General features: G+C 37.3%; 1 long non-coding RNA gene across 6 annotated transcripts; it reads left to right on the top strand.

The window, feature by feature from the left end:
• Positions 1–10,285: 10,285 nt before the first annotated feature.
• Positions 10,286–57,563, top strand: LOC145134246 (uncharacterized). Of its 6 annotated transcripts, none has more exons than XR_013719025.1 (6): positions 10,286–10,678; positions 11,610–11,663; positions 11,742–11,807; positions 11,906–11,994; positions 57,022–57,198; positions 57,286–57,563. It is a non-coding gene; the product is annotated as an uncharacterized LOC145134246 (long non-coding RNA). The 6 variants fall into 6 exon arrangements; XR_013719027.1 differs by having other exon boundaries at positions 57,027–57,198; XR_013719029.1 differs by lacking the exons at positions 57,022–57,198; positions 57,286–57,563 and adding an exon at positions 48,395–48,409.
• Positions 57,564–72,089: the final 14,526 nt, after the last annotated feature.

Consider the following 72,089-nt stretch of genomic DNA (forward strand, 5'->3'; position numbering starts at 1 on the left):
AATAGCAACATACAATTGGTCATGTTATGCATATATAAATGTTTTCTTCTTCTCTCTCTAACGTCCATGATATCAATGTTCTTGTTTGATATATAATAAAAATAATAAAGTAAAGTTAAAAAGAAAATTAATAAATTGAAATAATTGTTACAGACGATTGGTAACTTATGTAATCCGTATAAACTTCAATTAACGAATTGAATAATAATAAAATAGCAAACAAATGATAGTTCTAAATCATAATGAGTAATCAATTAATTTTGAAACAATTATTAAAATCATATATATATATATATATATATCTAATTTGTCTTTAATTTTATAAAATGTGATTTTAATTAATATTTAAGATATATATATATATATATATATATATATATATATATATATATATATATATATATATATATATATATATATATATATATATATTAATATAATTTGTCTTTAATTTTATAAAATGTGATTTTAATTAATATTTAAGATGTTTTATTGATATTTAAGACCTTTTATAAATTAATATGTATAAATTAATAAAAACACTTAATATTGTATAATAATATATAAATATAAATAAATTAATAAATACGACATATAATTTTTTATTTATAGGTTATTAGTTAATTTATATTTCTTTTAATATTAATTGGGGAAATATCGTAATGAAATTTATGTAAATATTTTTATTAGAAACAATGAGAAACAAATAAAAAACATCATTTTAATCATTTTAATGCTTAAAAACCCCACCTAACATTTATCGGTAATCCCAAAACTTCCCCCTACCCCCTTTGTTTGTAACACAAATGTCGTAACTCAAACCCATACCTAGAATTACAATTACATACATATTTCCGCAACCACCGATAATATCTATACCGTATCGATTTCTGAAAGGGTGTTAAAATTTCTCCATCTCTATCGATGAAGGAAGATACTAATACACAAGCATTAGAAATGTGAAGTGAAGAGAAACTTACATTGATTAATAGCCGATGTCGAACTTAGAGACCGAATAAACGCAAATTTGGGGGTTGAGAAAGCAAGATTGAAGGTAAGAGATGATCAAGTGATTGTTAATATTAGTTTTTTTCAACATAAAATACATTATTTTGAAGAAACTTTACATGGTTTTTTTTCGCAGAAATGTTGTATCTGAAGATATTAGCGAAAATTGAAGTTGTTCAAAAGAATACCCTGAAATTCTTAAGAGTGGAAACAGAATCAGGTAGATATGCTTTTGGTTCGAATTTTGAAATTCGAGTATTTGTTTATACATTTGAATTTCAAATTTGCTAAAATTTAGACATAATTCCGTGCAAAATTATTCACTGAATAATATGAATAAATAAAACATTTAGTTTATTTGACATACCTTCCAAATTATATCACATTTGTATATTTGTACATTAAGGGCTTCAATTAGGTATAATACATATGATCTATATCTGATGCATTACATCACACACACAATAATCACTTAAAGTGGGCATATCTCCACATAAGTTCTTTTTAACTCCAGCAATTTATAGACCTTTTGTTAAATCTGAGAAATAAGTCCAATATTAAAGTTAAAAACACACCCAAACACCAAAAAATTGATTTGTTCTTACCTGAGCGGATATCAACCAAAATAATTATAAAATTTTAGGGGTGTTTGTGGTTGTTTGTGTTAATTTGAAGTGTTATTTGAGGGTCATTTTGTATCATTCAGGTGTAGCATTTTAAAAGTGTTTTTACTTATTTATTTAAATGACATTGGAATTCAGAACTTTTATATGTAAAAAAGAGGTTTTTTATTTTCTAATTTAAATTTATAGACTCTATTGTCGGTCGGATATCCTGAAATAGACTATTTTACTATTTTTGCTAACATCTAGAAATCAACCTTAAACACCTATTTGAGATAAGGGTAATCTAGGAAAATCATTAAAAATAAGTATGATGCTATCATAATTATATGGGTAATCTTGGTTTCTGTTAAAACCCTAAACCTCATCAAATCCAAACCCAAATAAAAGTTTGGTAATCTGTGTTTGATGTAGTTGGTGTTCTCACTTCTGCTACCATGTTTGATATTCTCTCAACTTGGACAAGCCATGACCTTTGAAAATATTCACGAATGGTAAAATTATCATTTATAATTTGTTTAATTATATGTCAAACAAATATAAGATTATAACAATTGTAAATTTATGTTTTATAGGTGGTTTATTCCTTTTAATGTGATTTTGGCTACCATATCTGGTTCGCTTATCGGGTTAATTATTGCATGCATTGTTCGTACACCATATCCGTACTTCAAAATTACCATTATTCACTTTGGAATAGGTAAAAACTTAAAACTTTCTCTCTTTCTCTTTAATTTCTAATTACACCAATAATAAAACATTATCATAATATTAGTATTGGAACACAGAAAATATGAGGAATGTGCAACTTGTTCTAATTGCAACTTTATGTCACGATAAAACAAACCCTTTTAGAGATTCTGCTATATGCACTTGTGATGGAAATGCTTACATCTCCTTTGGACAATAGGTATGTCCCATTTTTTCTGAAATGTATGAAAAAAAGGAACCTATAAGGAAGTGTCACATAAATGGTCCCTATAGCATATTTATTTACAAAAAGTGTGATCTTGGTAAATCCGAAATTGTTTACAAACCACAAAGGGCATAATTGTAATTGTAATTTATGACCTTCGGATAAAAACATACAGGCTACTTAGCAATCCAAAACTAAATCACAATTCTATTTCATGAAAGTAGAATGCCATTTCATGAAAACAACCCCCATATGATAGTATATACATGAATAGAAGAACACAAAAGAAACATAATGGAAAATAAACAAACATAAACAACTTCAGCAAACGAATTGCTAAGTCGTGTAATAATCTCACATTCAAGTTATTTTGATCTTGTATACCCAATTTATTATCACATTTTGTTTATAACAATGCGTTAGTTATCATTTGTATATCTTGATCTTGTATACCCAATTTATTATCACATTTTGTTTAGAACAATGCGTTAGTGATCGTTGGTATAATTTAGTATGTTCTTCTGTTATAGTATATAGTATGTTCTCAGTGTTATCGTGTATTGTATCTTCCTCCCTGTTTCTCTTTATAGTATGTTCTCTATGTTATCGTGTATTGTATCTACCTCCATGTTTCTCTTTATAATATGTTCTCTATGTTCTAGTGTCTAGTATGTTCTCTCTGTTCTAGTGTAAACTCAACCCCTAAACTATACCTATTATAGTTGACTATTATGTTTACTTGAACTGATACTGACTTGAAGAAAAGACTCATTTTATCTACTAAGTTATGATTGTACTTTAAAAACGGAGTTTTGTAAACTATAAAGTAACATAACTTTAAAAGAGTTTTTGAAATGTTTTGATCACTTATAAATACATAAGCAATCTTTTAAAAGATGTTTATAACAAAAAATTTACACAATTATCATTGTGTCCAACTTGTATCCCCCCCTAAAAGCATTTAAAACAGTTAAAAGATTGATTATACGGGTATGAACTCACCTTATGTGGGTGATTCAATCGAATAAGCGCGTAAGGATGAGAAGTTCCACGAATGAAGTCCCGAGACACAAACGAATCCTAAATGACATATAATGGCATATATTGGCATGAATATAGTGTTTAAAAGCAACTACATGCAAGGAAACACCCTTAGGGACTAGGAAACACTTGGACTAAGTGTTAGAATCACATGTGATTCATCAAATGGGTGTATACGGCCACAAAATGGTGTGTACGGCCATGGAGTGTATAACCATACACTCATGGTAAAATATGCACAAAAGGGTGTTTCAACATACAAAGACACAACAGGTATTTGCAATGCAAACGTAAAAAATAGGTACTTTGGAAAAGGTTTTTATAACTGCAAATAAGGAATAAACAGGAATAAGGAAATAAAGAAATCGATGATTTGAAACGTATGATCGTTAGCCTAAATTTCAAAATTTCAAATTTATTCAAAATTTAAATTTAAATGTCAAACAGAAAAGGATAATTGTATCGAGTTATTTTTGCCAGTTATATGCGTTTTATATAAGATGATTATATGATTGGTTATATGATAATATTAGTATTAATTAGTATTAATTTTTGTAGATTATGAGTCCTTTTTTATAGGGATTCGAATGGAATGAATGCAGCTAAATAAAGATATTAGATGTTAGATAATATTAGATAATAATGAAATGATATGAATGATTTCTGAATAATGAGTCTCTAAGTCAATTGATGATTTAACTGGAATGCTAAAATGTAGGAATTGATTTGTCGATGGAAGAAGGAAATCAGTGGGCGGGAAAATGAGAAAGCAGAATGATGGTGAGATGACACGTGGCAGAAGGTAGTGGTTAAAAGCTGACACGTGGTTGATCTAGGAGTCTTTTATTAAGAATAGAGAATAGAGATTAACATATTTTGTCATATGGTTTTAACAGATGGCTAAATATGGGCATATTTTATAAGATAACAAAATTATGGTTTTAACATTTGCATGAAACAAAACCCGTTAATACTGGCACATTCCTAATAACCATAAAAGATAAGGGTTATCTTGGTAATTAGGCACTGCCTATACACTCGATTGTTTTATTTCTTAGATAAATGAGAGTTTGTTGGAAACTGTGTAAAAAATTAAACAAATTAATATACTTAGACATTATGGGGAGTTTATCATCAAAATAGGAGTGGTAGTTTCAAAAATATTTACTAGATTAGTATTTTTTTTCTTTCATTTTTCCTCTATTTTCAGTTTTTCTTACTGTTTTTATTTTAAATATCAGTATTTCTTTCCTCTTTTATTTTAGTTTTTTTTTTTTTGTTTTTTTAATATACGTTAAACTATTTTTTTTAATAAGAAAACTATCATTTTCTAAAACATTAAAACAAGACAAATATCACTTATTTTATTTAACTACAAAACTTTAACAAAATTCCTAATTTAATCACATAAAATTTATTTATTATTATATTTTAAGCTTTGTAAAAATTAAAATGATATAAAGTTTTTTTTTTTTTCCGATTACACTTGTGATATGGAAAATCATTTTAAAATATAAGAATTATTAAAAATCAAGTCACATTCAATAGTACATATTCAAATACTTTTCAATGGTATAACATTAAGTTTTTTTTTTCTAACAAAACATCGCTGATAGTAAGTTACAATGAGTTTTTAAAACTGTAAGACGTAAGAATATTGTAAAATTTTTTATGAAGAAATGTTGTCCGATGTTTAATTTGGAGTTTTTTTCGGGTGGTTAAGTAAAAAAATAGAGTAAATTACACGAATGGTCTCTATGGTTTGGGGTAATTTGCGTGTTTGGTCCCTAACTTATTTTTTTAACTCGGAAAGTCCCTACTGTTTGTTTTTGTTACGCACTTGGTCACTACTGTTTGTTTTTGTTACACGCTTGACCCATGTCTTACCTAAAAAGACTATTATTTAAATAGGGAAAAATGATAGGATAGGTAAGGTAAGGTGAATGAGGTGGGGTTGGGGGTGTGTTTATTTAAATAAATTAAAAAATCAAGGGCAAAATAATTTTTTTAGGTAAGATAGGGACCAAACGCGTAACAAAAACAAACCGTAGAGACCTTCCGAGTTAAAAAAACAAGTTAGAGATCAAACACGCAAATTATCCTAAACCATAGGGACCATTCATGTAATTTACTCAAAAAAATATGAAACTCTAAGGGCAAGTTTAGTTACAAAAAATGAGTTGTTTTCAATTTTTTTTTTTAAAAAAAATGAAAATTTTAAAAGGGTGTTTAGTTCAACATTTATTTCTAATTATGTAATGGAAAATGAAAAAGAAATTGTTTTTCAAAATCACAAAGAACTTGAAATATTTTTAGAAAACCGACAACTATTGTTTTTTTTATATTTTTCTAATTCCAAATTTCTTATTCTAAAATATTATGAAATTTGATCGATAATGCCATAATATCATTGTAATCACTAAACTTTTATTTTCATGTTGTAAAAATTTCAAAATAATAAAACATAAAGTAATGTTTAATAATATTGTATCTCATGAATTACAAAACTGCTATGATAATATATACATATCCAAAGCTTTGCCACTTTAACCAACACTATGCATGTAACACACTGTTTCAGGCTGTTTCTCAAATTGGGGCCGTGACACGAACATCAAGTATTATAAGGCTTCAGACTTTGGGGAACACTAGTACAAAAATGACCTACGATCATACTTTTCGAAAAACAACCTCTTACATTTTTTATTAAAAGTGTGGCCAAAGGTCACTAAAAAAAATTAGAGACTGTTTTTGGATATATTTAAATTAGTTCGTGTGTCCATTGTATAGATAATCAAAACTTTAATCACACTTAATTATGTCAAATGTGACAATTATTAGCCACACTCGAACACTGTGGCCTTATGTCACAATCTGCCACGATTACTGATTAACATTATGATGCTTTTTTTATATGAGATAATTTACTGATTAACATTATGATTTTTTTATATGAGATAATAAATAAATATATGGTGACATGAAACAATTGTACATGTTTCTGCATCATGGTGCATTTTCAGACACATCATATCCAATGTAGCTAATATCTGATACATATGACCACATTAAATATTTGTGTGTGTCCATAGGGTGGTGTTTACTAGTGACTTAGTAAAGGAAAGAAAACAAGTTACTTTTAGTGGTTTATGGTCATTTGCCTTTTATTATGTGTGTCAAAAAATGATGTGTGTCGAAAAATGATGAATTGACTTTGAAAAAAAACAAACATTATGACTGTAAGATGCAAACCGGTTCATTTTTGATCAACATGCTAAGTATAGACGTAAACAGTCAATATGAGCAAACTGGTTCATTTTGTTCATATCGACAAAGTGAGAAAAGTCCTTAAAATCTAATGGTATGATATAGGTTTCTCCAATTTCAATCCCTTTTTTCTGGACACCATTAACATGTGTATCTTCTGAAAACTTTTGCTTCAACTCTGGACATTTTTGCCCTTAAGGTGGCGACAAGGTTTGCTCCAACTTAGGTTTCTCCAATTTCAAGTCCTTTTTGGACACCATTAACACGCATATCTTCTGAAAACTTTTGCTTCAATTCCAGACGTTTTTTCCCTTTGAGGTTGTGACAAAGTTTGAGGGCTTGGTTATGATAGATCATGCATACTGAACATTGGGTACATTAGGTACATTTGGAACAACAAGTGTGGATTTATTAAAAATAAATAACTTCTTTTGGTGGCTTTTAATGCTTCTGTTGTTTGACTCCAAGTTTGTGGTTTCAAAAATAAATTCTGAAATTTTTTGTAATTGTACAAGCACTAGCAACATAACAAGAAGGGATAATTGTAGACCCAACACATAAAGTAGCTAAAAGAAGCATCCATTTCCTACTTTTATAGATTAAAGAGAACAAATAAGGGAAGTTAATAAGTAAGATAGAGCCTAGAAATAGATATTACTTTTACAGAAACCCTTCAAAGACTTGGCTGCCTAGTTATTGCCTCCATAGTCGTTGCTTCCAGGGGACATGGCCCGCGCTGACCGTTTAAGGGTACATCTACTAGTTCAAGTTAATTGTAGATAGTAAGGGAAAAAGGTGATTGAAATTGGTGAAGGTGCCTTGAAGTGCGTGGTGGTTCTGATGGAGGTCAGGTATGGTGGCAAAGATAAGAAATTACCGTCAATAACAGAGGGGGCGATTAGAAAGCGAGATGTGAGTACTTCAACAATTTTGGGAGGAAGGATGACTCTAACTGCCATACATTGTCGGTAACGATGAAAGATGGCAAGCTGGGGAGAAGACTATTGATCGGGTTCTCGGAATCAACTAATAAGGAGACGTTGAGCAACGATGTACCTAACAGGTGAAGAAGATCATAGGGGAATAATCGATTTCTTATGGCGGTGGGAGTAAGCTCTAAAATTGTAACTGATTAAAATTTATTATCCCTAACAGGCGGGATTGGGGAATTTTTTTTAAGGGAAAACCAAAATGAAAATATCTAACATCTTAATTATGTACATATTAATTGGTTAGTATTATACTTTCGATAAAAAATATATTTAATACATTAGTTATTTACTAAACTCTCAATTCAAATTTTTATCTATGATAAAATTGAAAATTCTCTACGTGAATATATATATATATATATATATATATATATATATATATATATATATATATATATATATATATATATATATATATATATATATGACGTTCAATCGAGAACGCTACTTATTGCGAAAATATTTGAGAACAAAAATCATTCTTTAATTTGCAAGGTGGCACCACCTATCACCCACCAATCACCCATCATCGCCACCTATAACTCACTAGCCACCAACCACCACCCATCACCACTACCTACCACCATCACTACAACCAACAACCCACTATAACTACCCACCACTATCACACATCGTCACCACCAACAACAACCACCCGCCACCACCCATCACCACAACCTACAACCCACTACCACCACCAACACCTATCACCACCACCCACCTCCACCTCTCATCACCACCAACGCCACCACTACTACCCACCACCATCCCCACTGCCACCATCACCATCACCATCACCACTATCACCATTACCCATCACCACCACCATCACCCGCCACTACCACCATCCTACCCACCACCATCACCATCACCCGTCACCACCACCCTACCCACCACCATCATCATTACCCGCCACCACCCATTACCACAACCACCCATCACCACTCACCACCATCACCACCCACTCATCTCCACCACCCGCTACAACCACCCTACCCCACCAACCACCATACTTACCATCCATCACCACCACCCGCCACCACCACCACCCACCCCCATCAGCATCGCCTGTCACCACCACCCACCTATCGCCACCAACCACCTCCACCACTTACCACTACCACCCTCACCACCGTCACCACCACCCATCACCATCACCAACAACCACCTCCACCACCATACGCCACTACTACTAACCAATACATACCACCACCTACCGATACCATCACCATCACCACCACTACCACCACCATACCCACCAACATCAACATCACCCGCCACCACCACTCTACCCACCACCATCCCCATCACCCGCAACTACCACCAACCACCACCCATCACCAACCATCACCACCTCCACCACCAGCACCACCACCATCACCCACCTCCACCACCATCCACCATTACCCCATCACCATTACAAATGTATTATAACTTATGATGTATAGCTTAATGCATAAGGCTTACGAATAATTAGGAGTTAGGGTTTAGGGATTATGTATTATTACTTGTGATTTATGGTTAGCCTAGGGCTTAGGCCTAATAGCTAATGAGTTACGACTTATGACTTAAGGCTCAAGGCTTGTAGTTTAGGGATTATGCTTATGGTGTATGGATTATGTATTAGGGTTTACGATTTATGGCTTATTGCTTAAGGATTAAGGCTTATGACTTATAACTTGTGGCTTATAGCTTAGATATTATGGCTTATGGCTTATTGCGTACGACTTAAGGATTAAACACTTATGGCATGGGGATTATGATTAGGTAATATAAGTTAGGGATTATGCCTTATGTCTTAGCGCTTTGGTATTAGGTCTTAGGGATTATGTCGTATGGATTAGGGCTTAGGGTTTGTGAGGTAAAACTTATGGTTTATAGCTTATGACTTATGGTTTATGGCATATAACTTATGGTTTATAGGGATTAGGTCTTCTAGCACCACCACTACCACCACCTCCATTGCAACCATCACCTCCACAACCTGTAATTTAAATAATCATATTAATATGGCGTATGCATATTTTTGTAACATACATACATACATACATACATACATACATACATATGCACACATGTATACAAATATATACATACATATAACTACAAAACAAACTTCATTTTATTTACAAACTATAATGCATATGTATATACAATATATACACATATACATATACAAATTAATATATTTTTTTAACAATAATTAGATTATTGAGATTATATATATATATATATATATATATATATATATATATATATATATATATATATCAAAATTTTCAAAATCAATATATTGGGAAAATTCAAAATTGAAGATTTGTCAAAATTTTCAAATTGAATATATTCAGAAAATTTAAATTTGAAGATTTGTCAAAACATTCAAATTTAATATATTCCTAAAATTTAAAATTGAATATTTGTTAATACTGCATATTGAAAACATCACTCATATCGCCCCTAATTCCCATTACCCTCGACATAATCTGAACCGCTAGGGTTCATGCGTTCGTTGTTGTCTCATGGGTCACCATTGCCTCGTTGTCCCTCCACCCTGGTTTCTCTACAATCCCCCTTAGCCCATATCGTCGTCGTTTTTCCCATTGGTGTTTTCTCTGTTTTCGATTTTGGTCTTCATCTCGACGGTACAAGAGTTTAGAACACGAAGACTGTGTAAAGGAAGCCCTAAACATGTTTTATTTGATATTACGGATTAGGTGATACTCTTGTTCAGGCATACAGGAAAGAAATTGAATCCAATTTGCTACAGTTTGAGGAAAGAACACGAAGATTGTCGCACCGAATAACATTTGAGACAGTCGCACCCATCTAAGGTTCGTTTTTGTTAAATTTTTTCTGCTGTCGATTTTTTATCCTGCTGTCGAGCCCTCCCTTGATGTCAATTTTTTTCGTAGCTTTCATTATTCTTCTTTTTCCCTAGTTTTTGTTATATTATTTTGTTGGTTTTATCAATTGATGCATAACACACTCATAAAAGAGTTGTAAAATAGAAATTTGTTTACCTTTGAATGTGAAATATGAATTGATTTTGAATGAAATAACGAGGAGTTATATTCTGTAACAGTTTTTCTATTCAATTGCTCATTATGTGAGTTTCAAGAATTACAAACTCCAATTTTTATGTACTGTAATAGTTTGCTTACCTATGTGCTTGTGCTTATCAGTTGAACCTAGATGTTATTCTTAAGATGCTTATATGATAACTAGAACAATTTGAAGGTGTATATGTTTATTCAATTCTGTAATAGTTTGAAAGTGCATGATTTTTTTGAATGAAGTTCTTAAGATGCTTATATGAAAACTGGAATGTAATTTAGGTTATGGACCCCAACAATGTTAATCTTGTTGATTCTGAAACATAAAAAAAAACCTTAAGCCTAAACTTCGTAATATAAAAGGAAATTATTTTTTGGTAATTTTACACATATAAGCAGTTTTTTTTTCTTCCAAACAATAAAAATGGCTTATCAGCTTATAACGTTTTGACACCACCATAAGCTAATAAACTATAAGTTAAAAAGTTAAAAGCATTTTTAATAAGCTTGGCCAAACACCCTTTTAGTGGGAGACTATGAAAAGCAATTACAGTTTGACTCCATGGAAGTTTCACATAGACCTAAAAAGAAAAAGAAGGTAAAACAAAAAAGAAAGTAAACGCCGGGTATGTTGACATTTACTTGAGCCTTTTTTTTGTCTTCCTGAATTTCCCTTTGACTTTTAATCTTATTTTTTATGGTGTTTCAGGGATTCGTGTTTGACCACCGATGGCAACTTGATTCTATTTTTCAAAGTGACCAGGTAAAATTCTGACATTTTTTTAAAATAGTGCTTTATTGTAGTCATATTGTAAGATTAAACATGTTCATACAAATGTAGAAGGATCACTCAAGAAGGAGACTGGATACACATCAATTTGGTTCAAATGGAAGCAGTGGTATAGTGGTATGTATCTTCCTATTCTCATATGTTTAAATTTGGAAACTATTTAATTTTTTTATACATTTATTAGATGCTCATTTAACAATCGTACTCACTTACAGTGGCTTCTCAAATGAGTAATGTGTTCAACCCAAGTAAGATCATGAAATTACTAGTGTGTGATTGCGAAAGGAAAGCCAATGCACTTAAGGTATTATTAATTAGTTCATTTTTTTTAATTACACTCTAAATTGGTTTTCTATTTCATTATGGATTTATTAAAAGGTCTATGTTGCAGACCCTAGTTGCGCAACCTTGGTCAGGAAGTCCTTGATCATTATTTGACCCAAGTTATGTTTTGTTTGTACTTAATATTTTTTTCTTCAAAGAATGATAATCATGATCCAAAACAGTTGCAACAACCTCATAGTTCATGCATGTCACACCCCAAAACCGAAACGGCAGAAACGTTCGGGGGCGGAAGACGTCACGTCTAGTATCACAAGACATGCATCATAGTAATCAAAGTAATAAACAACCATTTCATTAGAAAGAAAGTGTTTACAAAGTATGTGGTTCACATAACATATACTACATAAGTAAATAACAAAACAAGACATGAAGCTATTATGCTCCATCTTCTGAATCCCAGTGCGCGTACTTGTCTACTGGTCTCCTGAGAATACAAGTTATTTTGAAAGTGTAGATCAACATTTAAGCTGGTGAGTTCATAAGATTTTAGTGATGTAAGTAAGTTGTAAGTTCTTTTCGAAAAGCTCGTCTGTTCCTCCAGAAAATCCTATATTTGCTGCTTTGATGAAAGATAAGTAAAAATGACTCTACAATCCTTTCTACGAGTGCTAAATGGATACAAGTTATACAAAACCCAGAGTAAACAAACAATCGATTGTGTGTATCTGCCCTAAGCCCATAACCAAACAAGGAACATGGAATGAGGCGGAAGGCACACATCCCATTGGTTGTTAGATGATCGTTGTATATAACCCTGGCGTATTCACTTGGTACTCACGGAGTTAACTGTAATAGTTCCTTTATATTTGATGAAAAAATTGTTTAAGAAAACCCTTATTTCTTTTAGTAAAAATGGTAACCACAATAGTTCATTCTATAATCACTTAGTTTATACTAGGTATATATAATCTAATATCGAACAGATAGTTAGTCGTGTGAATCTGCCCTAAGCCCACAACCAAACAAGGAACAAGAAGTAAGGCGGAAGGCACACATCCAACTACCTATCGGATATTAATTATATATAACCCTGATGTATAAACTAAGGTATTATAGAATTAACCACCTAAGGTCCTTTAACTTATACTGGTTTAAATAAATGGATTATACCCTTGTTTCCTTTAGTAAAAATAGTAACCACAATAGTTCCTTCTATAATCACTTAGTTTATACAAGCTATATATAATCTAATATCGAACGGATAGTTGATTGTGTGAATCTGCCCTAAGCCCACAACCAAACAAGGAACAGGAAGTAAGGCGGAAAGCACACATCCAACTACCTATCGGGTATTAATTATATATAACTCTGATGTATGAACTACAATATTATAGAATTAACAACCTAAGGTCCTTTAAGTTATACTGGTTTAATAAAATGGATTAAACCCTTTTACTGGTAAGTTTCTAGTTTTATCTACCAAATGTTCTACTTGAAAAGTATGTTTTGTACTAGAAAACGATGTATTGAATTAGTGTACTATGACCTGACCCATACCTGTAATAGTTCCTTTATATTTGATGAAAAAATTGTTTAAGAAAACCCTTATTTCTTTTAGTAAAAATGGTAACCACAATAGTTCCTTCTATAATCACTTAGTTTATACTAGGTATATATAATATAATATCGAACAGATAGTTGTGTGAATCTGACCTAAGCCCACAACCAAACAAGGAACAGGAAGTAAGCGGGAGGCACACATGCAACTACCTATCGGATATTAATTATATATAACCCTGATGTATAAACTAAGGTATTATAGAATTAACCACCTAAGGTCCTTTAAGTTATACTGGTTTAAATAAATGGATTAAACCTTTATTTCTTTTAGTAAAAATAGTAACCACAATAGTTCCTTCTATAATCACTTAGTTTATACAAGCTATATATAATCTAATATCGAACGGATAGTTGATTGTGTGAATCTGACCTAAGCCCACAACCAAACAAGGAACAGGAAGTAAGGTGGAAAGCACACATCCAACTACCTATCGGGTATTAATTATATATAACCCTGATGTATGAACTAAGGTATTATAGAATTAACCACCTAAGGTCCTTTAAGTTATACTGGTTTAATAAAATGGATTAAACCCTTTTACTGGTAAGTTTCTAGTTTTATCTACCAAATGTTCTACTTGAAAAGTATGTTTTGTACTAGAAAACGGTGTATTGAATTAGTGTACTATGACCTGACCCATACCTGGTACTCCTTATGATTACTTGATGTATACGAAATATATATATATATATATATATATATATATATATATATATATATATATATATATATATATATATATATATATAGCTAAGATCGAATAGATAGTAGGCTGGGTGAATCTGCTCTAAGCCCACAACCAAACAAGGAACAAGAAATGAATCAGAAAGCACACATCCTACTACCTGTCGGATCCGATTAATATATATCCCTGATGTATAAACTAAGGAATCATAAAGTTAGCATTATGGGCCCCTTTCTACTGAATGTACTGACTACCTTAAAACTAGTTTGTTTTATTAGGGTCATAATGTGATGTGGTTGTACCCGTACTATATGCTCTCCCTGCAAGTGATTCTGGTTACAAAACGCAACTTCAGCAAACGAATTGCTAAGTCGTGTAATAATCTCACATTCAAGTTATTTTGATCTTGTATACCCAATTTATTATCACCTTTTGTTTAGAACAATGCGTTAGTTATCATTTGTATATCTTGATCTTGTATACCCAATTTATTATCACCTTTTGTTTAGAACAATGCGTTAGTGATCGTTGGTATAATTTAGTATGTTCTTCTGTTATAGTATATAGTATGTTCTCAGTGTTATCGTGTATTGTATCTTCCTCCCTGTTTCTCTTTATAGTATGTTCTCTATGTTATCGTGTATTGTATCTACCTCCATGTTTCTCTTTATAATATGTTCTCTATGTTCTAGTGTCTAGTATGTTCTCTCTGTTCTAGTGTAAACTCAACCCCTAAACTATACCTATTATAGTTGACTATTATGTTTACTTGAACTGATACTGACTTGAAGAAAAGACTCATTTTATCTACTAAGTTATGATTGTACTTTAAAAACGGAGTTTTGTAAACTATAAAGTAACATAACTTTAAAAGAGTTTTTGAAATGTTTTGATCACTTATAAATACATAAGCAATCCTTTAAAAGATGTTTATAACAAAAAATTTACACAATTATCATTGTGTCCAACTTGTATCCCCCCCCCCCTAAAAGCATTTAAAACAGTTAAAAGATTGATTATACGGGTATGAACTCACCTTATGTGGGTGATTCAATCGAATAAGCGCGTAAGGATGAGAAGTTCCACGAATGAAGTCCCGAGACACAAACGAATCCTAAATGACATATAATGGCATATATTGGCATTAATATAGTGTTTAAAAGCAACTACATGCAAGGAAACACCGTTAGGGACTAGGAAACACTTGGACTAAGTGTTAGAATCACATGTGATTCATCAAAGGGGTGTATACGACCACAAAATGGTGTGTACGGCCATGGGCGTACGGCCATGGGCGTACGGCCATGGGCGTACGGCCATGGAGTGTATAACCATACACGCATGGTAAAATATGCACAAAAGGGTGTTTCAACAATGGGGAAACTAGTGGGTCTCATGCTCAACAAGAATATGAACTAAGTTGGCATTTTGGAGGCCCTTTTTGGGGTGTTTTGAGGGGTGTACGGCCATGCAAGGGTGTACGGCCGTACACTCCTTTTGTTCTTGAGTTATGGTCGATTCTAGGGTGTTTAACAAGGTTTCCTAACGTATACTAAGCATAAGGAAAGGATACTTACGTTATGGAGGCTTGAAGAGGGTTCACAGCCACCAAGAACAAGTGTGTGTTCTTGGTGTTCTTGGTGAAAGATGAAGATCTTGAAGATCTACCCAAAAAGATGATTTCCATGGTTGAAATCAAAGGGGGATACATGATTAAGAAGGATAACAACTCAAAGATGGAAGAAACACTTACGTTTTTGAAGATCTATGATGAAGAACTCGATGATACTTGAGAGAGAATCGATTTTCTGGACTTGGGAATGTGAGAAATGACTAGAATTGAAGGGATACCCTTCATATGGGGGAGAGTGTACGACCAAGATGGGTGTACGGCCGTACACCCATGTGTACGGCCGTACACTCCCTTTGATGGAGTGTTCGACTCGATTTCAACGCGAAGAATTTAGCTGACCCTTCCCAAAACCCAAAGGTTGATTGTACTGAGCTTAGAACCCTTAAACAAACTCTAAACAATGCTAACTGATAGTAGAAATGGGTCTGACACTCGGTTGAATTGAATTGATGGCAACTTTGCTCTACTATTCATGATAGGATTCATACCTGGTCCCTCTATCATTACCTCGTGTATACAAGTCGTATATAATTAAGATTAGTAAGACGTTCGGATGTGCGATTCTGCCCCAGGTCAACAACCAAACAAGGAACATGAGATAGGGCGGAAGCACACATACTAAATCTGCGTAATCATAATTATATACCACCCTCGCGTATACACTTAATAGTGATAGGTGGGCTGTATTCGTCCTTAGCCTCTGTGCTTCAACTTGGTCTGTTGAACGAGTGGTATTTCGGGAAGGTCTGCTGAACGTATGGCGGAAAGGCTTCGGAGGGCAAAGTACTCTTCGCATGAGTACTTCGGGGTTTTAGAATACGAGGGACAAAACTGAGGTCTAGGTCGGACTGTCTTTACGAATGACGAAGGTTTTGTGAATTTGACGGTCAAGGCGATAGAAACATATGAACTTAGTATGGTGAGGACCACGCCAATTCATGACGAATGATAGAAACGGACTCTTCACTGAACAAAAGTTTGCCCGATTTGAAAGAAACGACTGTTATACGATGATGTATCCCTAGTGTGCTCGACAATGTACTCTGTGTATACTTTCTAGTGCTTTCTGTTTTCTCCTTGATGTTAACACTTCTACGTATCGTACCGCAATGAGCGAGTACATACTGTGAAAGTGCTTTGATAACTAGTGTCGATACTTTATACTACGATCCTCCTCGGTACCACTACGATCGCCTGAAATATACAAGTTATGAATAATTAAGATGAATTAGACAGTCGACTGAGTAACTCTGCCTCAAATCCACAACCAAACAAGGAACAGGAATTAAGGCGGAATCACTCACTCTAAGTCTGCAAAATCTTAGCTATGCACAACCCTGATGTACATACTAAGCCATCATAGCTTCTCTGAACAGATCTTTTAGTTCTCTTGAATACTGTGACTTGTTCCGATAAGTGAGTTATTATAATTACTTTTAAGTGTTTTCCCCAAGTTTTAATCTTATATAAATATAAATTAATTTTTAAAGTAATTCTTAGCTCGAAGACGTACCAAAAACTTCAAAAGCGGGGTTCCTCGTTGCTCCTTTATGTCTTTTCGTTAGATTCCTCCATTTCCTCCGTTACCTCCTTCTGTTGGGCAGTCTCTCTTGCCATGCCCCATTTCACCACATGCATGGCATACCTGAACTATACCAGCATCGGTGGTTGAAGTGATGTTATGAGTCTGAGTTCCACAGAAACGAGCTCCTTCTTATTTCCTCTCTGTTGGACAATTCCTCTTAAAGTGTCCAGATTTGCCGCACTTGAAACAGGCCAGGTTTACTTGGGGGATTGGCCGTGTCGGCGCCTTGCAGAAACGGGCAGTGTGCCCTTTCCTGCTGCAATTGCTACACTGCATATCTCGGCAAGCTCCGTTGTGGTGAAAGGTGCATTTGTCGCCCCTCAGAAGGTTTCCAGCATATCGTTTGACGGAGGTGGTAGTGGCAGATGAAGTGCCAGATGTTGTGACTGCTGTTGTGACCGCAGGGGTAGTCACGGGCTGTCGCCTCTGGGTAAAACCTTGAGCCGACTTGTTCTTCTGTTTGTCCCAGAACTTTCGCTTATTGCTCTTAGGCTTTTGGTCTGAGGTGTCCTTGTCAGCAAACACTCGTGGGTTCCCTTGATTACTATTGTGATTAGCATAACCGGCACCGCTTCCTCTTTTGCTGGCGTTATTAGTATTAAACTGTGCCAGAACGGCTATCACAGCAGCTGTGACCGCAGTCTGAAAAGTAGCGGGGTCTATTTGCAGAATTGGTGCTTCGCCTGTTGGTTGGTTCCCTCCTTGTGAAGACATGAATCTGTTGCATGGCGAAGAATGATCTCGTGAGTAATGATGGTCATCACTAGATGCATTCCAACATATTAATTACACTTAATAGTTTCACGCTTTGCTGGACTATTCTCAATGTTTCTGACAACATTCCTGAGATGTGCCCATGGTGGTGAGTGGAAGTAGGTATTGTACTAGTGATATTTAAACTAAGTTATCCCTGGTCTGAGTGTATCTGGTTCTGACGTTCATAGGGTTCTGGAAACAATTAATAACAGAGTATATAAAATAAACTTTATGAATCAGAAATGGCTATCCTCGAATGAATATCTGTGAATTGAATAACTGTTACCAGTTGCACGAAAGAAAATTGTGACAACCTGGAACTTCTATTTTGTACATCTAGTTAATTCAATCAATATTAAACTCGTTTCTATTATCTTTTAGCACTGTTTAAGGGTTCGTTTAAGTGTTCTAGTACAACCAAGGTTGAGATTAGGGGTGAGTTATCAAAGTCGTAAAGTAGCAAATCGGGCCATAAACTCCTTTAGGAGGAGTGTACGACCGTACACATGGGTGTATGGCCGTACACCCCCTTATGGCCGCACATCCACCCCTATATATATATGAGTAGACCCCCTTCCTTCATTCCTTTCTTCCCTTGGCTGCACACTACTCCATTCTCTCTCAAGTTTACTTGAAAGACCTCTTGATTCAAGCCTTGGTTCATCAAGTTTCATCATGTTCTTCATCCTTTGAAGGAGTACGGCCGCACACCTTCATAGGGTTGGCCGTACACACCTTAAAGGCCCTCCAAAGTGAGAGTTTGACCCCTTTATTTGTAGTTGGACATGATCCTAGCCTTGATTCACCTTAAAGTCGATAAATTTGGCATGAACATGAAGGGTGTACGACCGCACACCCCTTGTACGGCCGCACACACACCTCTTGGGGCCGTAAACCCACTTTGATGATCTTTATTGGCCTCAAACTTGCATTACAACTAAGCATGGGACCTAGAACACTCATTGGATGCTAGATAGAACCTTGGAAACACCTTAAAAGCACATCTCATCACGAGTGTACGGCCGTACACTCATGGGCCGCACACCCATGGCCGTACACACCTTTAAGGTGGCCGTACACCTCCCTCCACTCAATCACATGTGGTTTTGACACTTAGGTCAAGTGTTTCCAAGTCCCTAGAGTGGTTTCCTATCATGTCTAGTCGTGAAATACCCTAATTTGAATCATGTATGTGTTATTACATGTTAAATAGGATCCAGTTGTGTTCGAGGCTTCACTTGACACTCAGCATCTCATACCGATATGTCATACAAACCACTCACTCGAGGTGAGTTCATACCCCTACATTTTTTCCGATTTTTAATGTTTTCAGGGGGGAATACAAGTAAAAGCACAAGTAATCTTATGTTCAAATATATTATTTTGTTTAATATATTTCCAATATTAATATACAACGAATATAGAAATCAGTTTTACAAAACGTGTTAGGATACAAACCTTGCAAAAGCAGTTTTCAAAACTAAGGAAATGAACTTATGAATCATGAAACAAAAGATATTATTTTATAAGGATTCATGTTAATAACAAAAAGAGTTTTTCCTGTATTGTTACTTGTAAAGTCATTAATCTAATTGGAGACACGTCCTTGGGCGCTTACAAACTTAACTAAGCGGAGGACTACCCCTTATGAACCAGAGTCTCCTCAAAGGAGAGCGTGATTTTTGTGTATAGATCTATACGGGACTGACTCTCCCGCACCTTGCTGCTAGCTACAGTAGGACCGGCAGGTCTACGTGTGACAAAGTCATAAAGGATACTGGTGCCCGATTCACGCCATATCAAGTTAATGTATGGTCATAAAGCTCGCAATGTAGATAACAAGGATGTATTTACGTAATAATAGATCGAACGAACTAACTTTAGAGTTAATAACTAAGTGATCATAGAAGGGTATTAACAACACCTTCAGGATTCAGATCACCACGTTTTCAATTAGTTTTATTTATGTAATAAGACTAATATACATTACTGGGAGTAGCCAGGGTTTTCGAAAGGAACAATGCTTAAACAATATAAGTATGGTAGATACTTGTACTTTCCGATTTAGAACGGGTAATTCAATTACTTTCACATAGGGGAAATGCAGGATTTCCCAGGGTAAACATCAGTATTTTATAAACAGATGGTTTATTAATCAACTAACGAATATTCATATTTCTTCCATAACTCCTTGGTTTATGAGTGACTATTATGAACCAAGAAGTCATAGAAGAAATGGGTTTAATCATGCTTTTCATAAGAAAATATGGGATTTTCTTGAGGAGCACTTTCAACAGATATCAAAGGATCATTTTACTTAAGGTTTATACATTTATTACACCAGATAATATAAGGTTTTCTGGAGAAAGATATCGCACTTTTCAAAAGAACCGAGAACCGTCTTTCTAAAACAAAATGCTTATGAACTCACCAGCTTTATGCTGATACTCTTTCAAAACTTGTATTCTCAGGGCTCTAGTAGACATGTACACCCCCGAAGCTTTTGAGAAGACTGCCTAGTACCGTATTGCGACTCCTGTCGTCTTCTGTATCTACTTTGATGTTAGAATTTGAAATGTTTAAAATACTTATGTAAAACTTATACTTATTAATGCAATGGTTGGCTGTAATTTGATTACTATAATGCATGTGTTGTGATACTTACATGACGTCCTCCACCCCGAACATTTTCGCCGTTTCGGTTTGGGGGTGTGACAGATTGGTATCAGAGCTCTTGTTTATAGTGAACTAAGTATACCGAACCTTATATGGTATACAACTATAAACACTAAGGGGTTGAAGTACTCTGAACTAAAAGTATACTTATGAAATATAAGTATTTTATAAGATGTATACAAATATACATACATAACAGAATTAGAGTCATAGGTAGAACAAAATAAAAGTATTTGGATGTTGGACACTATGGTTAAACCTGGACAGTTATGTAATCATTTCTAGGGTCATTATAGCCTGATCAACTATATTTACTTGAGACATGACCAACATGTGCTTGGGAGTGACTGTGGTGTTGCAGCAAGCCTAAAACTTACCAAGTATATATATACATCAGATATCGATAGAACAAAACATACAACTTAAAATACTATAAGAGTATTTTAGCTAGAGTCGAATACCGTATAGAGATTCATTCCAAGTGTTGCTACATATTCCTTCTTAGTGATAGTTACTTGCAATAGTAACCCTCCTTTACATATCGCTTCGTAGAACACTTTAACTTTCAGAATGAAATATATCTTGTTTCATATATCTTGATTTAAATTCAGGGGACTTATCATCCTCTTCTTCCTGATTGTTCTAGAACAAGATGCCTCCCCAAAGAAGACCCACCAGAAGGAACAGCGACACTCCGCCACCGCCACCTCCTCAGTTCGATCCTGTTATGTTCCAGGTTACAGCTGTCGTGACTGCAACAATGTCGCAAGTAAACTCTGGTGGATCCGAAAGTGGTACTCATCCTCAGAACCTCGGTGATCAGGGACATCAAAAGGAGTGTTCCTACAAAGACTTCATGAACGCAAAACCCAAATCCTCCGACGGCAATGGAGGTGTTATTGCTCTGACTCGATGGTTCGAGAAGATCGAATCCATCTTCGAAATTTGCGTCTGTTCCGAAGCAAACAAGGTGAAGTTTGCCGCCTGCACTTTCACCGACAGAGCACTGATCTGGTGAAATGGTCAAGTCAAATCCCTAACCCTTCCAGTGGCTAATGTCATGGGTTGGGAATATCTGAAGGAACTGATGCTCGCCGAATACTGCCCAAGAGGCGAGGTGAAAAAGTTAGAGCACGAACTCTGGAACCTAAAGATGAAGGGTTCCGACATTGCTGCCTACACGGTTAGATTCTGCGATCTGGCTCTTCTCTGTCCGGGAATGGTCACCCCGGAAAGCAAGAAGATTGAGAGGTACATCTGGGGACTGACGCCCCCAACTCAAGGGAATGTTTTGGCTGCTAAGCCCACTACTTTTGACAGCGCCAAGTGTCTGGCGCAGACTCTGATAGATTATGGGGTCGATCTTGATGAGGTGACAGCCATTCCCGAGCCACAAAAGGAGAGTAGTGGGAAGAAAAAAAAGTTTTGGAACAAACGAAAGGGGCAGTCTTCGCAGGAGTCCTCCAAGAAACAACAAACAGTGGCAGTCCACACTGCTACTACTCGTGCTGCAGTTCCCGTTACTCCAACAACCCCCAGCCGCTATGTTGGAAACCTACCTCTATGCAGCAAATGTAACTACCATCATCATGGGCAGTGCCTGGAGATGTTGTGCACCAGCTGTGGTAAAAAGGGGCACACAATTCGATTCTGCAAGGCACCAGTCCAACCAACCAATCAGACTCTTGGGGCGGGCGCTAGTCAAGCCTGCTATGGATGTGGAGAGGTTGGGCACTTCAAAACAAACTGCCCCAAGGCGACGACAGCTGGCAACACAGGGAGGGTGCTAGCTATGGGCCAGGAGGGAGTAGTCGCTGATCCTACCATTGTTACGGGTACGGTCCTCCTTTACAAATCTTATGCATGCATTCTTTTCGATTCTGGTGCGGAGAGGAGTTTTGTTAGTCATGCATTCAAGCATCTACTCAAATGTAAATCCCAACCTTTAACTGAAACATTTACCGTCGAGATGGCTAATGGAAAGAAAGAGAGCACTAACGACATATTCATAGGCTGTACTCTTACCCTAGACGATCATTCCTTTCCCATCGATCTTATTCCAGTTTCCATAAAGAGCTTCGATGTCATAATCGGCATGGATTGGTTGAGCCCCAATCGTGCTGATATCCTTTGCTACGAGAAAGCTATTTGTCTCAATCTTCGCTCTGGCGAAGCCCTCACTATTTATGGTGATAAACTCAGTTCGAATCTTTGTATCATTTCATGCGTCAAAGCCCAGAAGTATCTGCGGAAGGAATGCCATGCATTCCTAGCTCATGTTGATGAAACGCAAAAAGTTAAAGACCTCGAGAGCATCCCCGAAGTCTGCAACTTTCCTGATGTCTTCCCCGAAGATCTTCCAGGAATTCCTCCTGAGCACCAAGTCGAGTTTCGTATCGACTTAATCCCCGGAGCTACTCCTGTAGCTAAATCTCCCTATCGTCTAGCGCCGACAGAAATGCAAGAGTTATCCAGCCAGTTCAATGAGCTGATCAGCAAAGGATTCATAAGGCCGAGTTCCTCACCCTGGGGAGCCCTGATCTTATTCGTGAAGAAGAAAGATGGATCCTTTCGGATGTGCATTGATTACCGAGAACTGAACAAGCTTACCATCAAGAACCGTTATCCCCTACCCAGAATCGACAACCTCTTCGACCAACTTCAGGGAGCCAGTTATTTCTCAAAGATAGACCTTAGATCAGGGTACCATCAGTTACGAGTTCACGAGAATGATGTTCCCAAAACAACATTCTGAACTCGTTACGGACACTACAAGTTTGTAGTAATGCCCTTCAGTTTAACCAATGCACCGGCAGTATTCATGGACCTGATGAATCGGGTGTGCCGCCCTTTCCTAGACAAGTTCGTGATCGTGTTCATTGACGATATACTTGTCTATTCTCTGAGCGAGAATGATCACAAACAACACTTGAGACTAGTGCTAGAAACATTAAGGGCGGAGAAACTATATGCAAAGTTCTCAAAGTGTGAGTTCTTGATCAGGAAGGTAACTTTCCTTGGTCACGTGGTTAGCGAGGAAGGCATACACGTGGACCCTTCCAAAATCAAAGCGATTGAGAATTGGTCAGCACCAAATACACCCACAAAAATCCGCCAATTCTTGGGTCTCGCCGGCAATTATCGCAGGTTTATCCAAAACTTCTCCAAAATCGCTAACCCTTTAACCACCCTGACACAGAAATGTGTAACCTTTAGTTGGGGAGAAAAGCAAGACACTGCATTTCAAACATTGAAGCAGGCCCTATGCAGCGCACCTATCTTGTCCCTGCCTGAAGGGACGGAAGACTTCGTTGTCTACTGTGATGCATCCAATCAGGGCCTAGGATGTGTACTCATGCAACGAGGAAAGGTTATTGTATATGCCTCGAGGCAGCTGAAAACACACGAAGTCAATTACACAACTCACAATCTAGAGTTAGGAGCAATGGTCTTCGCATTAAAGATCTGGAGACATTATCTCTACGGAACCAAGTGCACAATGTTCACCGACCATAAGAGCCTACAATATATCCTCGATCATAAAGAGCTGAACATGAGACAACGACGATGGGTAGAGATACTCAGTGATTACGAGTGCGAGATACGCTACCATCCCAGCAAGGCCAATGTGGTAGCGGATGCCCTTATCCGGAAAGAGTATTCAGGTCGTAGGGTGAAGGCATTGACAATGACCATCCATTCCCAATTATCCACCCAAATCCGAGAGGCTCAGCTGGAAGCCTTAAAACCAGAGAACATGTTGGATGAAGCATTGCGGGGAATGGAAAAGAACTTAGAGGTCAAGGGAGACAGAGTTTACTATTTCATGAACCGGATCTGGACCCCAAAGTACGGCGGTTACAAAGAAGTTGTCATGAACGTAGCTCACAAGACTAGATACTCCGTTCACCTAGGTTCAGATAAAATGTATCTGGATATCAAACGACTATATTGGTGGCCGAACATGAAAGCAGAGATCACTACTTTCGTGGGCAAGTGCCTGACTTGCGCCAAAGTGAAGGTAGAATATCAAAAGCCCACAGGTTTACTTCAGCAGCCAGAGATAGCTGAGTGGAAGTGGGAAATTATTACAATGGATTTTATCACTAAGTTACCCAGATCTCTGAGTGGGCACGACGCCATCTGGGTAGTTGTCGATCGACTGACTAAATCCGCCCACTTCCTACCAATCAAAGAAAACTTCAAAATGGAGACTCACACGAATATATCTTCAGGAAATAGTTCGCCTTCATGGGGTACCTGTATCCATTATCTCCGATCGAGATAGCAGGTTTACCTCGAGGTTCTGGCAATCACTACAGAAGGCTCTTGGAACTAAGCTGGATATGAGCACGACTTATCATAGACAGACAGATGGACAGAGCGAGAGAACAATCTAGACATTGGAAGATATGTTGAGAGCCTGCGTCATCGACTTTGTCATGTCGTGGGACACTCGTCTACCCTTGGTCGAATTTTCTTACAACAACAACTACCATACCAGCATCAAGGTTGCGCCGTTTGAAGCCCTCTATGGCCGTAAGTGCAGATCCCCTATGTGCTGGGCTGAGGTGGGTGACACGCAGCTAGTCAAGGGTCAAGTCCCCGACATCACTCTCACGGGTCCTGAAATCATCCGAGAGACGACTGAAAAGATCGTACAAATCCGAGAACGACTAAAGGCATCAAGAGATAGACAAAAGAGCTACGCCGATAAGAGACGAAAACCCTTGGAATTCCAGGTTGGTGACCGTGTCCTTTTGAAGGTCTCACCCTGGAAAGGCATGATACGCTTCGGAAAGCGTGGAAAGCTAAATCCAAGATACATTGGACCATTCGAGTTCCTCGCTAGGATCGGTCCCGTAGCATACAAACTCCGATTACCCCGAGAACTTAGCAACGTACATCCCGTATTCCACGTATCGAACCTAAAGAAGTGTCTGTCCGATGAGACACTTGTGATTCCCCTCGATGAGATCGAACTAGACGAGAGTTTACACTTCGTAGAGGAACCAGTTGAAATCATGGACCGGGAAGTTAAACGAACAAAACAAAGTCGCATCCCGATAGTGAAGGTTCGCTGGAATGCCAAGCGGGGACCTGAATTCACTTGAGAGCGTGAAGATTCTATGTAACAGAAGTACCCTCATCTTTTTCCAAGTCCATGATTTATATCTCTATTCTTGAATTTCGGGACGAAATTCCCTCTAACGGGGGGATGATGTGACAACCCGGAACTTCTATCTTGTACATCTAGTCAATTCAATCAATATTAAACTCGTTTCTATTATCTTTTAGCACTGTTTAAGGGTTCGTTTAAGTGTTCTAAGCTTGAGTACAACCAAGGTTGAGATTAGGAGTGAGTTATCAAAGTCATAAAGTAGCAAATCGGGCCATACACTCCTTTAGGAGGAGTGTACGGCCGTACACATGGGTGTACGGCCGTACACCCCCTTATGGCTGCACATCCACCCCTATATATATGAGTAGACCCACTTCCTTCATTCCTTTCTTCCCTTGGCTGCACACTACTCCATTCTCTCTCAAGTTTACTCAACCGTGAACCCTCCAAGGCTTCAAAAACGTAAGTATTCCATCCTTTAGCTTGTTATACTTGAAAGACCTCTTGATTCAAGCCTTGGTTCATCAAGTTTCATCATGTTCTTCATCCTTTGAAGGAGTACGGCCGCACACCTTCATAGGGTTGGCCGTACACACCTTAAAGGCCCTCCAAAGTGAGAGTTTGACCCCTATCTTCTAGTTGGACATGATCCTAGCCTTGATTCACCTTAAAGTCGACAAATTTGGCATGAACATGAAGGGTGTACGGGCGCACACCCCTTGTACGGCCGCACACACACCTCTTAGGGCCGTAAACCCACTTTGATGATCTTTATTGGCCTCAAACTTGCATTACAACTAAGCATGGGACCTAGAACACTCATTGGATGCTAGTTAGAACCTTGGAAACACCTCAAAAGCACATCTCATCATGAGTGTACGACCGTACACTCATGGGCCGCACACCCATGGCCGTACACACCCTTAAGGTGGCTGTACACCTCCCTTCACTCAATCACATGTGGTTTTGACACTTAGTTCAAGTGTTTCCAAGTCCCTAGAGTGGTTTCCTATCATGTCTAGTCGTGAAATACCCTAATTTGAATCATGTATGTGTTATTACATGTTAAATAGGATCCAGTTGTGTTCGAGGCTTCACTTGACACTCAACATCTCATACCGATCTTTCATACAAACCACTCACTCGAGGTGAGTTCATACCCCTACATTTTTTCTGAGTTTTTAATGTTTTCAGGGGGGAATACAAGTAAAAGCACAAGTAATCTTGTGTTCAAATATATTATTTTGTTTAATATATTTCCAGTATTAATATACATCGAATATAGAAATCAGTTTTACAAAACGTGTTAGGATACAAACCTTGCAAAAGTGGTTTTCAAAACTAAGGAAATGAACTTATGAATCATGAAACAAAAGATATTATTTTATAAGGATTCATGTTAATAACAAAAAGGGTTTTTCCTGTATTATTACTTGTAAAGTCGTTAATCTAATTGGAGACACGTCCTTGGGCGCTTACAAACTAAACTAAGTGGAGGACTACCCCTTATGAACCAGAGTCTCCTCGAAGGAGAGCGTGATTTTTGTGTATAGATCTATACAGGACTGACTATCCCGTACCTTGATGCTAGCTACAGTAGGACCGACAGGTCTACGGGTGACAAAGTCATAAAGGATACTGGTGCCCGATTCGCGCCATATCAAGTTAATGTATGGTCATAAAGCTCGCAATGTAGATAACAACGATGTATTTATGTAATAATAGATCGAACGAACTAACTTTAGAGTTAATAACTAAGTGATCACAGAAGGGTATTAACAACACCTTCAGGATTCAGATCACCACTTTTTCAATTAGTTTTATTTATGTAATAAGACTAATATACATTACTGGGAGTAGCCATGGTTTTCGAAAGGAACAATGCTTAAACAATATAAGTATGGTAGATACTTGTACTTTCCGATTTAGAACGGGTAATTCAATAACTTTCACATAGGGGAAATGCAGGATTTCCCAGGGTAAACATTAGTATTTTATAAACAGATGGTTTATTAATCAACTAACGAATATTTATATTTCTTCCATAACTCCTTGGTTTATGCGTGACTAGTATGAACCAAGAAGTCATAGAAGAAATGGGCTTAATCATGCTTTTCATAAGAAAATATGGGATTTTCTTGAGGAACACTTTCAACAGATATCAAAGGATCATTTTACTTAAGGTTTATACATTTATTACACCAGATAATATAAGGTTTTCTGGAGAAAGATATCGCACTTTTCAAAAGAACTGAGAACTGTATTTCTAAAACAAAATGCTTATGAACTCACCAGCTTTATGCTGATACTCTTTCAAAACTTACTTGTATTCTAAGGGCTCTAGTAGACAGGTACACCTCCGAAGCTTTTGAGAAGACTGCCTAGTACCGTACTTCGACTCCTGTCATCTTCTGTATCTACTTTGATGTTAGAATTTGAAATGTTTAAAATACTTATGTAAAACTTATACTTATTAATGCAATGGTTGGCTGTACTTTGATTACTATAATGCATGTGTTGTGATACTTACATGACGTCCTCCACCCCCGAACGTTTCCGCCGTTTCGGTTTGGGGGTGTGGCAAAAATAATCCTAACACATAATGTGAGCAGTGTCTCCACTAGCTCATTAAGTTAAACAAGATTATTATTTATTAGTGTGACGCATAAGACGCGTTGGTTACGTCGGCTGGTCCTTCTTTGAAAACTTCTCATGAACCTGCTCTTGTTCCTCCTTGACTCTTCTGTTGACTGCTACGAGGAAGTGGTTACATCTATCTGGGTTTGTCGTGCGAGAATGGAAGTGTCTAAAGAATCTATGAGATTAAGTGAAACATTATGGGGTGATCCTTACAGAGTCCTCCTATAATTGCACAATGTATACAAGTTGTATATAATTTAAGATTAAATAGACCTTCGAATAAGTGATCCTACTTCAAAACCACAACCAGACAAGGAACAGGTAGTGAAGCATAGATCACAAATTCTAAGTCTATAAAATCTCAATTATTTAAAACCTTGGAAGTATACTCTCCAAAATTATAGACCTATCCGTAAGGGTCTTTTAAATTATCACATAGGTTATTTATATAGTGCCTAAAATACTCTTATTGTATTTTAATGTAATGTACTTGGTATGTTTTAAACTTGTTGTTGTGTTATAGTCTCATAAAATACTCCTATAGTATCTTAACCTTATGTTCTGATATATAATTCCCTTGAATAGAGTTAGGTAAGTTTTAAGACTGTTGCAACACCACATCACTCCCAAACACATGTCGGTCACATCTCGAATGAATATAGTTGATCAGGCTATATTGATCCTAGCTATGATTACATAACTGTCCAGGTTTGACCGCAGTGTTCAACCTTTAAATACTTCTGTTCTGTTCTTCTTGTGATACTTGTTCTAGTATGTATATATGTATAAGCACGTATATATAATTTTATAAGGTATTGTTATATTTTTAAAATATAATATTATCCAGAGCACTTCGGCCCCATTGTATTTATAGTTGTATATCTTTTATCGGTTGATATACTTAGTTCACTATAAACAATGCTCTGATACCAATCTGTCACACCCCAAAACCGGAACGGCGGAAACGTTCGGGGGCGGAGGACGTCATGTTTAGTATCACAAGACATGTATCATAATAATTAAAGTAATAAACAACCATTTCATTAGAAAAAAGTGTTTACAATGTATGTGGTTCACATAACATAGAATACATAAGTAAATAACAAAACAAGACATGAAGCTATTATGCTCCATCTTCTGAATCCCAGTGCGCGTACCTGTCTACTAGTCTCCTGAGAATACAAGTTATTTTGAAAGCGTAGATCAGCATTTAAGCTAGTGAGTTCATAAGATTTTAGTGATGTAAGTAAGTTGTATGTAAGTTGTAAGTTCTTTTCGAAAAGCTCGCCTGTTCCTCCAGAAAATCCTATATTTGCTGCTTTGATGAAAGATAAGTAAAAATGACTCTACAATCCTTTCTATGAGTACTAAATGGATACAAGTTATATAAAACCCAGAGTAAACAAACAATCGATTGTGTGTATCAGCCCTAAGCCCATAACCAAACAAGGAACAAGGAATGAGGCGGAAGGCACACAACCCATTGGTTGTTAGATCATCGTTGTATATAACCCTGGCGTATTCACTTGGTACTCACAGAGTTAACTGTAATAGTTCCTTTATATTTGATGAAAACATTGTTTAAGAAAACCTTATTTCTTTTAGTAAAAATGGTAACCACAATAGTTCCTTCTATAATCACTTAGTTTATACTAGGTATATATAATATAATATCGAACAGATAGTTGTGTGAATCTGACCTAAGCCCACAACCAAACAAGGAACAGGAAGTAAAGCGGGAGGCACACATGCAACTACCTATCGGATATTAATTATATATAACCCTGATGTATAAACTAAGGTATTATAGAATTAACCACCTAAGGTCCTTTAAGTTATACTGGTTTAAATAAATGGATTAAACCCTTATTTCTTTTAGTAAAAATAGTAACCACAATAGTTCCTTCTATAATCACTTAGTTTATACAAGCTATATATAATCTAATATCGAACGGATAGTTGATTGTGTGAATCTGACCTAAGCCCACAACCAAACAAGGAACAGGAAGTAAGGTGGAAAGCACACATCCAACTACCTATCGGGTATTAATTATATATAACCCTGATGTATGAACTAAGGTATTATAGAATTAACCACCTAAGGTCCTTTAAGTTATACTGGTTTAATAAAATGGATTAAACCCTTTTACTGGTAAGTTTCTAGTTTTATCTACCAAATGTTCTACTTGAAAAGTATGTTTTGTACTAGAAAACGGTGTATTGAATTAGTGTACTATGACCTGACCCATACCTGGTACTCCTTATGATTACTTGATGTATACGAAATATATATATATATATATATATATATATATATATATATATATATATATATATATATATATATATAGCTAAGATCGAATAGATAGTAGGCTGGGTGAATCTGCTTAAGCGCACAACCAAACAAGGAACAGGAAATGAAGCGGAAAGCACACATCCTACTACCTGTCGGATCCGATTAATATATATCCCTGATGTATAAACTAAGGAATCATAAAGTTAGCATTATGGGCCCCTTTCTACTGAATGTACTGACTACCTTAAAACTAGTTTGTTTTATTAAGGTCATAATGTGATGTGGTTGTACCTATACTATATGCTCTCCCTGCAAGAGATTCTGGTTACAAAACGCAACTTCAGCAAACGAATTGCTAAGTCGTGTAATAATCTCACATTAAAGTTATTTTGATCTTGTATACCCAATTTATTATCACCTTTTGTTTAGAACAATGCGTTAGTGATCATTGGTATATCTTGATCTTGTATACCCAATTTATTATCACCTTTTGTTTAGAACAATGCGTTAGTGATCATTGGTATAATTTAGTATGTTCTTTTGTTATAGTATATAGTATGTTTTCTATGTTATCGTGTATTGTATCTTCCTCCCTGTTTCTCTTTATAGTATGTTCTCTATGTTATCGTGTATTGTATCTACCTCCATGTTTCTCTTTATAGTATGTTATCTATGTTCTAGTGTCTAGTATGTTCTCTATATTCTAGTGTAAACTGAACCCCTAAACTATACCTATTATAGCTGACTAGTATGTTTACTTGAACTGATACTGACTTGAAGAAAAGATTCATTTTATCTACTAAGTTATGATTGTACTTTAAAAATGGAGGTTTGTAAACTATAAAGTAACATAACTTTAAAAGAGTTTTTCAAATGTTTTGATCACTTATAAATACATAAGCAATCCTTTAAAAGATGTTTATAACAAAAAATTTACACAATTATCATTGTGTCTAACTTGTATCCCCCCCTTAAAAGCATTTAAAACAGTTAAAAGATTGATTATACGGGTATGAACTCACCTTATGTTGGTGATTCAATCGAATAAGCGCGTAAGGATGAGAAGTTCCACGAATGAAGTCCCGAGACACAAACGAATCCTAAATGACATATAATGGCATATATTGGCATGAATATAGTGTTTAGAAGCAACTACGTGCAAGGAAACACCCTTAGGGACTAGGAAACACTTGGCCTAAGTGTTAAAATCACATGTGATTCATCAAAGGGGTGTATACGACCACAAAATGGTGTGTACGGCCATGGGTGTACAGCCATGGAGTGTACGGCCGTACACTCATGGTAAAATATACACAATAGGGTGTTTCAACAATGGGGAAACTAGTGGGTCTCATGCTCAACAAGAATATGAACTAAGTTGGCATTTTGGAGGCCCTTTTTGGGGTGTTTTGAGGGGTATACGGCCATGCAAGGGTGTACGGCCGTACACTCCTATTGTTCTTGAGTTATGGTCGATTCTAGGGTGTTTAACAAGGTTTCCTAACGTATACTAAGCATAAGGAAAGGATACTTACGTTATGGAGGCTTGAAGAGGGTTCACAGCCACCAAGAACAAGTGTGTGCTCTTGGTGTTCTTGGTGAAAGATGAAGATCTTGAAGATCTACCCAAAAAGATGATTTCCATGGATGAAATCAAAGGGCGATACATGATTAAGAAGGATAACAACTCAAAGATGGAAGAAACACTTACGTTTTTGAAGATCTAGGATGAATAACTCGATGATGCTTGAGAGAGAATCGATTTTTTGGACTTGGGAATGTGAGAAATGACTAGAATTGAAGGGATACCCTTCATATGGGGGAGAGTGTATGGCCAAGATGGGTGTACGTGTAACGCCCGTAGATCCGGGCTAGTCAATTTAGAGATAATAGGGGTCAAAAATGAATTTTCGACAAAAGATTATTTAGAATAAATAATCTTCACCGAGTTGTAGAATACGTCTCAAGGGTTCCATACATGTAAAGAACGCCGAAATCCGAGTTATAACGAAGAAGTTATGGCCCGTCGAAGTTTTTCGGCAAAACCGGCACGACACCGGGAGACGTAAATAGTGAATTTACGCTAGAGGACTTTTTAGCCTTAGTGATCTAAAAAAAAGTTGCAGTATACGTTAAACCGAGAACATACAAAAAAAAAAAAAAACGCCCAAATCTGACTTCGTATGAGGAAGTTATGAATTTTCTGAGATTTGGCATAGCAGTGCACGACCCGAAACTCGAATTTTAGTTAGAGCGGTTTTTGGCCTACGCAACCTAAATGAGAGTTGAATATCTCATTAATAGGAACTAAACGGTAAAAAGACAGACGAAAACGAAGTCCGTATGAAGGAGATACGAATTTTTCGCGGTCATTTAACAATCTAATCTCCTCCTACTGTTAAATTTAAGATCGATCGAGAATTAGACGATGGAGTATAAATAAAAGTTGTAGATCTTGTTTTTACCTACGCGTGGAAAAAAAGAACGTCAAAAACGGAGCTCATATGCGAAAGTTACGGGGTTGAGAAGTCGGCAGGGTGCTGCTGCAAAAGGGGTGGCATGGCTGAATATGGGCCAAGGCTTTCTCCCCAAGAAAAGCCATCAGGTGATGACACATGGCACTGAATCGGCGAGTCAGTGAACTGACTCGACGAGTCCATCAGGAAATCAGCCTATAAATAGAGGTGTCGGGTTCCTTCATTTCCCACACCTCTCCAATTCAACTTTCTCTCTCTACACTCTCTCTCTAAGGGTTCCTAACCCCCTAAGCCTAGGTAAACCCCCTAGCACCCGAAGGAAGCCCCAAGGCTCCCAGAGTCCCGAGAAAAGAGCCTTTTGGCTCGGGAACGATGCTCCAACGAAGCCCGGTTTTGCGAAAAACCCGCTGTAAGTGAGTTATGCCTACCCTATCTTTAGTATAGCTTATGTTTTAATATAGTAACATTATTAGGACCTTGAAATAATTATTTGGGCTATTATTATGAGTTATATAGAGTGTTGTTTAAACGCTTATATAATAATAATAATAGCTAGACTATTAATTAGTCGCGGTTAACGTTAGACTAAACCCTAGTGGTATTGATACTAGGTTTTGTCAAGGGAAAATTGTTTTGAGATAACGAAGTGTTATCCGAGTACCGAGGCACCACTTAATCAAGTGAGTGCATAGTCCCTTTCATGAACATGATTTTAATACAAGTATTGATTGAAGTATTAATTATATGTTTACGTGCGAGTTAATTGATGTTGCTTGAAATACGTGTTAAAGAACGTACCTGATTATATATGATGATTTAGGATAAAGAGTAAACCTAAATTAATTATGAGGAATATTGGGTAGTATTTTCTTACAAGTACGCGTGAGTTATACTCAGAGAATAGAACTTTAGTATATGTCATTGATCCGGGAGCATGGATTAGACATAGTCATTGTCCCTAGTCCGAGAGTATCGATTGGACATAGTCAATCGTCCTTAGTCCGGGAGTATGGATTAAGACCTAGTTACTCGTCCTTAGTCTGGGAGTATGGATAAGACATAGTCATTCGTCGTTAATCCGGGAGAATGGATTTACACATAGACACTTGTCCCTAATCCGAGAGTATGGGATGGGCACAATTATTGATCCGAGAGCATGGATTAGATCCGAGAGTATGGATTAAGTAAGAGGTAAAATTTAAGGTCCGGGAGTATGGATAGTCTCGTTGTGAGGATTAACGGGGTGGGGTAAGAGTTGCTATATATATATATATATATATATATATATATATATATATATATATATATATATGGTAAAATTGTATATTTTGGTGAGTTCTAAATTGTATATATGATATGATATTGTGGGATTGAAATCCCTATGTACTCACCAGGTTTCCCAACCTGACCCACTCAAGCTTATTTGAATCACAGGTGCCGATACGAAGTTACATTACACTAAGAGATTAAAGAGGTGTAGATCACTAGTGATAATGAATGTAAGTTCTGTTTATTCTTATGTTTCTGTATTGACGATGACATCCCAATGTTTTAAAATGAATAAAAATATATTTCTTCGGAAATGCTTTGATAACGTATTTATCATGTTTTTCTGGGAACAAATTCCGCAACATTTGTATTAAAAGAGGTACTCTGATTTTTATAAAGCATAAACAAAATCGGTCTTTTCTGGCCGTGAAAATGGGGATGTCACAGTTGGTATCAGAGAATTAGTTTAAGCGAACTAGGAATATGGATTTATTTCTAGACTTAAACTTAGAATGCTAAGCAATGATTGTGAGGAGTGTGTCTTAGGTAATACACCTGAATAGACACAAGCACTAGCTTACTTAGGGAAAATGCCTAACATGCTTTTATGTGCTAAATTATTTATGATGCTTTATGATATACATTATATGATCGGATCTATGGTCTGTTGCCGACCGGATCTGGAAACTTTATGTGTTCCGGTTTCTAAACGTTTAAATACGATATTAGAACTGGCATATAACTTTTCGGAGTAATAGGGAGATTTATACGTCAAACGTCAATAAAATCTTTCCTATCTTAATTCTCGTCATTACACATCGAACTTTTAAATGGGTGTATAGATCGAAATGGCAAGAACCCGCAGTGGAGTCGGGAACACGAATGGGAACAGGAATCAACCACCAGTGGTTGAGCAAATACCCGTGGTGGTAGCCGCTCCTGAACCAATCACAATGGCCGGAGTGCAAGCGATGATCCAGACAATGTTGGATCGTCAAATGGAGGAAACAAGGCGATTACTTCAACAGAATCGGGATGAGCCCACGATGCCTGTTGAACAGCCCGAGCTGAGTGACGGGCAGTCTGAGGAGGGAAACTACAGCAGGACCGTTGGTCAAGATGATACACTGGTAATTAGGAGGAACAACCAGGACGACGGAGTCGAGAGGAATGGATGCAAGTACAAGGACTTTCTAACTTGCAAGCCATCGACTTTCACCGGGAAGGAAGATCCGATCGGAGTTATGGATTGCATCTCGGAGATGGAGTTGGCTTTCATGACGTGTGGTTGCAGAGGCAAACTACAGACCACATTCACAGTGTGCCAGTTCCGGGGAGGGGCTGTTCGTTGGTGGAACACCCTGGGGAAGACCTTAAGCCCCAATGAGCCCCTGCAGCTGACATGGGAAAAGTTTTTTGTGCATTTCAAGCGCAAGTATTGCTCAGCCCAAAACCTGCTCGAGCTGGAGAACCAATTCCTAACTTTGAAGAAAGGAAGCATGTCCATCGACGAATACACCAACAACTTCACGGACAAAATGGAGTTTGCTTTGCGCCTTGTCCCAGACGAGCTGATAAAAGTCGACAAGTACGCGAAGGGACTTCCCTGGGAGTATGCGGTGCCGGTACGTCAGACACCTACTCTAGAGGCATCTATCTGGACTGCCAAGTCTGTGGAAGATATGATCAAGGGAAGAACCGCCAGCAAGGTTGAAGTTGGCGATAAGAGAAAGTTTGAAGGATCCACAAGGTCAGACGAGAAGAGAAAATTCTCAAGGTCTGGAGAAGGAACACAATGGTGTGACAAGTGTAGAAGGAAGCACATTGGCAGATGCTCTAAAGAGATGACCTGCTTCAAATGCGGGAAGACTGGTCATTACGCCAGCGAATGCACAACCAAGAAAGAAGTCTGTTGTAAGTGTGGTGAAGAAGGACACTTCAAGCAAGACTGCCCAAGGAGAGAAGAAGCTGCAAAACCAAATGTACCGCCAAAACCAAAGGCAAGAGCATTCCAGATGATCCTTGACGATGATGCAAGGAATCAAGAGTGAGGACTTGATATCCGAAGATTGAGTAATATAGTAGCCATGTGGATAGTATCATATGATGTAGCCTAGTAGAGGCATAGTCTAGGGTGAACTTGAACACCCATGTAATCGTTTCAAGAAATAATATAAAACTTTCGTTTTGTTATGTGATGTGTTAAACTGTTATGTGATTTTCTTGTATGTGACTTGGGGAAACTGCGAGACAATACTTGGGACGAGTATGAGTAGGTGTGAATGGTAGTAGAGGCCTATACTACCGGAAGCACCGGACTCGCACTTGGATCAGAGAATGTCACAAGGTTACCAAGAAGCTAGTAATTGATACCGTTTTATTCAAGTATGTCGTTACCATCGTTTCGGTAATGACTAAGAAGATTGTTGTTATTCCGACCCTAGTGGTCATATCGAATTGAGTCCGACTACGAGGAGTATGTTACGTGGTTCGGAGAACCAAGTTTGATGTAACATCCGACTTAAGCCGGAAGATTGAAATAAAAGATAAATCAAAGCGATTGGTAGAGGTATCGCGATAGTTGCTTGTATCTAGAAATGCTACCATTTAAGATATGATTAGAACATGAAGGAAGGTATAGTCTGTTCTGGAATTTGACTCTAAAAGACCTGAGTCCAAGCAATGCATCATACGATGAGAGGTCATAAGTGATGGGTTTTGAGCATTCTAACACTTCCTAAGTGTACATGCAACCCTAATAACCTTGGATCTATGTTTGCCTAATAATCATGGAAAGTTGAATTCCAAGGTTATATTCCTATCTAGCATACATGGGGAACATTTTTAACTTGAATGAAAGATAGAATAACTTAGCTTGTTGTTGATTATGATCCTTGAAACCTTGTGAGCCTAGCACCCCAAGTGTGATGCCTCAAATGCTTCATACAACACCAAATGCAAAGGAGTAAACTTTGAGAGAATCTTACACTTGCAAAATCGGCTCTAGCCCTCTTGTTTCTTAGTGTCGCCTATTTTGGTGGAGAATGGGTTTCTTATATAGTGTTGACACATCTAGGGTTACACCATGTAAACCCTAATGTGTCATGACTCTTCATTTCCATGACCCATGGGTTTGTAACTCCCATGGAGCATCCATGGAGCATCCTATGGGTGGAACCCAACTTGATAATCCATGGAGCCTCTTAGCCCACTATATAAGATATGGAAGATTTACATAATATACCCATATATTTAATTAGTTATCTTTTGATCACTTAATTAATTCTAAATTAATTCTTGATCAAACTAATTAAATAATATTATTAATATATTAGAACTTATAATATATTAATAAACCATAAGTGTTATTTCTCTCATTTTAGTTTATCCAATTGCATGGTGCCATGCAACCCAAATGGACCATGCCGGGTCGGGTCAAGTACATACCAGAAATAGTTATGGACTTAGACACCTTATCCAACAGTCTCCCACTTGGATAAGTCTAATAACTATAACTGCAATACTTCAGGAACCGATCGGCAATCGTAGCTCTTTCAAGGTCTCTCGGAACTGAGAAGATGATGATACGCCATTTAAGATAAGTGATCATATAATCCTCTGTTCTAGATATCAGCCGGACAAATACATGGAACAGTGTCTTACTTTGTGTCCAGCAGTTTGTTTCCCGATTTCCGATTTGTTTGACAAAGAACTTAATTGAACACATCAACTTAGTTCTGACCTGGCCCGGTACATAGGTCAAAACAAAATCATCGAGGGGCCCAGATATCAGCTTCTAATCCAAGAAGGAACAGATAAACTTCGACTCATATGTTTGTTCTACCACTCATTGAATTATACACAAAAGCACGTTTTATAACATCGAGTTACCAATGCGTTAACGTACAATCAATGCATAACTAACTCATAAGTAACAAATCATATCTCTAGGTTTGAAGACTTATATGATATTACCGTCTCACGATCACTCGAGATAAATTCCATCAAGTGATTCCAGTGAGCGTGGGTTGAGTCCAATGCTCAGAACTTATGAGCACTCATGAGTGTTGTAGCCATGTCCAACAACTTAGACCTCTGCAACCAATCATGACAGTCTTGATTCATACCTACTTCCGACATATGACCGACTGTGGAGGTTCGAATAATATGATATACCAAACATAATTATTCTGGAAGTCAAAACATGCAAAAGAAATATAGTAAATGATCGACAAGAGATAGCAACACTTTACTCATAAATAAAACACCTTTTATTCATCATCTAATGTCAATTACACTTTACAAATTTCAAGGTTATCTAACTACTAAATCTAATATTATCCTTCAGCCCTATGCTCCGAGCATGCTGGAGATGCTTAACCCGAGTCAGTCCCTTCGTGAGGGGATCTGCTGGATTCTCATCCGATGATACCCTCTTTGCCACGAGGAGTCCTTCTTCTATTCGATGTCTGATGAAATGGTATTTTCTGTCGATGTGTCTGGATCTCCCGTGATCCTTTGGTTCCTTGGCTAAGGCAACTGCGCTTTCACTATCACAGAAAATTTCCATTGGCTCTTTAATAGCTGGTACAACTCCAAGGTCTCCAATGAAGTTCTTCAGCCATATCGCCTCCTTTGCTGCCTCGCTAGCTGCTATATACTCTGATTCGCAAGTTGAATCAGCCACTGTCTCTTGCTTGGAACTCTTCCAAGAAATTGCTCCTCCATTTAAGGTAAAGACCCAGCCTGACTGAGAGCGGAAATTATCCCTATCAGTCTGAAAGCTAGCATTACTATACCCTACAACTCTCAAGTCTTCACTCCCACCGAGGGTAAGGACCCAGTCCTTAGTCCTCCGTAGGTACTTGAGGATATTCTTTACCGCAGTCCAGTGTGCCTTGCCAGGGTTCCCCTGATACCTGCTAACCATGCTCAAAGAAAAGGCTACATCAGGTCGAGTACACGTCATAGCATACATGCTCGATCCTACAGCCGAAGCATAAGGTATTCGACTCATTTCTGCTATCTCAGCCTCAGTACTAGGGCTTTGTGTCTTACTCAATCTGGCGTTACTCTGGATGGGTAACTCTCCTTTCTTGGAGTCCTGCATGCCGAATCTCTTCAACACCTTATCCAAGTAAGTACTCTGACTAAGTCCAATTAGTCTTTTACTCCGGTCTCTCAAGATCCTTATCCCTAGAATATAGGCAGCTTCTCCTAGGTCCTTCATAGAGAAACACTTCCCAAGCCAGGACTTAACTTCCTGCAGAGTTGGGATGTCATTTCCTATGAGTAGTATGTCATCCACATACAATACCAAAAAGCTAACTATACTCCCATTAGCCTTGACATATACACAAGATTCATCTTCACTCCTAGAAAAGCCAAATTCCTTGACTTTCTCATCAAAGCAAAGATTCCATCTGCGAGGTGCTTGCTTTAACCCATAAATGGATTTCTCAAGCTTACACACTCTATTAGGGTACTCTGTGTTAACAAAACCCTCTGGCTGACTCATGTAAACATCCTCAGCCAACTTTCCATTAAGGAAAGCGGTTTTGACATCCATTTGCCATATTTCATAGTCATGAAATGCGGCTATGGCTAACAGAACCCTAATAGACTTAATCTTGGCCACTGGAGAAAAGGTCTCATCATAATCAACTCCCGGAGTTTGTGAGAAACCCTTTGCAACTAGTCGTGCCTTATAAGTGTGTACATTACCATCCATGTCGGTCTTCTTCTTGAAGATCCATTTGCACCCTACAGTCTTACGACCTGGTACATTCTCAACCAAGTCCCAAACTTGATTGTCATACATGGGCTGTATCTCACTGTCCATTGCCTCTTTTCCACTTGGCTGACTCAGGGCCTGCCATGGCTTCCGCGTAACTGTTAGGTTCATCCAGACCTATCAGCATCTCATCACTGATAAGTGTATCACCTTCCGCAGTAATATGGAATCCATAGTAATGCTCAGGTGCATTCCTAACCCTTGTGGAACGCCTCAGAGGTACAGACTTGTCAATTGGCTCAACAGAAGTTTCCTCCTCAAGTTGAGTGCTAGGGTTTGAAGTTCCTTCACCACTTGACTCTTGAATTTCTTCAAGGTCAACTTGCCTCCCACTGTCTCCTTGGCTTATGAACTCTCTCTCTCGAAAGAATTCCCTCCTAGCTACAAAGACCACATTCTCACTAGGTCTGTAGAAGAGGTAACCAAAGGATTTCTGTGGGTAGTCGATGAAAATACACCTCTCACTTCGATGTTCGAGCTTATCATGAGTCTCGCGTCTCACGAAAGCCTCGCAACCCCAAATCTTAATGTGGTCTAGTTTGGTTACTTTACCAGTCCACATCTCATGAGGAGTTTTGGCAACTTTCTTTGTGGGAACTAGATTAAGGATATGGGCGGCAGTCTCTAAGGCATACCCCCAAAATGAGATTGGTAGCGAAGCTCGACTCATCATGGAACGAACCATATCCAACAAGGTTCGATTACGCCTCTCAGCTACACCATTCAACTGCGGTGTCCTGGGAGGTGTCAATTGTGAGACAATCCCACATTCCCTAAGATAGTCGAGGAACTCTGAACTAAGATACTCACCACCTCGATCGGATCGAAGCATCTTAATGTTCCTGCCCAATTGATTCTCGACTTCCTGTTTAAACTCTTTAAACCTCTCAAAAGTCTCTGACTTATGCTTGATTAAGTAGACATATCCATATCTACTGTAATCATCAGTAAAAGTCAAATAATAACGATTAGCATCCCTTGTGGCATGTTTGAAGGGCCCACACACATCCGTGTGTATAAGATCCAACAAACCTTCACCCCTCTCACAAGAACCTGTGAAGGGTGACTTTGTTATTTTTCCAAGTAAGCATGATTCGCAACTATCATCTGACTTTAGGTCAAATGACTCCAATACTCCATCTTTTTGGAGTTGGCCTATGCGTTTCTTGCTTATATGTCCAAGACGACAATGCCATAATGATGTTTTATCCAAGTTATTATCATTAACAGAATCAATACACAATACATTATTTCCTAAGTTATCAACCACAGATACAGTTTCATACACACCATCACAAGGTAATGCTTTAAAATAAAGAACATTATTAAAGAAAGCATTAATCGAACCAACTTCATTATCAAATGAAAAGGTGAAACCTTGTTTATACAATGCATGAAAGGAAATAATATTTCTTGCCATTTCTGGCGAATAACAACATTTATTCAAATCTAAACTAAACCCACTACTTAGCGATAAAGTATAAACTCCAATCTTGGTGACAGGTAAAGCTTTCCTATTCCCCATGATTAAGTTTATTCTTCCATGCTCCACATTCTCACTTCTTCTTAGTCCCTGCAAATCAGAACAGATATGAATACCACAACCGGTATCAAGGACCCAAGAGTTAGAATTGGGTGAGTTATTAGATAAGATAGTGTAAATACCTGCATGGTTAGGTTTAACTTTCCCATCCTTCACATCTTGCTGGTACTTTGGGCAGTTCCGCTTCCAATCTGACTTTTCATGGCAATAGAAGCATTCAGCCTCTTTAGGGTCAGAAGAAGGAGTGACAAAACCTTTCTTGGTTCCACTTGAAGAAGAGCCATCAAGGGTCCTAGCCTTGGTACCCTTCGAAGAGCTCTTCCTCTTCTTCCCTCTACCTTTCCCGATTGCCAAAACCGGGGAGGAGTTTGGAGTAGGAGTGTTAACAACCGACTTACCCTTAAGACCTGTTTCTATGGTCTTGAGGAGTCCCTGAAGTTTGCTGAGTGTGACCTCTTCCTTATTCATGTGATATGTCATGCGGAATTGATCATAGCACGATGGTAAGGAGTGCAAAATGATATCTATTGCAAGCTCCTCAGGGAAGTTCACATTAAGCTTCAGCAACCGATCCACATACCTTTGCATTTTCTGCATGTGGCTCGTGACGGATTCCCCGTCCTTCATCATGGTTGTTCTGATAGAGCATATGATTTCATACCTCTCTTGTCGTGCACTTTGATGGTATCTTTCCATCAGATCTTGGTGCATATCAAAAGGGTAGAAGTCCTCATAGGACTTTTTGGAGTTCCGTTGTCATGGTGGCCAACATGATGCATGCCACTTTTGTAGCATCCCTTTCATGTGCCCGGAAGTCAGCGATCTCCTGGGGAGTTGCAGTGGTCTCATCAATCTCCTTAAGCTCCTTGTCAAGGACATATTCTTTGTCCTCGTAGTGGGTAATCATCCTGATGTTTTTGATCCATTCATTGAAGTTGGATCCATCAAAAGTGACTTTCCCACACAAGTTCATAAGGGTAAAGGAGCCATTAGGATTAGAGCCAGAAGCAGCATTGTTTGAAGACATCTGAAAGAAGAGAACAAGATTAGTTTAGATATTAAGAGAGTCCTTAATAAAACACCCAAATGTAATATTAAGGCTAGGGTCCAATCACAATATATTATAACTTAGAAGAGGTATGCCGTAATCCAAGCTATAACATATTTGAAAGGTAGGTGAATGACGATTCACCAATTTCCACCATGAAAAACGAAATATAAATATTAGGTTTTAATTGGTTCTTAGAAATTCCTAGATTCTTTTGAGATTCAATGAACTTTTCAAAGGCATGTTTCAATCTCGAGTGTGCCCTCCAAGTTTTGTGACTGGGATACCGAGGATCACAAAACGAGGTGTGAAGTAACCATGCATATCACTTGGTACCCTCAAGGTTTATCACTCAATCGATGTGCCGGTAAACCACACACGCTCCACCGATGCTATGGTAAACCTTAAGTCACCCTTTACCTACCTTGTTAAGTCCAAGTTAGTGTGCCGGTTAACCACACACGCTCCACCAACGACTTAAACAAAGTGTAAAGTGTAATTTCATGGATTAGCACCTTATTCACATTTTCCTAAAGTAACTAAGATTGAGAATTTAATAAAAGCATTTAGTTACTTTATAATATTCATCATACTTTTAATGAGAATTTATAAGTCCTTGTCTTACCCGTTCGGCTAACGACCCTCCACCGATCAAGGAAGCGGTGGGTGAGAGTGGACACCCATTAAGTTGCCATTTTATAGGCAACAACCTTATACCCCCCTTATAGACCGGCTTCGTGAATGAGGCGTACTAGCGGTAAGACGACTTGACGTTATACATATATATATTAGTAACTTATAATATTATAAAGTATAAGGGTTGAATTTTAACTTTTAAAATTCTAAGGATTGGAACTAAAGTTTTAATCAAGACTTTACATGTTCCAAAACTTGAGGGCAAGTTTTGTAAACTTCCAAAACTTTTCATTTCTTATAACTTATGAATTAATTGAGTAATAAAAATGAAGACTCTTCATTTTTATAACTCTTGTGTTCTTTTAATGACTTTAATAAAAGTGAGACTTTTGGTTTTCCATAACTTGAGGACAAGTTATGGACTCCATTAAAACACATTATGATCATGAATTAAACTACCATGAAGGTTACAAACAATTCCTATGATCATCTAATCTTCATAAGTTCAAGAACATGAATATGAACACTTTCAAGAATAAAAAATTACACTTAAAAAAACTTGTAATTTTAATAATTGCCATTGTAAATGGATTAGCATAAACATTACACCATCTAAAACAAGCTTTAAAACATCAAAACAGTTTAGGGTAATGTTTCTAGTCCATTTCCAGCAACAAATGTGCAAACTTTCATACGAGCAGAAAACAGAAAAACGATTTTTTTTTCAAGCTGTTTGCACTAAAAAAAAAACAACAAACAAACCTAGGCTCTGATACCACTGATGGGTTTTGAGCATTCTAACACTTCCTAAGTGTACATGCAACCCTAATAACCTTGGATCTATGTTTGTCTAATAATCATGGAAAGTTGAATTCCAAGGTTATATTCCTATCTAGCATACATGCGGAACATTTTTAACTTGAATGAAAGATAGAATAACTTACCTTGTTGTTGATTATGATCCTTGAAACCTTGTGAGCCTAGCACCCCAAGTGTGATGCCTCAAATGCTTCACACAACACCAAATGCAAAGGAGTAAACTTTGAGAGAATCTTACACTTGCAAAATCGGCTCTAGCCCTCTTGTTTCTTAGTGTCGCCTATTTTGGTGGAGAATGGGTTTCTTATTTAGTGTTGACACATCTAGGGTTATACCATGTAAACCCTAATGTGTCATGACTCTTCATTTCCATGACCCATGGGTTTGTAACTCCCATGGAGCATCCATGGAGCATCCTATGGGTGGAACCCAACTTGATAATCCATGGAGCCTCTTAGCCCACTATATAAGATATGGAAGATTTACATAACCTACCCATATATTTAATTAGTTATCTTTTGATCACTTAATTAATTCTAAATTAATTCTTGATCAAACTAATTAAATAATATTATTAATATATTAGAACTTATAATATATTAATAAACCATAAGTGTTATTTCTCTCATTTTAGTTTATCCAATTTCATGGTGCCATGCAACCCAAATGGACCATGCCGGGTCGGGTTAAGTACATACCAGAAATAGTTATGGACTTAGATACCTTATCCAACAATAAGAACATGACCCGTCGGTCTATTATGATAATCGAAAGAAGAAACTTATCTCAAGTTTGTTAAAGAAAGAGTCTCCAATAAATATCGAGATCGTGACATGAAGGTCATAATTTGGAGTCTAACGTGAGATAGGGAGCAAGTGCAAGATCGAGTACCGCCTGCAGTCAAGGAATCCAAGAGTTAGATACTCATTCGAAGAAACAAGGAAGTTACGATTATTACCTAGGATGAAGAGATAACGTATGGAGTCACTATACTGCCCTGTTTCGTTGATGATTCCGCGACGTATTCATCCTAAGGGGGAGATAATTGTAATGCCCGTAGTTCCGGGCTAGTCAATTTAGAGATAATAGGGGTCGAAAACGACTTTTCGACAAAAGATTATTTAGAATAAATAATCTTAACCGAGTTGTAGAATATGTCTCAAGGGTTCCGTACATATAAAGAACGCCGAAATCCGAGTTATAACGAAGAAGTTATGGCCCGTCGAAGTTTTTCGGCAAAACCGCACGGCACCGGCAGACGTAAATAGTGAATTTACGATAGAGGACTTTTTAGCCTTAGTGATCTAAACAAAAGTTGTAGCATACATTAAACCGAGAACATACAAAAAAAAGAACGCCCAAATCTGACTTCGTATGAGGAAGTTATGAATTTTCTGAGATTTGGCATAGCAGTGCACGACCCGAAACTCGAATTTTAGTTCGAGCGGTTTTTGGCCTATGCAACCTAAATGATAGTTGAAGATCTCATTAATAGGAACTCAACGGTAAAAAGACAGACGAAAACGGAGTCCGTATGAAGGAGATACGAATTTTTCGCGGTCATTTAACAGTCTAATCTCCTCCTACAGTTAAATTTAAGATCGGTCGAGAATTAGCCGATGGAGTCTAAATGAAAGTTCTAGATCTTGTTTTTACCTACGCGTGGAAAAAAAGAACGTCAAAAACGGAGCTCGTATGTGAAAGTTACGGGGTTTAGAAGTCGGCAGGGTGCTGCTGCAAAAGGGGTGACGTGGCTGAATATGGGCCAAGGCTTTCTCCCCAAGAAAAGCCATCAGGTGATGACACATGGAACTGACTCGGCGAGTCAGTGAACCGACTCGGCGAGTCCATCAGGAAATCAGCCTATAAATAGAGGTGTCGGGTTCCTTCATTTCCCACACCTCTCCCCTTCAACTTTCTCTCTCTACACTCTCTCTCTAAGGGTTCCTAACCCCCCTAAGGCTAGGTAAACCCCCTAGCACCCGAAGGAAGCCCCGAGGCTCCTGGAGTCCCGAGAAAAGAGCTTTTCGGCTCGGGAACGCTGCTCTAGCGAAGCCCGGTCTTGCGAAAGACCCGCTGTAAGTGAGCTATGCCTACCGTATCTTTAGTATAGCTTATGTTTTAATATAGTAACATTATTAGGACCTTGAAATAATTATTTGGGCTATTATTATGAGTTATATAGAGTGTTGTTTAAACGTTTATATAATAATAATAATAGCTAGACTATTAATTAGTCGCGGTTAACGTTAGACTAAACCCTAGTGGTATTGATACTAGGTTTTGTCAAGGGAAAATTATTTTGAGATAACGAAGTGTTGTCCGAGTACCGAGGCACCACCTAATCAAGTGAGTGCATAGTCCCTTTCATGAACATGATTTTAATACAAGTATTGATTGAAGTATTAATTATATGTTTACGTGCAAGTTAATTGATGTTGCCTGAAATATGTGTTAAAGAACGTACCTGATTATATATGATGATTTAGGATAAAGAGTAAACCTAAATTAATTATGAGGAATATTTGGTAGTATTTTCTTACGAGTACGAGTGAGTTATACTCAGAGAATAGAACTTTAGTATATGTCATTGATCCGGGAGCATGGATTAGACATAGTCACTGTCCCTTGTCCGAGAGTATCGATTGGACATAGTCAATCGTCCTTAGTCCGGGAGTATGGATTAAGACCTAGTCAGTTGTCCTCAGTCCGGGAGTATGGATAGGACATAAGTCATTCATCGTTAATCCGGGAGAATGGATTTACACATAGACACTTGTCCCTAATCCGAGAGTATGGAATGGGCACAATTATTGATCCGAGAGCATGGATTAGATCTGAGAGTATGGATTAAGTAAGAGGTAAAATTTAAGGTCCGAGAGTATGGATAGTCTCGTTGTGAGGATTAACGGGGTGGGGTAAGAGTTGCTATTATATATATGGTAAAATTGTATATTTTGGTGAGTTCTAAATTGTATATATGATGTGACATTGTGGGATTGAAATCCCTATGTAATCACCGGGTTTCCCAACGTGACCCACTCAAGCTTATTTGAATCACAGGTGCCGATACGAAGTTACATTACACTGAGAGATTAAAGAGGTGTAGATCACTAGTGATAATGAATGTAAGTTCTGTTTATGCTTATGTTTCTGTATTGACGATGACATCCCAATGTTTTAAAATGAATAAAAATACATTTCTTCGGAAATGCTTTGATAACGTATTTATCATGTTTTTCTGGGAACAAATTCTGCAACATTTTTATTAAAAAAGGTACTCAGATTTTTATAAAGCATAAACAAAATCGGTCTTTTCTAGACGTGAAAATGGGGATGTCACAGCACGGCCGTACACCCATGTGTACGGCCGTACACTCCCTTTGATGGAGTGTTCGGCTCGATTTGAACGCGAAGAACTTAGCTGACCCTTCCCTAAACCCAAAGCTTGATTGTACTGAGCTTAGAACCCTTAAACAGACTCTAAACAATGCTAACTGATAGCAGAAACGGGTCTGACACCCGGTTGAATTGAATGGCTGGACTTTACAAGGAAAAAATTTTTGGGTTGTCACAATGCATTTTCTCTTTCTCAATTCATTCTAAATAACCTTAATTGTAGGCCTATCCTTACATGAGTTCTTTGTTACTTTTTAATATTTTTTTTACTTTGTTCATGAAACACTTATACCATATTGTCTAATTACGGAAATAGGCTATAGAACACCAGTACATATTTACTTAACAATTTCCATTACTTTTAATTTATCTTTTGCATTAAATCCTAATTTTCTATATATGACTTAAATCTATTTTCAGGTGATTGCAAAAACCACCAAAAAATTGTTTAATCTAAGACTTCAACTACTATTCATGAGATACCAACACTTGAAGGGTTTTTGATCATTCTAACACTCCTACGGTGTACATGCAACCCTAAATGCTTTGGATCTATGTTTTCTCAATTATACATGCATACATTCAATATTCCAAAGCATCATCCTAACTAGCATACAATGAAGCATAAACAACATGAAATACAAGTTAGATGACATATCTTTTAGTGTAGTTGGAAGCCTTGAACCTTTAAGAGCTTAGCACCAATAGTATGAATGCCTCAAATGGAACCACAACACATCTAGGACAAAGGATAACTTGAAAGAGTATTCCTTTCAGACAAAATCGGCACATAGTTCTCTAAGAATAGATGCACCCGATTTTGGTCATGGAGTAACATATTTATATATAGGATTCCAAGGGTCATGGGTTAACCCTAATCCATACCCATGAGTTTATGATCCATGGTTCATGTGGCCCAACTCTTTATGTATCCATACATAGACTTAGTCCAACATGGATTATAAGCCCAACATATAAATATAACTAATTTACACAATTAGTCCCCATTGATTTAATTAGTCTCTTTTGATCACTAAATTAAATCGAAACTAATTCATGATCATTACTAATTAAATCATATGATTTCATATTAATATATTAGAACTTATAATATCTTAATAAACCATAAATAACCTCTTCTCAAAAGCCCATCCTAACAAATTGTCCTGATGATATGCAACCCAAATGGACCATGTTACTCTCGGATCAAGTACATACCAATTATAGTTATGGGCTTAGACGCCTAATCCAACAGTCTCCCACTTGGATAAGTCTAATAAATATTATTGCAAGTACGACTCCAAAATCCTGACTAGCAATCGTAGCTCTTAAAAGCTGTTGTCGAACTCTGACCTAATCAATGACACGTCCATTTGATAAGGGATCATATATTACTCCATTCTAGATATCATATGGATTGAGACATGGATTATAATAATTCTCTCTGTCCATTTGTTGTTTCCCGATTTCCTATTTATGATGACCAACTAATTGAACAAATCAAATCAGACCAGGCCCGACCGAGCACTTAGGGTTATCATTACTAAATCATCGAGGGGCCCACAGATATCGCTTTTATCCTCATGGGGTAAAAGGAACGGATAAACTTCGACCCAAATGCTTGCTTGTACTTACTCATCAAATTACACACAACAATATGTTTTATAAGATCCAAGTTACTGGTGCGTTTACATATGTCAATGTGAAACCGACTTGTAACTACAACTCACATGTCTTCGTTTCAAGAATATAAGATATGATCGTCTCATGATCACTCGTGATAAAATCCATGAAGTGATTCAAATGAGCGTGGGTTGAATCCAGTACTCGAATCTTATTCCAGGAGCACTCATGAACACTACAACTATGTCTAAAACACCTAGACAAACTACAGACCCATTCATGACAGTCTTGCCTCAGTACCTACTTACAAAGTATGATTGACTGTGGATGATTTGAATAACCTAGTTATTCGGGAAGTCAAAACACGCAAAGTGAAACACAAGAACAATAGTAATCCTATATGGCCCCAAAAATTTGAGTGCCATATTGATTACTCATTATTCATTGTATAATGTTTCGAATAATCAACTTAATACTTGAATTAAAACAATAGTTGTCCCATGCTCCAAGCATGCACACTATGTTTGTCTATGGCCCTTACTTCGTGAAATAGATCAATTGACAACACTTTAGTGATGCTCATTTCACAATCCCAAATCCTTACCATAAACGTAAGAATATCAAATTCTTGCCATTTACTGTAATCTGTTAGATTCTAAACTTATATGCAATGATCCATTTGTAATGACTATGCACAAAAGTCACAGAGACTTGGCAACAGACATTACAAAGTATTCCAATGGAGAGCAATTCCATGGAAACGAAGTCTCACATTCAAAGTACATTTCTTTGAACATCCTTCTTGCATTAAATTTCTAATCTTACACAGATTTAAAGAATGACTTCCACTTATGGAAACATTTCCATATTCCCATTTTGACTATCACTTCTAAACAAGAGTTGCCTCTTTTAAGAATATGTCAATATGGTCCTTTCCAAAATTTACACCATACTCCCAAGTGTCCATGAGCAACCAATCTTTGGTAAACCTCAGATTGTCCTCGACAATTGCTTAACCATTTTAGTCATATCCAGTTCTAGTCCTTTTCCCTCTTAATGCCCTAGGCATTTAGAAAATTTAGAAAGGATGAATATTACAGCACATATAATCGATCCTATATTTGAAGCATATGGGACACGATTCATGATGTCTCACATAAGGACATGATACTAGACCAGTCTTTTGCTATAATATTTCTATTTCTATTTGCCATGTTCTCATAATTCGAATTATGAAAAGGGATGCCGTAATCATAATTGAATTTTAGAATGCAAATAATATTTCCATAAATAGAATTTCCTTATGTTGAACCATTCCAACATAACATTCATATATATATATATATATATATATATATATATATATATATATATATATATATATATACTTGAGTAAATTTGATTAAAATCTCAATCTAAGCTTTTAGAATTGAAATGAAGTATGAATTCCTCTCCCTTAATTATAGCAAAACAACTTTTCAAACCCTGCAACTTTGCAAATTGAAACTTTTGTTTTCCATAATTAACATTGCTAACTAGCAATACTTTACATAATAATCATGCTCCCACTAACATGATAAATATATCCTTATTATCATAACACTTATGCTCCCACTAGCTTTGACATGTATCCAGAAATCAATTGGACTTCTAGAAATCAATACTTATTGACTTTCTTACCGAAGTTCAGATTTCTAATACAAGCTGCTTCGATAAGACTTTATCTAAGCTTCCCAAAATCATACACCTTTCCTTAAATAGCACACATGTGTGTCTAAACAATTTTAGAACTATGAAAAAGGGATGCTGTAATCATAGTCTCAAATGTTTAGACCTTTGCCATTGCTCACAATTCGAATTATGAAAAGGGATGCCGTAATCATAATCGAATTTGAGAAATGCAAATATCACAATTGCTAACTATTCACAATCTACTTAGTGAAAGCGTTTCCTCACAATCATTTTCATGAAGCGGAGAGAAACCTTATGACACTTAGATTTTTATGGTGCATGTGTTCCTATCCATGTGAATTTGTCAAAACCATAATCACAAGACAAGGTTAGTGACAAATCCAAACTCATATGGACTGAACTTGTTCAATCTTAATTTCTTGCCACCTGGCAGCACAAGGGCCTACCATTGCTTCCAGGTTGTTATGTTACCAATTGAGAACTCATAGAACTCCCAAGCATAGTCAACTTTTAACTGGAATGAGCACAGAAATAAGAATATGTCAACACGATAGGTTACAAACCTCAAGTCGTGTGCTAGTGATAAACAACAGGTTTTATTCTTGATTAGTTCTTGAGACCCTTTTCAAGATCATTAAGACTCCCACCGACTCCATGACATATGAGATTCTCTTGTAAAGAACCATTCCTTGAAAAAACAAATATTCAAGAGTTAGTGTGGATTCTTATCAAGAAAAACACTTCACATTATTGGTCTTAGTTGGTCTTTGTTTTATCCAAAACATCACAACTTACCAATTTCAAATGTACAAGAGTAGAAAGCATTTTACTCTATATTTGACAAGTGTTATAAACCTTTCTTAAGATTATCACTCGAGTTACAATCTTGGAGTATGACTCTAAGACTTGTTTTGGAATGAAGTATGACTCATCTTCTTGATTTAACCTTTTCAACAATTCACGATTCCTATTCTTACCCAAACAAATGCACCAAGATGTCCTTAGAGGATCAATTGTGATATGGCTTTCCACAATCTTTAAGATAATCATAAAACAAAATACTCAAGTACTCTCCCATCTCTTCAGATTGGAGAAACTTTTATCTTTCTGCCTAATTTGATTCTTCTTATTCGTTCTGCTACATACTCAAACTTTTCCAACGATTCAGAATTATACTTAATCTTGTAAGTATAACCATATTTACTAAACTTTAGTAAACCATAACGAATAGTCTTATTGTTCTTTGTGGTGGACCTGACCAATGCACAACCAAGTGTACTCGATCCCCTAGTCCTTCACTTGACTCACATATACATGTGAACAAGAAATTAGTCTTATTTTTCCAAAGATGAAGTTCTCATTCATCATACAATACAAGTTGCATGAATCCAAGTTTCTATCCAACTGAAACTTGGTTGATGAAAATCTTTCCTTATTTGGTAAATTATGACACTACCACAACCGAAAGAATCAAATCTATTTTCCAATATTGCTATCATTGGAAACATGTAAACAACATTTTTCACAAATGCCATTGTGAGGATACTTAAAATAAATAAAATCAAAAAATTTTCTTTTATTTAAAAAATTGCGGAAAAACTTATCCTTACAATGCAAATACATATGAAAACTATGTTGTTATCTATTCCTAAGCAATCTATCATAACTCTTAAGCAGCAGCTCAAAATTCTGATCATCGAACCACGCGATCGAAATCCATCTCTTCATGATCAGAATCAGCTCACTCTTCCTTTAAGCTTCCTTTGATTCTACTAAACATCAAAATGTAATTACATTACATCATGTATTAAGAATCTCCAAATAGGAACTTAATAGAGTTAGATAGTGGACTTTACCTGAAGCATAGTCAAATTTTTGACTTTTACCATCCTAGTGAACTTTCAGGTAAATAGGGCAGCTTCGCAACCAATGCCCCTTCTTTTGGCGATAGAAACATATGGACTCTTTAGTAATGGCATACGAGACTATCTCAGAATTAGCATTTCTCTTTACCATTTGGTCAACCAGGTTGACTATGACCGATCCCTTTCCATTGGGAAGAGAAGACTTTTCTGGACTTCCAATGTTTCCATTGTCAATGTCCATGTAAGTTTGGAAAGTAGATCTTCTAATCAAATTTGCTTTACCAGTGCTCCAAATCAATGTTGATTCAGCAGCAACAAGCAAATAGGTAAGATCATTAAGGGCCATGTCGCGGTCTGTCACATAGTAGTCCTTAATGAACTCACTATATGACTCAGAAAGTGATTGAAGACCCCAGTCAACAGTCAACTTCCTTGAGACTTCGACACCCAACTCTCCCAGCCTGTCAATATGTGACTTCATCTCCAAGACGTAAGTGCACACAGACTATCCATCTTTGTGTTTGCTTGCCAAAAGGGCTTGAGTGACCTTGAACTTTTTCAAGTCTTTGAACTTGTGGGTTAGGGAGAATAATTGGAGGAGGTAGAGGAAGTGAATTATGATTTCGAGTCCCATTAATGTACGACAAAGGGGTTAATCTTTCACCTTGATTGTCATGTGGGATATCATCTTCATTAGGAAAGCTTTTATCCAAAAAGGATAAGGAAGACCATAGTTGTCATAACTAGCCATCTCTGAAGGAGAAATTCAAGTTTAGTTGATTTAAGTCCTTAATATAACACCCAATTTGAAATATTAAGGCTAGGACCCAACAAAATATTTAACAAATTGGAAGAGGGATGCCGTAATCCAATTTGCAAAATATTTGAAGGTAGGTAAATGACGATTTACCAATTTCCACCACGGAAACCGAAAAAGAATTTTAGGTTTTAAGTGAATTGAAACTCCTAGATCTTTTGAGATTCATTGAACTTTTCAATGAATGTTTAATCTCAATTGTGCCCTTCAAGTTTGTGACTGGGATGTCGAGGATCACAAACAAGGTGTGAATAACCATGCAAATTAGCTTGGTACACCCAATGTTACAACCACCTAATCAATGTGCCGGTTAACCACACACGCTCCATTGATCTATGATTAACATCAAGCTACCCTTTGCCACGCATTGTCAGTCCCAGATTAGTGTGCCGGTTAACCACACACGCTCCACTAACGACTTAACAAGGTGCAAAGTGCAATTTCATGGGTTAGCACCACATTCACATTTTTCCTAAAGTAACTAAGATTGAGAATTTAATAAAAGTTTAGTTACATTATATTTATCATTATACTTTTAATGAAGGGATAATTAGTGTCCTGTCCTACCCGTTCGGCTAACGACCCTCCACCAGTGAAGGAAGCGGTGGGTGAGAGTGGACACCCATTAAACTACCATTTTATAGGCAGTAACCTTATACCCCCCCTTTTAGATCGGCTTCATGAATGAGGCCTACTAACGGTAAGACTGACTTTACTCTTATACATATATAAATATTAAACCTATAAGATTATAATAGTATAAGGGTTGAATTTTAAACTTTTAAAATTCTAGGGTTTGGAACTAAATGTGTCAAAAGAAGACTCTACATTTACAAATTCCAAAACTTGAGGGCAAGTTTTGAACTATTCAAAAAACTTTGGAATCCATAACATATGAGTTTAATATAGGACTTAATGAAAAGACTCTTTGAAATCCGTAACTTGAGGACAAGTTATGGAGTTCATAAAAACATTTATGGAAAAAACTCTTCAACACTATAACCTATGAGTTTAATGAAGTCTTTTAAAAGGGAAACTTTTCATTTTCCATAACTTGAGGACAAGTTATGGAGTACATTAAAGGCCATAAAGATTATCAAATAAACTAACAAGCATGTCAAATAATGTCCATGATCTAGATTAAACTCATATGAACAAGATAATTCATATCAAACAAATTTCATGTAATTAGCATAATCATACAAACTAATACAAAACATGAAACTTTGAAATTATCTTATAAATTGGATAAGCATGATCATTACCACATCAAAAACAGGTTTATAAGTTCAAAAACAGCTTAGGGTAATGATCCTAGTCCAATTCTAGCCAAAAACATCGAAAATCTGCATTCTGGAGCACCAACTCGTCGAGTGCAACAACAAACTCGGCGAGTTGGTCAGAATTGTGCTTGGACTCGGCGAGTCCCCCAGTGGACTCGGCGAGTCCACTTTCTGTGAGAACAAGATCTTACTTATGCGTAGGGACAAGGTTTGAGAACTCAAACCTTGAGTGAATGCTTAAGATCAATGTCTGCTTGCTAATGAATGTTCAAGTCAAGTCTGGAAAGACCAGTCAAGTCTTAGATAATGTTTTCAACAAATGATCAAGTCATTTAATAAGCACTGAGAATAACTGATCAAAGTAAAGATAATAAATGGAGAACAAGAAGAATTTTTAAAGTAAACTTTAAGGAGAATAACAAAAGTGAGTGAAAGATCCGTAGTTGACTTATATTGAATGCTCCTATAAATAGGAGTGAATGTTACAGCGAATTAACTCAAGTGTTTACATAGGACCGGACAAAAGAGATGATTCTGACATTCTGATTGTCCAAATACAACTATAGACTAAGTCCTATGAAACGTTACATCAATAACAAGACAAATGTAATAAATACACAAAAGACAAAACATAGTAGTTCCGGATCAACATCTATTCCGGACATGAGGGTCAGCTCCGGAATGTCTTCATTCTTCTTATCTTCTTACTTGGTCCGGACAGCTTCCGGACCACTCTTCACTTCGGAATGTACACGCTTCGGAATAAGGACTTAGGATTGCTAGAGGTTCACTTTCAGGTTCCAACACTTTCCAAAACAGCAGAAAATTGATTATTCAAGCTTAAATAACAAGCAGCATCAAGTATAATTGAAACAACCCTAGGCTCTGATACCACTGAAGGGTTTTTGAGCATTCTAACACTCTTATGGTGTACATGCAACCCTAAATGCTTTGGATCTATTTTTTCTCAATTATACATGCATACATTAAATATTCCAAAGAATCATCCTAACTAGCATACAATGAAGCATAAACAACATGAAATACAAGTTAGATGACATATCTTTTAGTGTAGTTGGAAGCCTTGAACCTTTAAGAGCTTAGCACCAATAGTATGAATGCCTCAAATGGAATCAAAACACATCTAGGACAAAGGATAACTTGAAAGAGTTTTCCTTTCAGACAAAATCGGCACATAGTTCTCTAAGAATAGATGCACCCGATTTTGGTCATGGAGTAACATATTTATATGTAGGATTCCAAGGGTCATGGGTTAACCCTAATCCATACCCATGGGTTTATGATCCATGGTTCATGTGGCCCAACTCTTTATGTATCCATACATAAACTTAGTCCAACATGGATCATAAGCCCAACACATAAATATAACTAATTTACACAATTAGTCCCTATTGATTTAATTAATCTCTTTTGATCACTAAATTAATTCCAAACTAATTCATGATCAATACTAATTAAATCATATGATTTCATATTAATATATTAGAACTTATAATATCTTAATAAACCATAAATAACCTCTTCTCAAAAGCCCATCCTAACAAATTGTCCTAATGATATGCAACCTAAATGGACCATGCTACTCTCGGGTCAAGTACATACCAATTATAGTTATGCGCTTAGACAACTAATCCAACAACACTTTCACTAAAAAAATCCACTTCCGCAGGTCAGTTTTGTTGACATGCTAAATATAAATTTATGTTTTTCTAATGCTAATATCACAAATCATTGTACCCACTCAAGTGCAGTCTATCATATCCGGATAAAAGGAACATCGTTGCTCGTGGTGCCATTCGCTTATCATCAGAAAGTCGATTCATTCATGAAGTTCCTCTGCAAGATGACTGCTATAAAGCGTTCATTGATGAAATGGTTAAAAAGACTCATTTATACCCCCATGAAATTAGAGAAATCAAAATAGTTGAGCAAGCATATAAAACTTTTCCTTCATAAAATACTCTACTAAGTTCTTTATTTACTCAATTTTTTTCAATGTTGTTGGTATAGGTACCAAATATGACATCACCTCAAGACAATGAACTTCAAAACTCAAAGAAGTGCAAATCAACTTTTATATTGAGCAATAGACTTCTCAAGAAGATAAGCAACAATACCAAGAAGATGAAAGCGTAGTTATATCTAGTTTTTGGTTTACAATGTTTTTGCTTTCTTTGCCATATTTTTAGACTTGTTACTAGTACATTTTTTTGATATTTTAATTAGGAAACTTATGTGCAAATTTGCATTTCAATTGTTAATAATATTGATTTCCTTTTATTGTTTCATATTGTCGATCTATGGTTAATTTAATTTCTATTGTTTTTGATGTGTCTGAAATATAACAAAAGTAACAATAAAAATTGAATTAATGTCACTGAATGTTAAACATTAATTTTATTTCAAAATTTTCAAGTGTGTGTAATATAAATTTGGCCATGTTTTAATGTTTTCCAATGTCTCTATAATTGTAAAATGGTGAACATGGTCATGTTTCACTTAATCGTGTGGATCTATACGATATGAAATAATCACAATAAAAGACTATTTTTGTGACTAATTATTAGGATATCGCCACTTAAGAAATTAATTACATGTGGCCATTTAGTGAACATGGTCATGTTTACCGTAATTGTATGTCTGCAATAGATACCAAATAGTCTTAATAAACTTCGAATTGTGTGACAATTTGTTAGAAAATCGCCAGTTGAAACAACATGTATGTCGCCAGTTGTTGATATACAGTCACTACAATTACTAAAAAATGTGTCTACTAAAGCTTTAACGCCACAATATTGGATAAAATGATTGATTTTACCAACAAAATTCCATACCCAATTGCCACACTTTTATAATACGACCACATGTTTTCATATCATACGGACACTACATTTTAAAGTGACCATAAGACCCATACGATGGCATCACCTTCCGTCACACTTTCAGTGAAAAAATAAAATGTCACTATACGCATTTGGTCACACTTTTATGGTGTGTCTGTAGGTCATTTTTGTACTAGTGGAAAGAGAGTTTTAGACCCATTTGGATGTGGGTAATGTAGATTATGTGATCTAAGAATCCGGTTTGTGCTTTGGAGCCCAAGGGTATAATGGTAAAATTGATGGTTCAAGCCTTTCATGAACTAAGGATTTCAGTTCGGAAAGTTTTAAGGCAAAAGAGAGATTATAGGAGTGTTGGGCTTCTCATTACATTTCTGATCATATAAAGAACGCCGAAAACGGATTTGGGATGCGGACGTTATGGCCTTCGGAAGTTAGAATGGTAAGGGTTTGCCTAGTACGTTGGGCGTACAAATAATGTACGTTGGGCGTACTTAGCCTTATGATCGCGAGACCTTACCCCAGTACACTGGGCATACCTGTAGTATGATGGGTGTACGCCAGTCATATGCAAACCCTAATTTAGGGTCTTGGACCCTATTTAAAATCTGAACTCATTTCCAACCCTTCTTATCTTCAGCCTCCATCCTCTCTAACCTAAAATTCGAAACCCCAACCCCATTTGGAAGGAGATTGAGCCTTTGATTGATTTTGGTAGATTTTTGGTTCATTTGGAAGAAGAAGAAGAACTCATTGGATAAGTGTTGGTTGTCTTGGAGCTTGTAGATCCAAACCTTGTTCACCTTGATCTAGCTTTTAGAGGTATAAAGTTTTAATCATGATGGTTCTCTAAAGTAGATCTAGTTTGGTTCATGATTTTGCATGTTTTGGTCCCTTGGTTGTGGTTCTTGTGAGTAAAAGTTACTCTAGAAGCTTTGGGCCTCATTTATGGTCTTTGTTGAGGTCATTAATCATAAAACTTGGATCTTGTTGAGTATAATCCTTCCATGCATGATTTTGTGGTCTTTTGATGAAGTTACAGATTTATAGCTTTGGTTTGGACACCATTAATACATGCGAAGTCATAAAGTCAGGAACTTTTTGACTTATAACGTCCCATAAGAATCAGATCTGGAAGCTATGCATATTGTCTTAAGGCATTAAGAGGTTTGAAGTGGAAAATGGGCTTCACCGTCGTACGCTGAGCATACTAGGTTAGTACGTGGGGCGTACGCAGCTGAAAGGCTTTTGGGCCTTGAGTCATTTCGGGGTTAGGCCTTACTTTTGTTGTGCCAAGTATAGGAAGGGTAAAATAGTCTTTTACCCATTGGTATATGAAGATATGTATTGGACCTTGGATTTTAGGAAATTGTCCTAACTATTATCTAAGGATAATTTAGATGTGTTCAATTTGAGGAACCTGGTAGCAGCGGCGTGTGTGTGTTTCGTTTATCTCAGATTGGGGTGAGTCTCCTCACTGTGTTTGGAGGGTCGAAGGCACCAATGTCAGACCATAGATTATTTTTACTGAAATACTAGTTGTCTGTGTGACTCTTGCATTTATTGTATGTTTTGTATGTATGTCGGGTGGGGCCCAATGCCAGGGGGCCTGATGGGTGTGTTGGGCAGGGCCCATCGCATATTACTGACAAATCTGTAATGGGCGGCACCCGTTGGAGGTGGGGCGGGGGCTGGATGGATTCCAGGCGGGGCCCGATGTATGTTTGTATGTATGGTATGTGGTATTTTGGGTAACTCACTAAGCCTTGTGCTTACAGTTTTATGGTTATGGTTTCAGGTACTTCCAGTTCGAAAGGGAAGGGCACGACTTGATCGCAGCGCATTCACCTATGTTTCCACACTTTATGATTTTGGGATTGTACACCGATAACTATTTTTACTCTAATATACTTTTTGAATGATTGAAAAGGATAAGTGGTTTTTATGGTTGAATTAAAAAATAAAATTTTTACCTTATAATTTTTGGGATGTTACAAGTTGGTATCAGAGCCTTGGTTTGAGGGATTCAGACAAACTCTCGGGTGTGACTGAACTCAAACTGAGGAATTGATAATTTTTTTGAAAGAAACCAAATTTCTAAAAATAATTTATAAAGAAAAAGGGGGTACGATGAGTGCAATCAGCCGAGCTCAAGTAAGTGATTCACAGAATACCCATACATGATGTTATGTTATATGTTATGAGAATTGCATGCTAGATTAGGTCTAATGATCTACTCTGGATTGCATGATAGAATTCTAGGAGAGATGCCTTTATATGCCTGTTAGTTGAGCTTTTAGAAGCGCATTCTAGAATGTATTTCTAATGTTAAATAGATTGGCATGATATGTGATGCCTTCGAGCCTAAGAGGAATTGGATGTTATATTAGATTTGAAATATTTATTGGTACCAAGTGAGCGTGGGATGTCCTCTGTTTGGTTTATGGCTTGGAGTGTTACCGCACGAATGCTTCTTGCTTTGTGCTTTGTGGGACTCTTAATGGTGTGAATTAACTATTAAGTGAATATGTTAAGTCATATGATGCATAGGTTAAATAATCTGAGAGTGATTAATTTGACCCTAGTCCACAACTCTCGTCTGAGTCCAACCGTTGTAGGGATGATTCTTTTAGTCGAAGGATTATCTAAGCTTGTGGCGTGTGATTTTGTTCATGAAGTAGTTAGTTGACATCAGTGGGAGTTATTCAGCAGCTGAGAGCAGGGTGAGGTTGGGAACCTAGGAGAGCCTAGGAAGTGTTTTAGTTGGTATGGATTCGTTGTTCAACAGGTACTTGGAATACCAGTTTGAGAAGGTAACTTAGAGGATTCATGATAACTCTTATGGAAAGTATGGATAGGTGTGGAAGGTAGTATTGGGCCCATACTACTGAGAGCACATGATTCATACTCGAATCGAGGGGAGTCACGGAGAATCTAGGAAGCATGTAGGATGAGGATTCTTTGAGTATGTTCTGATTATTGTATGGTTGCCTTTCATTATGGTGATGAGCACTAATAGCGGAGGATCTGGTTCAGGCTCTAGTGCTGGCACCGAGCCGATGGATAAGCGGATGTGGGAGTTCATCTTGTCGAAGATCACCTGTGGTATTTTAGAGCAAACTCTTGTGATCTTTGGTACGATCAATGGGGGATCATGGAGATTATGGATCAGCATCTCGGGGATTTTCGGGCCGAGATTGCAGAGGGATAGTTGAGAGCTCGAACTCTCTCTCATCGGGTGTTCAAGTTTGTGAGCTTGTCAAGGTGCAAGACCCTGAAGAAGGCGATGTATCATGATATGTTGAGGGATGATATCAGAGATTTTATAAGCTTGCCAGGGTGCAAGACCCTGAATGATATGATTGGTAGCGCCCGAGAGCGGGATATTGACTTGGAGCACCTCGGAAAAAGGAAGTCGGGACAGATCTAGATTGTAGTGGGCTATGCGAAGAGGCCCAAGACTCAGGATTTGCATCTGGGAGGCCATCCGGGCCGAGGACGTTGTGCTAAGTGTGGGAGGACCCATGAGGGAGGATGTCGGGAGACAAGAATGGGATGTTCCAGTTATGGCCAGATGGGTCATTTTAGTAAGGACTGCCATCGTGGCTTGGTTCTGATAGGTTTTCACTGCAACCAGGTAGGCCACAAGAAGGCCGAATGTCTGAGGTTGATGGGTGGAGCAGTAAGTGCACCAGTTCTGGTTACTTTGAGGACCACTGAAAATCGTGAGGGCAGTGCGGAAGCCCCAACAGTGAGGAGCCAAGCATTGCAACTTCAGGCAGGGGAGGCCAGAGTTTCATCAGATGCTATCACGGGTATGTTATCTTTTATTTTCCTCGTGCCTTATTGTTTGTATTTATGTGCTTTTGAATCATATGATTGTATGTGTAAGACGTTATCTTCGTTTTAGTTTCTCTATAATTTCCAAGTTAGTAGTATCAAGGTTCGTTATATGTCATTCTACATTCTGAAAGTTATGAGTGGGGCACATCTTGTTGAGCTGGATTTAGATTGTTAGGTATTTTGTTGTGGGCCATCGGTGGTAGCGAATTAGGCGTACCGCTTGGAAGATCATTAGTCAGATCAACGTGTTAGTTCAACATTGGGGCAGAGGAAGTTACAGTGCAAGTTTGTTGACTTTTGGAATTCAAGATAGATGTGGAGTGTAAGTGATTGATTGGGATTTTAGTGTAAGCGAGTTGCCGCCGGGTCAATATTCTCAGGACGTGAGGGTAGTCCTCGCATCAGGAGCTTTAGGGAGAATATCCCATGGAAGTTGGTTGTCCCCTCTTGGGATAACAGAGTCAGCGTTCAGAAGTGCTTGCATCGCTCAGTACGGATGACAGTTGTTTATTGAAGACTCTTTGGATTCAATAGCTACCGATATTAGGGAAGGAGCGGTAGCGAGTGGATGATGATAATGATGATGCTCGCGTGGGTTTGTTCAGACGCTAGAATTGTCAAGAGAATTTAGAATTGTATTGGTTGAAGATGTTTAGAATGCATAAATCCTTCGGTAAGTCGGATGTTGGGTTGGTGATCCGTCAATTTCGGTAAAAGGGTTCTTTATTCGTTGTATTTAGCAAGGTTGGCAGGGTGTAGTTAAATCCAAGTGGGGGAGAACCGTTTGGATTCCAGGATAGAATCATGTGCGGAGCCAGGAGGAGTTCCATATCCTAGTCGAGGGGGAAGCCAGTGTTGGATTAGGTGTCTAAGCCCATAACTATTATTGGTATGTATTCGACCCGCGAGTAGCATGGTCCATTTGGGTTGCATATCATCAGGACAATTTGTTAGGATGGATTTTTCAGAGAAGGTTATTTATGGTTTATTAATATATTATAAGTTATAATATATTAATATGAAATCATATGTTTTAATTAGTATTGATCAAGAATTAATTTGGAATTAATTTAGTGGTCAAAAGAGACTAATTAAATCTATGGGGACTAATTATGATAATTAGTTATATTTATATGTGTTGGGCTTATGATCCATGTTGGACCAAGTTTATGTATGAATACATAAAGAGTTGGGCCACATGAACCATGGATCATAAAACCCATGGGTATGGATTTGGGTTATATCCATGACCCTAGAAATCCCACATATAAATGAATACTTCATTGCCCAAAATCGCAACCGGTATCTTCTTGGAGTTCATGGTGGTTTTTGTGTGCATGGAATTCTCTCTCAAGTTCATCCTTTGTCCATGATGTGTTGTGATTCCACTTGAGGCTTCCACACTATTGGGGCTAAGCTCTTTGAGGCCAAATACACCAAGACTTTAAGTTCCATCAAAAGGTATGTTATGCTAACTAGTATCTTATATGGTTTATGTTAAATGCATGCTAGTTGTGAGATTAATACCTTGGAAACCATTTGCATGTATAATTAGTGAAAACATAGATCCAAGGTATTTGAGGGTTGTATGTGCACCATAGGATGTTGTAGTATACTAAAACTCAACAGTGGTATCAGAGCCTAGGCTTGTTTTCACTTATACTTGATGCAAACTGCTTAAAATCGAAGTTTTTTTTGCTGCTGGGACAGTGGACTCGCCGAGTTCACTGATGGACTCAACGAGTCCAAGGCAAAGCTCATCCAACTCACCGAGTTGGTTCATGCAGTCGACGATTTGGACCCCCAAACAGCATATCTTCGAGTTTTGGTGCTGGAATTGGTCTAGAATCATTACCTTTGATTGTTTTGGTCTTATAAAACCTGTTTTTAATGTGGTAATGATTGTGTTAAACCAATTTCAATGCTATAATCGAAGTTTCAATTTTATATATGTTTATGTAATTCTTGAAAAATGTTGATTATGAATGTTCATGCTAATCCAATTTCAAAGATAATTGTCAATAGATTCATGTTTTGTGTTAGTTTAAAAGTTATGCTAGTTACATGAAAAAGTTTGATGTGAATTATCTTTGTTCATATGAGTTGCTTAGATTAATAGAAAAAAATTAATTGATTATGTGTCTTTAATCCATTTTAATCTAAGAGTTGATTCTAAAATGTGTTTGTGTAACTTGTCCTCAAGTTACATGAAAGGTCACATTTAAGTTTCTTAAAACTCATAAAGTTGGCAAAGGTTACAAAATGAAGAGTCTTGTCCTCATTAAATGGTTTTATGACTCCATAACTTGTCCTCAAGTTATGGAGGTTCAAGAGTCACTTCATTAAATAATAAAAATGTGTAACCTTAATTAGTTCCATAAGTTACAAAAGAAGAAAAGTTACATTCTTTAATAGTTTAAAGTCTTCCATAACTTGTCCTCAAGTTATGGAACTTGAAGAGTTTTAATTAAAACTACTTTAAATACATAAGTTATGGAATTAAATGGTTTTGAATATTTTCAAAACTTGCCCTCAAGTTTTGGAATTTGTAAAGTTACCCCCCCCCCATGTATGTTGGATTAGTGTCTAAGGTTGTAACTATATTTGGTAAGTACTTGACATTGTTATGCATGGTCCTTTTGGGTTGCCTTCACCATAGCAACTTGACAGGATGATTTGTTAAGAGATAAGAGATATTATTAATATATTATGAGAATAATATATATTTAAGGAATAATAATATTATTTGATTAATATAAGTCATATATTAATTGAGAATTAATTTGGTGACTTAAAGAGGTTAATTGAATAAAGGGCATAAACTGTTAAATGTGTGATAGTTGTATTTTGGGCTATGTATCCTTATGGATATTGGGGTGGACGAAATTTAGGGTTTGGGAACCTTAAATTCGTCCAAGCCTTGTATCTAGAAGGATCTTGGATTGCTTAGGGCCTAAGTCATTCAATTAGGGTTAAAGAAGAAACCCTAATAGCTCATAGTATAAATAGGACCCTGGGGGTGGAGAAATCGGCACTCTTGCAAGCCAAGGAACCCTAGGGCCGATTTCTATCCCTCCTCCCTCTCTCTCAAGATCATCTTCTTGCTAGTTGGTGTTTGTAAGCCATTAGAGGAGTGACAATTGTGACTCTAAGCTCCAAGAAGAAGAAGTATCAAGCAAGTAATTCAAGGTATTCTTTCAGATCTGATTTCATATGATTAGATTCAATATATATTACATTATCTAGTGTTGCAAGTCTTGGATTCAATGCATGTTCAATTAGAGAAACCTAGATCCAAGCAATTAGGGTTTGCATGTGCACATAGGAAAGTTCTTATGGCTCAAACCCATTAGTGGTATCAGAGCTTTGATTGATTTCTATTGAATTGATGCATTGGTTGATTGCTTGTTGCTTGAAAAATTCGATTTTGTGATTCTGACTGCTGTACTCGGCGAGTTCCACTGTGGACTCGGCGAGTAGCTCCAACTCGGCGAGTCCATAGAGGTACTCGGCGAGTTCGAGCGTCAGAAGGAGGAAGTTTCGGGATTTCTTGCTGTTTTACTTGAGGATACTTGCCTTAACTGTTTTGGGTCATTAAAATCCGATTTTAATCATATATATGAGTATATTCTTGACCTAACAAAAGATAATTACCAATTAGTTGAATAATAATTTCCTTATATGATAATTGTTGATTATTTGAATTGAATTGGTAAATTGTTTTGCAAGTAACATTAAATAAGATCAAATTGAGATAATCTAATTAGATGATTTATATTATTTGCTATTTGATCCTTATGCTTTGAAAAAGTTCAAGACTTGTCCTCAAGCTTTGAAATTTTAAATTTTGTGATTAAAAGTTTAATTTGGATAATTTTAAATTTCAATCCCTAGAATTTTACAAGTTTAAAATTCAATCCTATACTATTATATTATTACAAGCTTAATATATATATATATATATATATATATATATATATATATATATATATATATATATGTATGATTTACAATGTTAGTCTTACCGTTAGTAGGCCTCATTCACGAAGCCGGTCTATAAGGTGGGTATAAGGTTGTTGCCTATAAAATGGCGCTTAATGGGTGTACATTCACACCCACCGCTTGCTTGACTGGTGGAGGGTCGTTAGTCGAACGGGTAGGATAGGGCAAACCTCCTCTCATTAATAAGTATAATGAATCAATATAAAGTAACTAAACATGTTTTATAAAATTCCCAATGTTAGTTACTTTAGAAAAAGTGAATTGATGCAATCCCATGAAATTACACTTTGTACCCTCGCTAAGACATTAATGGAGCGCGTGTGGTTAACCGACACATTAATTGGGTTCTAAGCAAAGGTGACAAAGGATGACTCATCGTTCGTTATAGTTCAGTGGAGCGTGTGTGGTTAACCAGCACATTGAATAGGTAACTGTAACAGTGAGGGCACCATGTACATTTGCATGGTTATTCACACCCACTTTGTGATTCTCGGCATCCCAGTCACAAACGAGAGGGGCATATCGAGATTTAAACATGCCATTGAAATGTTCAATTAATCTCAAAGAAATCTAGGAATTCTCAATACATTTAAAACTTAAAGCTTATGTTTTTATGGTGAAGAATTAGTGAATCGTCATTCACTTACCTCCAAATTATTTGCATATTGGATTACGGCATCCCTTTTCTAATGTGTAAATAACGTTGTTGGGTCCTAGCCCTAATTTTTCATTTTGGGTGTTAATTAGGGACTTAATCTAATCAAACTTTGTTCTTTCTATTTTGTCTAACGCAAACAACGCAGCTGCTAGCTCATTTCCTCTAATGAGCCTTTGTCAAAAAGTGACATTCGATGGAACGAACTTTAGCGAATGGATAAGATACTTTCGCACAATCGCACGTTACGAGAACAAAGAGTATGTTCTCGATGAGAAGCTCGAAAAGATCAATCCAGAAACTGCTACTCCTGAAGAAATGGCTGTCTTTGAGAACCATGAGCGTGATGCAACGAAGGTCCATTGCATCATGATAGCCACAATGAACTCAGAATTCCAAAAGTCCTATGAGGACATGTATCCTTATGAGATGCATCTAGACTTGATGGAGAGGTATCACCAAAGCGCGAGGCAAGAGCGCTATGAAATCATAACGAATATGATTACTGCTAAAATGGGAAGTGGAGAGTCTCTTACTGTGCACTTGCAAAAGATGCAAAGGTATGTTGATCGTCTTCGCAAGTTGAATGTCAACTTTGGGGAGGATTTGGCTATCGACATTGTTCTTCACTCCTTGCCCTCATGCTACAACCAATTTAGGATGACCTACCACATGAACAAGGAAGAGGTCACCCTAAGCAAACTCCAAGGGCTCCTGAGGACTGCTGAGAGCAACCTCAAGGACAAGTCTGTTGCACCAACTCCCAATCCACCCGTTGCTCCTGTTTTGGCTATTGGACAGGGTAGGGGCAAGAAGAGGAAGGCTTTTTCAAAGAACCACCACAAAGGAAAGTCCCAAAATGGTTCCTCTTTTAGTGGGACCAAGGTTGATCCTGCTAAGCCCAACCCAAACCCAAAGGAGGCAGAGTGCCACCACTGCCACAAAATAGGGCATTGGAAGAGAAGCTGCCCGGAATATCTGCAAGCCATCAAGGATGGGAAGATCAAGCCATCTTTCGCAGGTATTTACACAATTAAATCTAATGATTCATCTCGTGCTATTTCTTGGGTTCTTGATACAGGGTGTGGTTACCACATTTGTTCTGATTTGCAGGGACTAGGAAGAAATAGGGATGTGGAGCTTGGAAGAATAAATCTGATCATGGGAACAGAAGAACGTCGCCTGTCACCAAGATTGGAGTGTATTCTTTAGAGCTTAGGAATGGTTTGAATTTAGAATTAAATAATTGTTGCTACTCGCCAGATATGGCAAGAAACATCATTTCTTTTCATGGTTTATTTAGACAAGGATTTAGATATTCGTTTAATAATGAGAATGGTTCGATTTATGCTTATCTAAATGGTGTTTTATATTTTGAAGCAATGCCTTGTAATGGAATTTATGAAACTGTTATGGTTGTAGATAACCTAGGAAATGATGTGTTGTGTATGGATTCTTCCAATGGTATGGATAAAGCATCCTTGTGGCATTGTCGTCTTGGACATGTCAACAAGAAGCGCATAGCCCAACTCCAAAAGGATGGAGTGTTGGAGTCGTTCGACCTTAGGGAAGATGACACGTGCGAATCTTGTTTACTTGGAAAAATGACCAAGTCACCCTTCACTGGCACTTGTGCGAGGGGTGAGGGTTTATTGGATCTCATACATACAGATGTATGTGGACCCTTTAGATCCACCACAAGGGATGCAAATCGCTTCTATGTGACTTTCACAGATGATTATAGCAGATATGGGTATATCTACTTAATCAAGCACAAGTCAGAAACTTTTGAAAAGTTCAAAGAGTTTAAACAAGAAGTGGAGAATCAACTGGGCAGGAAAATCAAGATGCTTCGATCTGATCGAGGTGGAGAGTACCTAAGTCTTGAATTCCATGACTACCTCAAGGAATGTGGAATAGTTTCACAATTGACGCCACCTAGGACACCACAATTGAATGGTGTAGCTGAGAGGCGTAATCGAACCTTGCTAGACATGGCTCGTTCCATGATGAGTCGTGCTTCATTACCTATCTCATTCTGGGGGTATGCCTTAGAGACTGCCGCCCATATCCTTAATTTAGTACCCACAAAGAAGGTTGCCAAAACACCTCACGAGATGTGGACAGGGAAAGCTCCCTCGTTGGCACATATCAAGGTTTGGGGCTGTGAAGTTTTCGTAAGACGAGAAACTCACGACAAGCTCGAACCTCGTAGTGAGCGATATATATTCATCGGCTACCCACAGAAATCCTTTGGATATCTCTTCTATAGGCCGAGTGACAATGTTGTCTTCGTTGCAAGGAGAGGGGTTTTCCGAGAGCGAGAGCTCATAAGCCAAGGAGACAGTAGGAGGCAAGTCGATCTTGAAGAGATTCAAGAATCTAGCGATGAAGGAACCTCTAACACTGGCGCTCAACCCGAGGAGGAAACTCCAGTTGAACCAATTGACGAGTCCTTACCTCTTATACGTTCCGAAAGAGTTAGAGTTCAACCCCAGTTTTATGGTTTTCATATTACTACCGAAGGGGACACGTATATTAGTGATGGTACACTAATAAATCTAGATGAACCTAATAGCTATGAGGAAGCCATGGCAGGCCTAGAGTCTGTGAAATGTAAAGAGGCGATGGACAGCGAGATCCAGTCCATGTATGACAACCAAGTTTGGAATTTGGTTGACAATGTACCAGGTCGTAAGACGGTCGGGTGCAAGTGGATCTTCAAGAAGAAGACCGACGTGGATGGAAACGTGCACACTTATAAGGCGCGATTGGTTGCGAAGGGTTTCACTCAAACTCCTGGAATTGACTACGACGAAACCTTCTCGCCAGTTGCGAAGATAAAGTCTATCAGGGTGATGCTGGCCATTGCTGCATTTCATGACTATGAAATATGGCAAATGGATGTCAAAACCGCTTTCCTTAATGGGAAGTTGGCTGAGTATGTTTACATGGCTCAGCCAGAGGGTTTTGTCAATGCAAAGCATCCCAATAGAGTGTGTAAGCTTGAGAAGTCCATTTTTGGGCTTAAGCAAGCGTCTCGCAGATGGAATCTTTGCTTCGATGAGAAAGTCAAAGAGTTTGGATTCGTACGAAGTGAAGATGAATCATGTGTATATGTCAAGGCCAGTGGGATTATAGTTAGCTTTCTCGTTTTGTATGTCGATGACATACTGCTCATAGGAAACAACGTCCCGACTCTGAAGGAGGTTAAGTCCTGGCTCGGGAAGTGTTTCGCTATGAAGGACCTCGGAGAGGCTTCCTATATTTTAGGAATAAGGATAGTGAGAGAACGAAGTAAGAGACTAATAGGACTTAGTCAGAATACTTACTTGGATAAGGTACTAAAACGTTTTAGTATGGATAACTCGAAAAAAGGGAGAACTACCGATACAGAGTAATGCCAAATTGAGTAAGACTCAAAGCCCGAGTACAGAAGCCGAGATAGCTGAGATGAGCCGAATACCCTATGCTTCCGCAGTTGGCTCAATCATGTACGCTATGACTTGTACTCCCCCTGATGTGGCCTTTGCTTTGAGCATGGTCAGTAGATATCAGGGGAACCCAGGTGGAGCTCATTGGATTGCAGTCAAGAATATACTTAAGTACCTTCGGAGGACCAAGGAATGGTTTTTAGTCCTCGGAGGGAGTGATGACTTAAAGGTACGAGGGTATAGTGACGCCAGCTTTCAGACCGACAGGGACAACTACCGTTCACAGTCGGGCTGGGTCTTTACCCTTAATGGGGGAGCGGTGACTTGGAAAAGTTCCAAGCAAGATACAGTAGCTGATTCAACGTGCGAATCAGAGTACATTGCAGCGAGCGAAGCGTCAAAGGAGGCTATGTGGTTGAAGAACTTCATTGGTGATCTTGGAGTTGTGCCTACCATAAAGGAGCCTATGGAAATTTTCTGTGATAATGAAGGAGTGGTTGCCTTGACCAAGGAACCAAGGGATCATGGTAGATCTCGACATATCGACAGAAAATATCATTTTATTAGACATCGAGTAGAAGAAGGACAGCTCGTGGTAAAGAGGGTATCGTCAGAGGATAACCCATCAGATCCGCTTACGAAGGAACTTAGCAGGGTTAAGCATTTGCATCACGCTAGGAGCATTGGGCTAAAGGACGATATTAGTTTAGATTAGATAGTTTGGAAACGTGTAATAGATAAATGTAATTGACATTTGATGATTAAATAAAGGAGTATTATTTATAAGTAAAGCTACTGTCTTATGTTAATTGTTTAACTATTGTTTCATTTTGCATGTTTTGACTTCCTGAGTAATTAATTATTTGATAATAATCGAATTATTCGAATAGTCCACAGTCGTTCATATGTTGGAAGTAGGTATGAATGAAGACTGTCATGAATTGGTGTGTAGATTGTCTAAAGTGTATTAGACATTGCAAATGTTTGCTACAACGTTCATGAGTGCTTATGAACTTGATTCGAGCATTGGAATAAACCCGCACTTGTTGGAATCACTTCATGGAATTTATCACGAGTGATCACAAGATGGTAATATCATATAGTCTTAAAACCTAGCTATATGGTTTATTGTTTGTTAATTGGTTATGCATTGATAATGCGCAAACGCATCAGTAACTTGATGTTATAAAATGTATTGTTGTGTGTAATTTGATTAGTGGATAATAAATGCATATAAGTCGAAGTTTATCTGTTCCTTTTATCCTAAGAGGATAAAAGCGATATCAGGGCCCCTCGATGATTTGATTTGACTTATGTGCCGGGCCCGGTCAGAACTAAATTGATGTGTTCGATTAAGTTCTATGTCAAATGAATCTGAGATCGAGAAACAAATTGCAGGACAATAAGTATGACCATGTTCCATGTAATTGTCCGCACAATATCTAGAACAGAGGATTATACGATCCCTTATCTAAAGGACAGGATACTGATAAGATCAGAGTTGACAGCGTCTTTGAGAGCTACGATTGCTAATCGGATTGTGTTTGCATATATAGTTACTAGACTTATCCAAGTGGGAGACTGTTGGATTAGTGTCTAAGGCTATAACTATATTTGGTAAGTACTTGACCCGGTTATGCATGGTCCTTTTGGGTTGCCTTCACCATAGCAACTTGACAGGATGATTTGTTAAGAGAGAAGATATATTATTAATATATTATGAGAATAATATATATTTAAGGAATAATAATATTATTTGATTAATATAAGTCATATATTAATTGAGAATTAATTTGGTGACATAAAGAGGTTAATTGAATAAAGGGCATAAACTGTCAAATGTGTGATAGTTGTATTTTGGGCTATGTATCCTTATGGATATTGGGGTAGACGAAATTTAGGGTTTGGGAACCTTAAATTCGTCCAAGCCTTGTATCTAGAAGGATCTTGGATTGCTTAGGGCCTAAGTCATTCAATTAGGGTTAAAGAAGAAACCCTAATAGCTCATAGTATAAATAGGACCCTGGGGGTGGAGAAATC

This window comes from Lactuca virosa, chromosome 8 (genome assembly GCF_052849685.1).
Source record: "Lactuca virosa cultivar CGN04683 chromosome 8, Lactuca_virosa_CGN04683_v6, whole genome shotgun sequence".
NCBI lineage: Eukaryota > Viridiplantae > Streptophyta > Magnoliopsida > Asterales > Asteraceae > Lactuca > Lactuca virosa.